This window comes from Eptesicus fuscus, chromosome 6 (assembly GCF_027574615.1).
Source record: "Eptesicus fuscus isolate TK198812 chromosome 6, DD_ASM_mEF_20220401, whole genome shotgun sequence".
NCBI classification, from domain to species: domain Eukaryota; kingdom Metazoa; phylum Chordata; class Mammalia; order Chiroptera; family Vespertilionidae; genus Eptesicus; species Eptesicus fuscus.
Window position 1 is genome coordinate 82,588,988 of NC_072478.1, and position 72,089 is coordinate 82,661,076.

The following is a 72,089-nucleotide window of genomic DNA, read 5'->3' on the forward strand; positions in this document are numbered from 1 at the left end:
TGCTTCTGTGTTGAGTATCTATGCCTCTTTGGAAATGATTAGAGGGCCTGATAGAGTGGAAAGGAGGGGTGAACAGGCAATGCCATTTACTGATGTAACCCTATTAAATCCATGACTCATGTGCTTCAGTCCATAAGAAAGTTGAACTTCAAAATCGTATCATCCAAATAGGCACTCTAATGAGTTATGGCACCTCTCAAGTAACATAATTAGAATATTATCAAAATCATCTGCTCTCCCCTATGTTCCCACAAGTCTCTAGAACATCTCATCCTCCTCTGTTAAACCATCTCCCTCACCAGCTACTCCATTCAACCTTGTGGTCCTTTCTCTATTACCACCTCTTCCTCAGCTCCATAGGGTTTTCCAGAGAGTGAGATTCCCTCTGTGCTTTCTGTGTTCCCCTTCAGCTAGTCTCCTAACTCCTGGTGGAAGAACCCTCCATGGAGGTTGAGGAAGGGAAAGAGTAGGAAAAATCCAAACTCTTTTGCAGACAGAGAGGAGAGACAAGGGAAAAGGCTATAGATACTCATATACTGATACCTTCATCCCTTTAGTCATAAAATGACTGCTGTGCATTACTATGGTATATCTCCCAATTCTGCAAAGTTTTAAGGATCCTCTAGAATCTTAGTTCTCAAATAGAACATGTCAGTCATCAAAGAACTCTTACTTTCCAGAGAGAAATGACATCTATTATTCCATTGGCCAGGTTAAGAACAATGCTTTGTCACAATTCTTAGCATTCTTCATTATTTTGTAGCTTATTTGATCATTCAAACCAGCATTTAGCTATTTTGTGCAAAATAGATTTTGTATCTAAATCCTTGGCTACAAATAGATTTAGGATGCATGTTCCTTCTTTTTTTCAGCACAGCCTACTTGGTTGGTACTATATTAAACTGAGAATGCTCACTTGCTCTAGCTACCCTCCTGTGCACATCAGAATTTCCCATTGTCACATTTCTGCCCAGATATTAATAAACATGAGTGGGAAGTGGAAAAATGCATGAAGTGCTGCTCAACCTTTTGAAGCCTGTGGTGCTCCCCTCTGCTTCAGCTGAAGATGGGGGGCAGACTGGGCACTCCAGGAGCCCAGCTGTTTTAGGGAACATCCCTAAAGGGTGAATCTGTTGACTGAAACAACTTTGTGAATCCCAAGAGGGAAACTTAGATGGAGCCAATTTCCATGCTGAGCCATTGCCATCACAACTGGGTGCATCAGGACATTAGGGGGCAGGTGGCTTTCAGGGAAATAAAATTCAAAGGCACCATGCACATGGTCTTATTTCCCAAACTTTGAAGGAATTCTCCCCCTGAAAGTATATGTTTAATTTCTCTTAAGTAAAAAGGCAAATAACCCTAAAAGGGCACTATGTATTTCTTTTAATAAAATGTTGGCCCTGTATATTTGGAAGACACAAACATTTCTCAGTCTTGGGGCCAGAGCAATGGAAGTCTGCTCCTGGGAAGAGAGCGTTCTGGAAATGGTATTCCACTTATTGAAGGAAAAGGAAGCTATCGATAGAGGAAATTAGAGACCTGGAACTAACTATTTGCAGAGATGCCCTAAAGAGATGTTGGAATTCCTGTAGCCTGAGGACTAAGAGCACATGTTCAAATCAGAGGTACCAGGAAGCCAGGGCCAGCCTCTGCCTACACATATGCTTACCAGCCACTCGAAATGCTTAAAGAAATACATTTGAAATAAATACAAGCTAGCATTTTAAAATTAGTAGATTTTACATTGAACACATTCAGATTATTGACCTGAAAAAAAATCAGAAGACCTGGGCCCACATTCCTGCACAGCCTCAAAATGGTAGAACTGAGTGGCCATCCCAGCAAACATGTATGAGCTCGGGCATTTGCCATGGCCCCTTCCTGGGCTGTTTCACTCATTTGCATTACTTCCTTGCCTACAAACCCATGAACTCCTTTGTCCTAAGTTGCAATCCTGGCTTGGTCATTACAGTTGTGTGTCCTTGGCCATGTCACTTAAGGTTTTTGAATCTTTGTCTGCTTACCGCTATAATGGAGATAGCATCTTACCACAGTGTTGGATAAGTTAAATACAAGTATTGCATATAAAGTGCTTAGCCCAATGCCTGGGACATAGGTACTTAACATATCTTAACCATTATTATCATTAACTAGAGGCCCAGTGCACAAAATTCGTGCACGGGGGGGTGGGGGGGGGGGGGTGTCCCTCAGCCCAGCCTACACCCTCTCCAATCTGAGATCCCTCTCACAATCCGTGACTGCTGGCTCCTAACTGCTCACCTGCCTGATTGCCCCTAACTGCTTCTGCCTCCCAGCCTGATCACCCCCTAACCGCTCTTCTGTTGGCCTGATCACCCCCAACTGCCCTCCCCTGCCGGGACCCACCTCCTCCGCAGGAGGCAGCAGAGACGCCTGGACTGGCCTCCTCCGCGCCGTGCGGAGCCACAGGACCCCCAGGCCTCATCCTGCAGAGCAGCCGCTGGGCCCCGCCTCCGCTGTGCATGCAGCCATCTTGTGACGGCTATCTTGTGATGGCCATCTTGTGATGACGTGAGGGCGTGATGACCACCTAGGCTATTATTAGTATAGATGTGGTTCTTACAGTTTAATAAGCTTATCCAAATCTTTTTTATCTCTTTTTTTTAATAAATGAGGAAATATGAAAATAATGGCCACAGATATGAGCATCCTATTATCCAAATCTTTTGGGTCACTAGAAATACTTTGGCATAGTTAGATTATGTAATTTGCCCAAAACCACGTATAAACTAGGCAACTGTCTATTTCAATTTCTCATCATAAAAGGAGACAAAGCTGAAAATTAAGGGTTCCCTGGAGAAATGCCACAGTGTGGACAGGCCAGATGTGGTACAGAGGTCCAAGTTAGGTAAATAAGGTTACTCACTAATCATCACTGTGGTCCATCTGTCCAGTTAGGTAAGTAAGGTCACTCACTAATCACTACTGAGAGAAGGGCAGCATAGTGGAAAGCCATCAGGGCTGGCAGACATCAGGGTGCAAACCACATCTCTGTCACCTCTGGGTCACTTCAGTCAGACAACTCCTGTGAGTTTTCAGTTTCATCTTATAATTTCTGTAAAATAGAAATGGCGACTACCTCGACTGCAGAGTTGTGAGTGTTAATTAAAATAATGAGCATGCAATGCTTAGCACACAGTAAGTACTCAATGCATCATGATTGTAAATAAGATCCAGAGTAAATTATAATAAGTCACTTATTGAAAATAGTAAAAATATTTATTGAAAAATAATCCCCAAATCAAGCAGGAAATCAAGCTGTGAAATTTTGCAAGCTATGATACACACAACCTCAAATTAGAGTCATGCCCTTTTTGAGCCCATTATAATTATCATTATTTCCATTAATGCCTCGTTACTCCCAATACTGTTCCTGATGATGCTCAAGGGGTTTTGTCTGATTTGTTTTTAAGTCTGTCTCCTTCTGATATGAGTGGTATTATGCCTCCTTTTAATGTTAATTTGTCTATAAAAATTCTGCCTTAGCCCTCTTCTCTATGTCAGTCTGGTCTTAGCTGATTAGAACTGAGAGTTACAAATTATATTTGTACATTATGTGCAAAATACCCTGCCACTCACTGATGATTTGAAGTGACTTGGAGTGAATGTTTCTCGCTTCTTAAAGTGGCCAGTGTGTTTGTTCAGTCCAGTCTCCTCTCTTGAGTAGCTCTACTTCTAAATCCTACAGAAGCAGCTTCTCTCTCATTGACTCATTGATAAAATTCAGGCTTGGGACAGCATTTTATCTACTGGAAAGCTAGCTGTAGTAATGTAACTTTCTTTTACGCAATATTCTGCAAACACTGAGTGCCTTCTCTATACCAATCTCTATTCTAACACTAAACTGTAATGAGCACTTACATGTCACCTGGCACTATATTTAACTGATTTCATAATTTCATTGATTTCATCCAATGACCTTGTAAGAAAGGAACATTCATGTCTATATTTTACAGAAGGAAGGGAAGACAGAGACATAAAAGTTAATTAGCTCAAAGAACTTAGCCAGTTAGAGGCTAAGCCAAAACTTAATTCATATGCACTGAGTGGCCAGATTATTATGATCTCTGAACACATAATAATCTGGCCACTCAGTGTGTGTGTGTGTGTGTGTGTGTGTGTGTGTGTGTGTGTGTGTGTGTGTATACACACATACATACACTAGAGGCCCGGTGCACGAAATTCGTGCACGGGGGCAGGGGGGTCCCTCAGCCCAGCCTGCACCCTCTCCAATCTGGGACCCCTCAAGGGATGTCCGATTGCCCATTTAGGGCAGTCGGACATCCCTCTCACAATCCAGGCCTGCTGACTCCCAACTGCTCACCAGCCTGCCTTCCTGATTGCCCCTAACCACTTCTGCCTGTCAGCCTGATCACCCCCTTACCACTCCCCTGCCAGCCTGATTGATGCCTAACTGCTCCCCTGCCAGCCCATTTGCCCCTAACTGCCCTCCCCTGCAGGCCTGGTCACCCCTAACTGCCCTTCCCTGCAGGCCCGGTCGCCACCAAATTCCCTCCTCTGCCAGGCTGGTCACCCCTAACTGCCCTCCCCTGCAGGCTTGATCGCCCCCCAACTGCCCTCCCTTGCAGGCCTGGTCCCTCCTAACTGCCCTCCCCTGCTGGCCTAATCACCCAGAACTGCCCTCCCTTGCAGGTCTGGTCCCTCCCAACTGCCCTCCCCTGCTGGCTATCTTGTGGCGGCCATCTGTGTCCACATGGGGGCAGCCATCTTTGACCACATGGGGGCAGCCATCTTGTGTGTTGGAGTGATGGTCAATTTGAATATTACTCTTTTATTAGATAGGCTAGAGGCCTGGTGCACGGGTGGGGGCCAGCTGGTTTGCCCAGAAGGATGTCCCAGATCAGGGTGAGGGTTCCCTTGGGGTGTGGGGCAACCTGGGCGAAAGGCCTATGGTGGTTTACAGGCCGGCCATGCCCTCCGGCGACCCAAGTGGAGGCCCTGGTATCTGGGATTTATTTATCTTCTATAATTGAAACTTTGTAGCCTTGAGCGGAGCCAAGCCTCCTGCTTGCTCCGTGGCCATAGCTATTTTTGTTGGGATTTATTTATCTTCTATAATTGAAATTTTGTAGCAGAAGGCAAGGCAGGCCAGGGCTGTGGGAGCTTGGCTTCCTCCATCACCGGGGGCAACCCAAGCCTCCTGCTCTCTCCAGCTCCGTGGCTGCCGCCATTTTTGTTGGGATTTATTTATCTTCTATAATTGAAACTTTGTAGTCTTGAGTGGAGACCTAGGTCCGCCAGGGTGTGCGGAAAGCCTGGCTTCCTCCATTGTCGGGGAAACCCAAGCCTCCTGCTCGCTCTGTGGCCACAGCCATCTTGGTTGGGTTAACTTGCATACTTGCTCCTGATTGGCAGGTGGGCATGGCTTGTGGGTGTAGTGGAGGTACAGTCAATTTGCATATTACTCTTTTATTAGATAGGATATATATATTAGAGGCCCGGTGCATGAATTCTTGCATGGGTGGGGTCCGGCCAGCCTGGCCAGGGGGAGGGGACATGGGCGGATGGCCAGCCTGCCTGCTGGTAGAACTCCTGGTCAAGGGGACAATTTGCGTATTAGCCTTTTATTATATAGGATATACACTGAGTGGCCAGATTATTATGCGTTCAGAGATCATAATAATCGGGCCACTCAGTGTAGGTCTGATTGCCAGGCCCTATCAAACACTGCCCCAGTGTTTCTCAAAGTAGGTTTTCTGCTGCAAAATATTGTCAAACTATGGATTGATATTAAATGCTATGCCATGAATTGCCATCAAGGAGTCACCTTGAGCAGGTCAGTGGGCTCCTTTATGTCAAAAGTCCACATACCACCCTCTGCAGGTGGCTGCTTATATTCATGAGAACATGGCCCATGATGAAAGGCTGTTGCCGAATGCAAGCCGAGATAGCAGGGGTGAACTCCAGAATAAAGCAGAGCTTGAAACCAGTTATGTAAACAGTTCTTTCAGTTTCCTTGATCTTTGTGAAAAAAGTTTTTCATCTGCCTCTTTCAGTCCAAACTCAGCGTTTCAGCTTCCTGGGCTTCATAGTTTAAATGAATAAAACAGGAAATCAGAGGAGTTTCTCCTGGATTCCAGCAGAAAGCAACAGAATGCAATGGGCACAGCGCTTGGTGAATTTGCTGTGTGGGCATTTGGGGATCAGGTCTTACTCATGGTGAGTGTGTGTGTGTGTGTGTGTGCGCGCGCGCGCGCGCACGCGCACACTGAATCACCTCTATATTTTTGCATTTTCCCTCCTCCAAGTTTACTTCATTTTTTATGTTTCACTTTGGAAAATTACTGTACAGGAGTTTTGCTCAGTTAAGAACTTTTTTTAAAATGTCAAATACAAGATAGTAAACAAAGTCTAAAACGCAGCAGGTTTTTTAGTTTTTGGGGTTTGTTTGTTTTTTTAGCCATGACTTTTCACAAGGCTTTGTTAAGACAGCACATATTTCTTTGGATCACACAATCCTAGGTGAATGCAGTCTATCATCACAGTTATTATGATGTGTAACTAGGCGGGAAAGCAATATGTTTTAACCTGAATTTATTTCTTAATATTTGAGCTTCTACTGGTTTTATGATTCTTACATATAATTATGTGGCTTAGCTGAGAAAGAAATGCCTCAGACTGCATTAGAAAAGAAATAATAAAGTACGATGGAATGATTAGAAATGAAATGAGGGATTGTCTTGAAATTGTAATAACTTTTGACATTTATATTCACATACCTTACAGTATTTGCTCTAAGGACCTGAATTCAAGGAGATTTGAAAGAAAGATCAGAATATTCATAATTATGGTACGTCTATATTGTCCCTTCCTTCTCAAGCACTAAACATGCTTCAGAAACACCGTTGCTGAATCCTTCAGAGAGGGGATCTCTTTAATGCCTAACTTAAAAGGGAAAAGGTTAATAGGTTAGTAATGAATAAACTAAAAGATGAATAGTGCAGGGCCAAAAGGGTGAATTGCTATTATATTCTTCACAAGAGTACAGATATAAACAACTGTCTGTGTATTTTATTAGATATTTGTTACATTTTACTCTGTGCAAATCTCTGAGCTAGGTGCAATGGAGGAAAAAAATCTGAATCTTGCACGGTGTGTGTCTCAAGGAAAATGAGGCTCTCATGGTGAGAGGGGGGTGCCCACAGCGTAGCTAAGCCGTATGGTGGGTCTGTGAGAAAGCTCTGAGGGGAAGTCTGAACATGAAATGACCCAGCTTCCAGGTGCATCTGGCAACTGCAGCATCACGAATGCAAACGTACCCCAGTAACAAGTCCATGTTAGAGCATCTTACCTGCTGAGTCTGGATCTGAAAGAACAGACAGAAGCTCCGCTCAGTACACACAGTTCATGCTTCTGTCCCTTCGTTATTCACTCGGCCACTTGCCAAAGTCTTGTTGAGCATGGTGAGTTGTGTGCTGGGGGCTGAAAACAGACAAGAGAACCAAAAACAGGCATGGTGCTTACATTCTGGTGGGAAAATGGATATTTTGCAATTATCACACAACTAATTAATTATATTTGTGATAATATCACAGATTGCTAATGGGGGTGAGGGGACTAATATGGACAATCAGGAAAGCTTTTAATAGAAGTAAAAATGGCAAAGCGGAGGCCTGTAGGGACTAGCTGGTGAAGAAACGTTGGGGTGCGGGGAAGGAAAGCATTCTGTGTAGAGAGAATGGGCTGTCTGTGCCCTGAGGGGGGTTGAGAGCCTGGAAACAGTGTGCCTGCTGATGTAGGTGAGGTGGAAACCAGGCTCTCCAGGTGGGTAGGCTTCAGACGGGGGAGGGTCACTTGTGGGAGGTTGAACTTGATCCTGAGAGTAGTAGTAAGTTCCCAGGGGTTTTTGAGCATGGAAATGACCTGATAATATTTGCATTTTAAACGCTCTTTTGGGCTGCAGTGTGGAGAATAGATTGAAGGAGCCTGGATCTGAGAGGTGGTGATGGAGAGGGAGAGAAAAGGTCTCAAAATAAAGACTTGATTGAGGTTTCAAAGTTGGATTCCCTAGTAACACTGAGCACTGCCTCCCCTTCTGCGGTTAAGACAGAGCTCCTGCTGCCCTAGGAAGCACCGGCTCTAAGAAGGGATGTAGAAGAGACAGCAGTCGTGCTTGTCTCCACTTAGCAAGGAAGGTACCTGACTCCCTGGACAAGTTTAGGGAGGCAGGAGCTGGTGTTATTATTTCCCATCATTCCAGATAGTATATGACCCAACCATTAAACTGACTTGCCCACAAATATCCTGAGCAGAGTGACAGGAATAAGTCCACACTTTATACAATATGATTGCAATCCATGATGTCCTTAGGTATGATGCATTTTGATGGTGGTTTGATATAGTCCACATAATTTGAGAGTGAACTATAAAGCCAACATCTTTTAAATACCCAGACTGGTCTGTCAAACTCAGAAGCAGAAAAAAATGAGTTTCTACTTTAGGTATCAGCCAAAATAAAAAGATGTGTAGCCTTCTCCAGTCTAGCCAACTGGAGGATTGTTGAGGCCAGGTTTACTGTTCAAGTTGAGCTCAGTTCCTAATTTGGTTTTGTGGTGAACTTACCATTTGGATGATTAAATTCATCAATTTGAGTAGCTGTTTGGTGCTATATTGACACACATTCTCTAACACTCTTAATGGCTCATGGGTTTCTTTGTTTAATCTGCTAAAGGGACAATTCAAATGATATAGAGTAGAAGGGAAAAACCAAATAAATGATTAACTGTCTTGGTTTAGTGACCTGGAAAAGTGCCTTTGGATCATGAATTGCATTCTATATTCTGTCATCAAGGAGATTCTGGAATGTTTAGAGTACATGGCATAAAAATAAGAGCTACCATGTAGTGAATAGAGACATCATGCTATGTACTTTATAAGAACCAACTTGTTTAGCCATGACAGGTGTGGCTCAGTGGTTGTGCATCATCCCATGCACCAAGAGGTCACCAGTTCCCAGTCAGGACACAAGCCCAGGTCGCAGACTCAACCCGATCCCAAGTAGGAGGCAGCAGATTGATGTTTCTGTCTCATCAATCTTTCTGTTTAATCAATGTTAATCTCTCTCCCTCTCCCTTCCTCTCTCTCCAGATTCAATGAAAACATTTTTTTTAAAAAGGACCAATTTGATTCATCTTTATATAAACCTTGTAATATAAATGCTTTTATTGCACTGATTTTACCAAGACAAAATGAGGCTTAGAAAGGTAATTAATTTGCTCAAGATCACAGCTAATAGTTGAGAGAATCGGAGTTGGCCTCAATTCTAAGTTCAGACTTTGCATCTGAACCATTGCCTCTGTCCTGTGCCCCTATGAAAGACAACATGAAGCCCACAAATCACTCCCTAGTGTTACCAGCAGAAATTTTCCTCACCAGAAAAATGGGGCCCAGTTGCAGATATAGCTTATTTATTTATTTATTTATTTATTTATTTATTACCTTTCATTATACCTATGAATCTTAGGTACTGATTTTTTTTTAGTTTGCATATTTGTCTTAGGTTATCTGAAAGTTATTCCTAGAGTTTGACAAGAAGCAACTGCAAATAGAACTTGAATATAAAAAGAGAATCAAACTAGGGATAAAATTTCAGAAGCTATTTTGCATTATCTCAAATAAAATGGATATTTTAAAGGCGAGGCAGTGGAAGCTAACTTAGAATATTACTCTGGTAGCACAAGGAGTACGTCGGAAACAGAAAGCAAAATACGCAGCTCTTTGCCAGAGCTTTGCTCATGATAAAGTGTTGAAGGGGAGAAACAAAAACCACTCAACAATTTTAACAGAAATGTTAAAAACAGTTTCTTTTCACTGATATATCATTTTCTTAACTCAAAAGAAATAAAAATACTTTGTCTCTTTGACAGATTATTTCCTAAAGTAATAATTGTTATTATTAATGTCTAACAGATAAAGGCTTTCTGCTGGTCAGGCTCTCTGTCATGCTGCTAAGACTTAGAATTCCTAACATGCAGAACATCCCATGTTTCATTCTGTCTAAAGACTACCCTGCAAAGAGACAGACTTTAATGCAAAGGCTCCTTTTTATTGCTCATTGTTCCTTAGCACTTGTTTCGGGGTTTTGAAAATCTGTCATTTCAACACACATCACATCTATAAGCACTATAAGAGTGGACTTGGATTTGACCAGCCCATTTAACTGAGGGCATCATAACAGTCACTAATGATCACATACTTTGATAGAAGCAGCAATGGATGGATTGGTTATATGATGTTAAAGTTAGTTTATATTTCCCTGGGTAATAACACACCGTCAATTCAACTGAGTGAGAGACATTTAGAGGATCCTGGTGGGTGGGCTGTTTCTGATTCTGCCAATATTGCAAATGATTGTAGAGAAGAATCGACATGCTGTTTAAAAAGCCTATAGACTCTGTATTGCAAGATGTCATATAGCCCGGCCAGTGTTGCTCAGTGGTTGAGTGTCGACCTGTGAACCAGGAGGTCACAGTCGATTCCTGGTCAGGGCACATGTCCAGGTTGCAGGCTCAATTCCCAGTAGTGGGCATGCAAGAGGCAGCCCATCAATGATTCTCTCTCATCATTGATGTTTCTCTCCCCTCTCCTTTCCTCTCTGAAATCAACATATATATAAAAGATGTCATCTATACTCCTGAAATCAGAGAATAAATTAAAAATGATTTGGAGCTCCTAACAGATGAAGAGTAATATTGAAGCTAAATAAGAATCACCATAGAAAGATAATAAAAGCCCATAAGCTGTGGGTAAGAATCACAAGCACAAAGATTGTTGTTTGGAAAAGCTAAGATTAACTAATGTAAACACTATTGTTTGGGAAATGCAAGGACTGAATTAAACATAGATGGTTGATGCACCAGATAGGAAATACAGAGGTAGAGAAGAGTCTTTTGGTAAGAACAATAAAAGAGAATCACGTCAACATAGCAAAAATCCTTTTCATACTTGTCTGCCTTTAATTGCTACTCACAATGAAATGAAGTATTTAGAACAAACTGCCTTTACATTAGGAGTCTCTGTCCTCTTCGAAGATTACTCCTTGAGGCATAATTAAGCTTTGGAAATACTGCATAGAAATAATTCTAGGCCTAATACGGCGGGGGTTGTCTACGAGAGTGGGTTCTAAAGGTCAAAATAGTCTGTTAATTTAACAGTTCCTAAAACCTGGATCCAAAGAGAGGTGAGATTTGAAAATTATTTTAAACATTTATTGAGAGAAAGAGAAAGAGATGAGAGAGAGAGAGAGAGAGAGAGAGAGAGAGAGAGAGAGAGAGAGAGAGAGAGAGAGAGAGAGAGAGAGAGAGAGAGAGAGGTTGTTCTACCCATTTATGCATACATTGATTGATTCTTATATGTGTCCTGACTAGGGATTGAACGTGCAACCTTGGCATATTGGGACGACTCTCTAACCAACTTCTTGGTCAGGGCTTTACAATTTTTTCTTACCCGATCAACATAATTCAATACAACCATGTACCATCAGCAGATAGTATAGACAAAATCTACCCTCAGTCACATACTAATGCAGGGATATCTTTGTTAATTTTAGTTGAAACCATTAATCATTTAGACTGAAAACCTACTTCATGGAATGCAAATATTTTCATAGAGATTTTATAAAGTGGATTTAATTTCTTCTTTAAGAAAGGAACTTCTAAATCATATGTGGTTCATTATTTATTCCCCCAGCATGTGTTTTAATCATGTGTATCCTGTGGTTGCGTCCACACACGGGAAGTTAATAGACTAACTGAAACCACTGAGACCACATAAGAAAGAGTAGAGTGTCCAGAGCCTTTCATGAATATTTATTGAGCACGCAACTGTTCACGAGGCCTGCTTTTAATGCTCAGAGTGATGCAAATATAAGTTGGTTAATAATGCCACTGACTCTGCATCAATCATTTTACACCTGGAGAAATGTGTACAACTTTATGTTTCTTGATTAAAGTGTTTAACCTGGGGGTAAGAAATATGTTATGGAGGGAAGTAAAAAGGAATTAGGAAGGTAAACCTGAAAATGAAGAGGCTTGGTGAAAACAAGGTATTAACTTCCAAACCCCATGAGGTCAAGGTTCTGTTTTATTCCCCCAGCTCCTTGCATTCTAGCATAAAATAAATATTCAGTAATTATCTGTGGAATGGATTTCTCATTGGAAATCAAGTTGGAGAGGGATTATATACATTCTGTGCAGCTCAAAGAAGCAGAGGGAGGAGCAAGGATAGAAGTTGTTTTGCCACAAATTCGGTTTAACATCAGGAAGAACTTTCTAACACTGGCTCATAAGAGTAGAGCCTTCATAAAGTGTTGAGTTTATTAAAAGTAGAAATAAATGTTCAATTAAATGCTGGATAGTTATTATAGAGATAATTTCTGCTTTGGATAGGAGATTTAATTAAATAATTGCCAATATTCTATAATATTATAATTTAATTAGTAGCCCGTTGAATGAAGATTCATGCAATAGACCTTCCTTCACCTGGCTGCCGGCCCCTGGCACCAGTTTTCCTCTGGCACCTGGGACCCAGGCCTTGGCTCTGGCCACCCGCCGATTGGAGCGCCTCCCACTGGCATGATCGGCCACCCTGAGTCCCGCCGCCCGCACCTTCCACCGGCCCCATCGGTCCCCGCTCAGCAGCGTGGTGGCCGATGGCGCCAGTGGGAGGGGCGGGGGGCGGGGATTCGCAAGTCCTGCCGGCCCAATCGTGGGCGCAGTGGAGTGATGGTTAATTTGCATATTACCCTTTTATTATGTAGGATTACTTGATAAATTGTACATCAGTCACTTGAACGGTTCATCAGAAAATGCATGTGCACATTTCTTTCAATTTTTCTTTTCAATATATACATGAGAATAAAGCCTGATCACATAAGGAATCATGACTGGCTCAGTTGGTTGAAGCATTGTCCCATATACCAAAAGGTTGCCGGTTTCATTCCCAGGCAGAGCACATGCATAGGTTGCAGGTTTGATCCCGCGTATAGATGTTTCTCGCATTGATGTTTCTCTCCCTCCCTCCCTCCCTCCCTCTCTCTCTCTCTCTCTCTCTCTCTCTCTCTCTGTCTCTCTCTCTCCCTCCCACCCCCCCTTCCTCTCTTGCTAAAATCAATAAAAACATATCCTCAGGTGAGGATTAAAAAAAAAATCATGGCTTGGATCCTTAGATTGTGTTTCACCTGGTTTTCATTCTTAATGGTGAAAATGGTCCTTTGACAAAATCACAGCAGACACCCAGCCTCTCTCTCTAGCCATAAATACAAGCAGTGAGGATGTCTATGCTGCATGGATAGAAATAGCCCCTAAAATTTAGCTACCGAAGGGAGAAAACTCCACTCAAACTGTGATTCACTTTTCAATTTTCACCTTCATTCTGATTTTCCACTGCCACCCCATGTAGATACTCAGAAAGCAAGCCGGGTTATGATGCCTTCCTGCAATGCCCTGCCAACAGCAAAGTGCCTCATGCTGCTTACCAGTCACTTCTAGAGCAGCAGAAAAGGTTCAGAGATTCCACAAGTCAACAAAGGTGCCACGGCCAGCTGGACCACTAAGAGCGGTGGGCACAAAGTCAGAAAGGTATTTGGCAAACTGATCAATATCTACAGTCTCAAATCTGGTTGCTTAACATCAGACAGAATCAACTTTATTTTCACGACAGAGAAAAAGAAAAACCAGACCAGTTAATAAACTCACCACATTTTCAATCCATAGCAATTAACTTGCTGAAGATAAGTCATAGAGCTAAAAAAATATTTCTCAAAATTGTTTAATGATAGTTTTATATCACCTAAAAATTTAAACTAGTGACTTTAATATTTTATTCCATTATATTCACCTTAACAACATTAAGCACCAGTTCTTAATTATACAGGGTGGGGCAAAGGTGAGGTTACAGTTGTTCGTATGGAAAATAATACAGTAATCTTATACAATAAAACCCTAATATGCAAATCAACTGAACAACGGAACAACCAGTCACTATGATGCACACTGACCACCAGGAGGCAGACACTCAATGCAGGAGCTGTTTCCAGCTGGCAGGTCCTAATCACCTGATCGGGGCCTGGTGGCCAACCTCTCAGTCCCTTCCCCCGGTGGGCAGGCTCTGATTCCTCCATGGGGAACTGGGAACCAGGGGTGGATGGCAGCAGACGCTGGCGGCGTCAAGCCAAGGGCCCTGCCCCGCCAGTTGCCCCCCCCCCCCCCCACAGAGGGCGACCTGTGGCGGGGAACAGGGCCGGCGAGCGGGGGGAACAACCAACCTCTTGGTCCTTCCCCCCAGCCAGTAGGCTCCAATCACCCAATGGCAAATGGGGAACCAGGGGTGGGTGGCAGCCAGGGGCAGGGCTGGTTCCCTGCAGCCAGGGAAGATGGCCCTGATTGCAGACCATGCCTAGGGACCATACCTGTGCATGAATTTTGTGCACCGGGCCTCTAGTTAATTAATAACACAAGAATAAACTCATATTCACAACTGTAAATCTACGTTTGCCCCACCAGTATGTTTTGCTATTTTTCTATTTGATCTTAGTACATAGAAGAAAATACTGGATTAACTGATATATAGGTTAAAACTCTCTGGCCCTAGCCTAAAATATTTTTAAGTGTTCCCCATTTGAAGAAAACCTCTAACACCATAGAGATAATGATAGTAATGACTTTAATAATAATAACATAACAATAGCAACCACAAACATACGAGCAATTATGAATTAATGTGCTTTTAGCTGCCTCAATAAGGCTGGTTTTATTCTTAATCCTGTTATTAAAATAAGAAAGCTGAAACAGAGAAGTTAAGCAATGACATGAGGTCACATAGCCACTAAGTGGTAGAGGTGGGATTTGAACCTACATCATCTGACTGCAGAGTCCTTGCTCTTACCTATTACCACCTGTCTATAGTCCGAGAATGAAAACACCGGATGATTTAGCATGGCCCTAGCAGTACTGAAAAGAAGACCAGACTGAACCCCAGATAAAGGATGACTCCAACGACTCCCAATGACAGAGTATTTTTGACCCCTTTTGGCATTAGGTACCCAGTCACCTTACTTAGCCATGCGGATGCAGCAATGGGTGCATCTTAGCTGCCTGACTCCTCACTGAGAATGGAAACTATCCACATAGCTTCCTGTGTACAATTATTAACATGACTTCACTATTTTACTGTCTCCATCAACATAATTTTACTCTTCCAGAGGACTCCTGCCAGAAAGAAAAAAATGTTGCTGCAAACTTTATTGTTCATTCCAGGAAGTGCAAGACTTACAAATTCTTCAATAGAAAGTATCAAATAACAATTTATATCCCAAGACTCTTTGAAACCCTTACCTGAAAATCCTCATTCTGCTATTTCTACCAGTCCTGAACTATTTTATCATGAAACTTATCCAACTAGCTAAACCTGCCACATTAAAAGAACTCCCTTAAACCAGACTTTAAAATCTCTATAAATATCACAACATTGCCCTGGGGATGTTATTAAGATCCTGGTGAGGTGTTCTCCTTCACTGCATCAAGCAGGTGGTTCAGGTGGTATTTCGTGTATTTTATGGGGCCAACATTTAATATCTTTTAAGGGAAAGCAGGTCACTTCCAAGAAGCTCTCTTATACCTCTTCCACACTCCAAAAGAAAGCAGAAGCAGTTAGGGCTGCTCAGAGGCTGAATATTCAAAACCTTTTGACACTATCAAACTAGTCACCATTTTTGTCATTGTCTAAGTCCAAGAAAATTTTTCTAAATATGTATATATTAAAGGATTCACGATGTCTCAACTCATATTAATGTTAAATGTTGGCTATTTGTTTAAGATTTCCATGAGACTTTATTTTAAAAAATCATGCTTTGTTTGCTAAATGAATTACTGTAGGTAGAAACAGTATAATTTAGTGGGAAAGAAGGGAGATAAAGATGGAACATCTTTAGCCAGATGTCATCAGGAAGGTTTGATGTACAAATTAAATTGGTATTATGAAAATGTTAATTTTTCTTAAAAACAATTTATTTTTTGTTGTTTTATCATACGTTATGATGCTACAAAGAGTGTTTAAAATGTGTATTCATAGTTTAAGACATAGTAATAAAAGAAGCACCCATTCACTACCCAGGTTAAAATATAAAATGTTACCAGGACATCAACTGGCCCTATTTTATATTTTTATAACATATTTTCATGGTTTCAATATGTTTTTTAAAACGATGTTTCTCAGACTTACTGGGCAATGGCTCTGTGGACTTTTTCTTTTAGTGGCATCCCTAGAATTTGATTTATGATAAGCATTTTATCTGCTTAGAAAGGGGGCTGGCAATAAATCTGATGAAAAAAATCTTAGTAAAACAACAACAACAACAACAAAAACCCTTGGCAATTTACTCACTATAGTGATTCCTTTTTCTTCTTTTCACCCTTAGTCTGTAATGAAATTGTTCTTGAATACTTCCTTGCTCCCATGACAATCTGGATCAGGGCCCACTCTCCCATCCCCACCCCATTCAAAGCCGTATCTCCGCACTATCATTTATAGACTTCAGCAGGGACTCTGTGTTTGCTCACAGTCCCATCCCTGGTACCCCACAGAGCTCTGTATCTCCTTTGTGCTCAGCACATTTTAATTGAATGAATGGCTGACATGAGTAGCCCATAAAACTTGCAGAAGTCTTTGGTTGTCTTTTAACATCCTCATTCATGTCTTCCCTCCTAACCATTTGCTCTTCTTACTTTCTCATTGCCTGAGTCGTAGGTCTCTGTCCCTGTCATTGACTACAGCACCCCTTACTAATACTGATAAAGTGTAGAATAAATAGATGGATAGCCCTGATTTGTCCTGGTTTCTCTTTGTTTTACTATTCTTTTTGATTGTTTACTTTCTGTTACAAATTTCCATTAGCTATTTTATTTCAAAAAGAAATCATGTTGTTTGTAAGACCTAAAATGGTGCAAAGATATATGAATAAATACCTTTTTTCTAGTCCTAAATTTCTGAATAACTAATGTTCCTCAGTTTAGGATATTCCAGCCTTTTATCAATGTTCTCAAAACTACATGCAAATCTCTCTCTCTCTCTCTCCCTCTCTCTCCCCCCACCTCTACAATTTCCCCCAATTTGACATGATGTTCTCAGAGAGAGAAATGATATTACACACATTATTCTGAAGTCTTACTGTTTTCACACAACAATAAATCATGGTTTGTGGATATGAGTCTAATTTGACTTTTTTAATGATACAGATTTGCTCTAATATATTCCACCTTTTTTATGTTTTTTTTTTTTACTCTTTTTTTAAAATATATTTTTATTGATTTCAGAGAGGAAGGGAGAGGGAAAGAGTGATAAAAACATCAATGATGAGAGAGAATCATTGATTGGCTGCTTCCCTCACACCCCCTACTGAGGACCACACCTACAACCCTGGCATGTGCCCCAACCAGGAATCGAACCCTGTCCTCCTGGTTCATAGGTTAATGCCCAACCACTGAACCACCTGGCTGGACTATACCATCATTTTAATGGAAATTATGGTTTTCAACTCTTTGCCATTTTGAGAGCAGTGCTACAGTAAATATCCACATGTGTGCATGTGTATATCTGTATGTTTTCTATTGTTTGCCATAAAATGCCAGAGATAGCAAAAATAAAAAAATTGCTGATACTTCCTTTCATTGAAGTTCTTTCATATTATAGGAGTTCCTTTATTCAGGACAAAACAAGATCCTCAATAAGGAGATGAGGTATTTCAACACATTTTCAAGAGGACATGAAATTTGGCTACAATGTAAGTTGAAAAGAGACTTTTTAAAAAATTTTCTAATTTCACTTTGTGGTACTGGGCACACCATCAAAGAAAAGTAATCAAAATAAGAAAAAAAATAAAAGCTTTCTGTTCAAAGGAAAATATAAATAGAGACTTAGAATGAGTTAGATAGCAACTGTTACTTATTGGGGAAAAAATAGTTTGTTTTACTACAAAATAAATAAAACATTTATTGTTCCAGTTCTATTTGGGAGTGATGTATGTCTTAGGGCACAATTCCTCTTGCTAATTACAAACTTAGAACTTCTTGAATCTTCACGATATAGGAGGAGAGAGTTCAAATGCCAGATGCCGACCACAGAGAGACCATAATTGGAGTGGAAGGACTATGGATAATGCATAGCTCTCACTCCACATAAGGAGAGCCCACAGGCATGCAGAAATTGTTTGCACTCTATTTAAAATGTTTGTGTGACAGAAAAGATTCTTAAAACTAGTTTGGAAACAAATTTGAAGCATAATGCATGCTTACAAAAATACTTACAATGGGAACATTTCTTTTTAGAATATTATAGAATTATACCAAACTATGCTTCCCCCCTCCGCATTTACCTCATTCATCATGTAAAAATGACAATCAGAATATTTTTAAAAATTCATTTCTTTAGTTTTCAGAGATGAAGAACTTCTTAATAACCCCATACTATGCTATATAGTATATATGCAAATATGGTTCCTTCCCACCCTCCACCCTACCCCAGCCCACAGTGAGGAAATGGTGATTATAATGCAGTGTGATGAGTGCTGTAATGAAGGGAGGGGTGTCCTGGTGCTCTGAGAGGAGGTATCTGGCCTAGGATTGGGTCCGGAAAGACCTTGGCCAGTAATGTCTAAGCTGAGGGACAAGTTACATTTGGATAAAAATTATTTCAGGGAGCCTGGCCTGTGTGCTCAGTGGTTGAGTGTTAACCAATGAACCAGGTCACGGTTCAATTCCTGGTCAGGGGACATGCCTAGATTGTGGGCTTAATTCCCAGTAGAAGGCATGCAGGAGGCAGCCCATCCATGATTCTCTCTCATCATTGATGTTTCTAACTCACTCTCTCTCTCTCTCTCTCTCTCTCTCTCTCTCCCTCTCTCTCCCTCCCTCCCTCCTTCCCTTCCTCACTCTGAAATCAGGGCAGGTGACAAAGATATGGGGATCAGAGAGCTTTACCAATATAATTATGTTATGTTTCAGTAATTATTAAATCATCATAATCACAAAATCATTTATAAATGAACAGGTTTTTCCTGTTTTCTAGTCTTTCCCTAACTCCATTGTGGTAAGCATATCACCTTAAATACAAAGAAAAATGCAAATAAATGTCATACCACTATTGTCAAGCAAATAACCACATAGTATAACAAATAATTATAATTATGGGAATAACATAGTTTCTCATATGCTGACCGGGAATCAAAGTTGGCTATTAGTTCTGAGAGTGCATAAGAAATAAACACAAAAGAAGATAAAAAAAAAAAAAGACCATAAAAGAATATATCACTATGCAAGTCACTGGTTTACAAACTTTTGAGTCATGTTCTATTTGTGGGTCAAGGAAAACAATTTAGACAGTCATGACAAATTTGAGGAAAGAAAATAGAGTGGAGAATATAAAAGTGCAGCACATATGGTGAAGTTAAAGACTGTTTCATAAAACTTGGGTTACGGTTTATATCTGAGCATGCACATGCATGGGCATACTCTAGGTCACAAGATGAAATGCATTTTACCATAGGTCGAGTTCATTTAAATTCCTGTTGCAATTGTTGTAATTTTAGCTGGTTACTAGGTTGTAGAGGAAAGTCCATTTAATAGATTCCGCACTGAGGATGAGTCACTGCTGAGCAAGCACTCCACAACATTCAAATCCCAGGTAGCCTGAGATGGACAGCGGCTCACATTGTGCTGGAATCACGTGGTTTCTATTAGAATCCCAGTGCTCACTGGGCTTGGAATGAAACTCAGAGATCCGCATGTGTCTCCATTGTGTTTTTACTAAATGTCCTTGGTAAATATCGGAGTCTCCAAGGAACACTAGTCAAGGTGTGTCACTTTTTATTTAAAATAAACACATCTCTACTTCTCAACTAGGAATAGCGTAAACATCACTGAAAAATTCAAGCAAATTTCGAACTGGTTGAACTGCCTTCATCGATTTTCTACACATTAGTTACTAGTCAACTTGTGCTATGGTAATTTCTTTCAGTGACTTGTTTGTTTCATGTTTTCACGCAGAAATGGTTTATAGTTCTAGTGGAGCCTGAGGAGTTTGAATTGTGTAAAAAGACATCCTTTCCATCTAACCGATGCGAACAGCAGTGGTAGCTCCGTAGGCGCCCTCTCAGAATCACACTTCCCTCTCCCATTCTAAGAATAAACATCTATTTCTTCAATCTGTTGTAAAATATATACATGGGCTTACTTCTCCACCTCACAACCAGATTCCCACTTATAAATTGTCTCCCCTTACCCACATGGAAATTCTGTAGCTGCCACTCTCTTATTTCTTTAGAACCAGGAGGGTGAAACTCTGAGTGGGCAGAGAAAAATGAAAGAAAAATCAATGGCAACAAGGATTTTTTTTTTGCTTTCTTAAAACATAAAACCCCCTCTCTGCCCCCCCTCAAAAAGAAAACAACTTAAAAGAGTAACCCCCCAAAAAAGAAAGAAAATGTCAAACAAACTAAACAAAGGAAAAATGAAAGAACCACACCTGGTAAGATTTATCCCTAATATTCTCCACAAAGACTCCAACTGCTCCTTGCCCTTTATCACGGAATAGGGCAATAGCAGACATATCCGGGAAAAACAGACTTAATGATTTCTATTCTAGATAGAAAGGACTTAGCATCTGCTAAAAGGAAATGGGGATTTAGGCCCTATACACTGTGGTGATGACAGCAGCAACAGCGACAAATATAATGGCAGCCACCCATGTGAGTATCAAGTCTCCACTCTGCACTGAACTGAACATACAGGATCCGCTTAGTCCTCACCCACTCTAGGAGGCAGCCCTCTTATGATCCCTGATTTACTGCTGGACTTGGTTGTCTGTTTAAAGTCACACAACAAGTAAATGGCAGTGTCAGAATTTGAATCCAAGTCTTAGGCCAAAGTTCATTCTTCGTTCCTCCCTTCCCCGTGTCCTCTTCTAGCTCCTTGAAGCATATTAGGTAACTGTCTCAATCAGCCCTAGTACTTAAGATAAGACGATTTGTGCATGCAAGAAATATGAGAAAGAGTTAAAATTCCACAGCATGGACATGGAAAGTGATTTTCATGTTGCTTATAACTTAAACAATACGACCCTGTGGACTAAAATTCTCTCATTTCTGCACTTTGTGTAGATATGTAGTTGTTTCAAAATGGGGTTCACGTGACAGTTACATAGCAATGTTAACCCTGAGTCTCTTAGTGACTGATGCTAGTATTCATGTGGCACAGGATAATACGGACAAACCAAGGAGAATGCTTTCTGGTTTGTGTACCTTGTTTAGACAGATGTTTAAAACTTGAGTTTGCCTACATTTACCAAGCATATAAATGATATCTAATAAAACTGAAATTCCATGGTAGGCCTCCCAAAGTCCCTAGTTTACTTACACAGTATAAAAACTATAAATGAATAAAATTCAGTGTATTAAACAATTTAAATATAGAATATAAATACAGTATTCCAGTTGCACTAAATGACCACAAGTGACTAAAGTTTTATTTGTTTTTTTGTTTGTTTCTCATTGGAAAAGCAATATAAAAAGTACATCATATAAAAACATCCATAAGTCCTCACCCCAGAACTGACTAATATTAAGATTTGCCATACGTGCTTCTAAAATTGTTTTCAATAAAGGAAAGATAAAGCATTATGAAGAAAGCAGGGGTGTCCTGTATCCCTCCCCAGCCCCATATCCCTCTCTGCTTCTCCCCCTCTCCAGATGGCTTCTCTCCCTCTCCAGACGGCTTCTCCTTGTTTTTGTATTTCACTAGATATCTAGCCCAAAAACAAATATTATATGAGGGTGATTTTAAATTCTACAAAAATTATCTATTTTATATTGTGCTATTTGTGTTTTTTTAACTGAATGTGGCATCTATCTAGCTTAATACATAAATATCTATTTATATTAAATGCTATACACTATTCCATTTTTTAGCTATCCACTTCGCTGTGAATGACATGTAGAGCTCCCTTACCCTATTTTTTCTGCTACAAACATGACTTCCTGTGAAATTGCTGGGTGGTAGGCGTTTGCATTTTCACCTTTTCTAAATTGCCAAATTGCTCTCCTGAGTGACTGTATTGTTTTACACTCCCACCAGTGTACTGGAGTTCCCATTTCTAACAACGTACAAACACTACAAATTGTCTGGTTTTTGAATGTAGGAGTTCTGATTTTAATTTCTTACTTTGCCAGACTTTGGGTTGTGTACAAGGTCTATCATAGAAGCTATTAGGAGCTATTTTATTATTCACAAAGAGCCAAAGAGCACAACATAAGCAGCAGTGATATCTTAGAGTTGCATCTGTAGCAGATACATATTAATAAATGCATTTGGTTATGAGGCAATATAATAGAAAAAAACAAATATTTCTTTTTGTAGAGCTTTACTGAATCAAGCAATCACTAGGCCATACACGCAGACTTGGAAAAGTATAATTGCTATCTTACATTAGTTTCCTTTGCTTGCACAATATCAGACACTTTTTCCTTTTAAATCAGTGCTTGGCATGGCACTGACATTGACTTAGTCTCTTTTATTTGTATTCAGACAATCTTTGCTTGTACGGACCCATAGCAACTGTTTCATTTAACCACCCCTGAGGGATTCTCTTAATGTTATAGTAGTTTCTACATGCACAGTCCTGCAAAACTTTCTGATATAAAGAGAAAATGTCAAGCCCAAAGAAATAAAAGTGAAAGGATGAGATAGGAAAAGGGATGTTATAAAATAGACCTTCCCTCTTTAAATGTAGTATTTGAAATCAATATTTTCCATTACATCTTGTTGTGATGATGAAATATATAACAGCTGATGATATCTGAGTGGCTGATCCATAAAAAATGTACTTGTGTGGTTTGTTATTGATTCTATCTCCCTCTCCTTTCAGACATGTGAGTGGGAATACAAGTTCATCAAAAGGGAAAGAAACAACTAAACAGCATTTACAGGTATCATTCAAAAGGCAAATACAATGCTTAGGAGCTTAAGAAAGGCAAAATAAGTATCAGGACTTTTGCTTCCTACTTTTTTCCTCTTTGTGTGAATAAGAATGATGGTAGGCAAAAAAAAAAAAAAAAAAAAAAAAGGAAGGGGGAGGGAGGGAGAGAGGGAGGGAGGGAGGGAGGGAGGGGGGAGAGGGAGAGAGAGAGAGGGAGGGAAAGGAGGAAGGGAAGGAGGGCCCAAATAAAACCCAGGAGTTATGCACAGCAGAATATCAGAGATTCAGGGGCTGTTGGAGAACATCCAATCTAATGCTTTCATTTTACACTTGGAAAATCTGAGGCATTAAAATAACTTGTTGAAGGCACACTTTGCACTTAATCACCCTGACTCCTCTTGTTTCTCCATGGAAGGTAAGAAGTCACTGCTCCTTTCATCATGAAATGCATGAACTTCCTTAGCTAATTCAATTACCTGGTCTTTGGAGCCTAACCCTCAAGCCCACCATGTTAATGCATTATTCCATTTTCCTCTGAAATAACATTAATGGCAGAGGGGAGTGTGAGTGAGCATTCACTGGGAGGACTTTTCAGTTCAATTTTGAAAATCTACATTAATTTTGCACTTCGTTTCATAACACATACAACTGTGCTTGCTTTAATTTAAAAACACTGCAAACCTTTGAGTAAAAGATTTCACTCCAGGAAGACATGCCAGGTCTGTCCCGTTCTTTTAACAAATATTTATTGAGAACCATTTATCTGCTGGGAAACAACAAAGGCCATTGCTCCTCTTGGCATTTCTAATATAATCACAAAGTACATAATTATAAATAATTACACAAAAAAGTGGAAGGTGTTATGGTATATCTAAAAAGGAGAACTAAACCAGCCCAAGGGGTTAAAAAAACTGATGTTTAAGGTAAAAATTAAGTAGGAGGTAGGTTTGAATAATGCCTGGTTCATATTCATTAAATTAAGAGAACCATCACATAATATTTCACCCTGGTCTTTGCTAAAATAATGCTTTTAGAAAGCACTTGGGTTTTGTTTTCATGCATATAATTTCAACTCAAATAAAAATTATATCATTTGAGTTATTGGTTGTTGTAGATTTTTGGTACCTTTCCCTTCTCATCCGGGTGGGCTGCACAATCCTGGTGTATGAAAATGATGGGGGGTGGGGGGTGGGAGGGATGTCCTGGATTCTAAGATGGGAAGGAAAATAATTCAGAAGAAAGAATTTCAGGGATGCCCTTGAAACATTGAACTTAATTTCCTAAGCAACAAGCTCAAATCTCTGGAATACTGACCTCTGGTTCTAATTCCATAGGCCCCTGTTTTCCCCTCTCTGTAAAATGGAATTGACACAATGGAGCTGACCAGTAATTCATTTTCTTAGGTACATATTTTGCTGAGCTCTTTATATAGTTAAGGAGACCAAGCTTTCAACTAATGGCAAAGATTGTTTGTTTGCTAAAGTTCCTAGATTTTCATTATTTATGAGAAAATGAGTTAAGAATAATGAATAAACATAGATGACAATTAGTTGATTCTGTGTTGGATCCTCCCATGGAACCAGATGGTCAAGTGATGCATGTAAATAGATCATTTATTTCATTTAGAAATCTGAAAGTTGAATAAAGAATCAGGTATTTGTTATTAAAGTGCATTTACCAATGTGCTCTAATTTAATACATTGCTAAAAGAAATGCAGAGTAAAGTTAGGGCACTTAAATTATTTTGGTCAGCTGGGGATAAACTCAAACACTTCTCCAGGACTTGCAGCCTACAATCTAGCTACTATGAATGTTCATGTTCCTCCCCAAATTTGTATATTGAAGCCCTAACTCCCAATGTGATGTTGTTTTGAGGCATGGCCTTCAGGAGGTAATAAGGTTAAAATAAAGTCATGAGGGTAGGGCCCTCCTCATGGGATTAGTGTCTGTATTAGAAGAGACCAGAGCTCACTCTCTATCTGCCAATTGAGGACACAGTGAGAAGGCAAGCCATCTGCCCTTAGCAGGAAGAAATCTGCAGGCACCTTGATCTGGAACTTCCCAGCATTCAGAAATGTGAAAAAAATTAACTTCTGTTGTTTTAAGCCACCTGGTCTATGGCATTTTGTTATATCAGCCTAATATAAAATAAGCTTATTTTTTTCTTTTAAAAATTACATTTAAATTAATAATTATAATTAGCAAATATTGATTTGATTTGTCTTTGGAACTCAAAACAATTTTAAATGCATATTCACAATGATTAGCTCTTTTATTTCTAGGAATCTATCCTGCAAGAATTATTTATTATATATGTAGCAAAAATGTGTATAAAAATGTTTGCTTAGGCATTGTCCTTAACATTAAAAATAGTCAACATTAATTAAAGGATTACTGTAGGTCAGGCATAATTCTAAGTGATTTATGGGTTCTATCTATTAAATTTTATTGATTTTTTTTTAGATAGAAAGAGGAACGGAGTGAGAGAGATTTTGTTGTTCCACTTATTTATGTATTCACTAGAGGCCCAGTGCATGATTGAAAGCTTTCGCTTTCGATCGCGGGGGAGCTGGGTGCCTGTCCGTGGTGCACCAGGCCTTTCAGAAGCCTCCAGCATCGGGGAGGCTTCTGAAAGGCCTGGTGCTGGAGCAGACAGGCACCCAGCTCCCCCGCTTTTGATGGTCCGCGGCGGGACGTGAGCTCGCTGCCCCAGAGGCCCCTTCTGTGCCGCAGCACAGCCATGGGGCAGACGCTGGCCCAATCGGCTACCCCGGCCACCCCAAGTCCCGCCCCCTGTGCCTCCCGCTGGCCCAATCATGGGCGTAGCGGAGTGATGGTAATTTACATATTACCATTTTATTATGTAGGATTGGTTGTTTCTTGTATGTGCCCTGACCAGGATCAAACCCTCAACCTTGGTATCTCAGGATGATGCTATAACCAAGGAAGCTACCAGCCAGGGCCCTATCTACTTAAGCTATACTTGAATATATGAGGTATATAAAATTATTATTCCTATTTTACTTGAGGAAACTAAGGTCCAGAGAGGTTAAGTGACTTGTCTAAGGTCACACAATCAGTAAGGAAGAGAAAACCCCTAAAAGCTGATCAGTATGAAAATGCTCAATACATTGTGGTCGATCCAAACTAGGGAACTATGATGCCATAGTCTCAAAAAATAAGCTAAAACTATTCACGTTGAACAGATCTCCAAGGCATCATTCCAAGGGACAAGCAAGCATGTTGCCACCTCTATAAAAGATAAATGCACGCACGGGCATACATGCGCAAGTACATGTATGTAAAGGAAGAAGGAAAGAGGTTCTCCAAACCTCTGGGAGTAATTAGTTACCCCTGGGGATGGAGGAGATGGAGGCAGACTTGCATGTATTGTTCTCTATGTTTCTGAATTAAATTTTTTATATGGAAATGCATTCTTCTATGTCATATACAGTAAAAATTTAGGAGATACATTTTAAGATTTGAATTTCTACAAGGAAATATTCTCAGTTGGGAACTTCAAAACTTATTTAAAAATTCTTAAAGTTAATTTGAGGGGGAAATGCAGAAATTTGGAGATCTAAGGGTTTCTGCTTTGAGATTACTCATCATTCACACATATGCTGGATACAAACAGTTTTATTTGGTTTGGTTTTCATTTTAGTTTTTGAATCATGTCACATGGCTTAGAAATGTTTCTAATGTTTGTGAGGAGAAATTGTCCCCCAAATGTTAATGTCTTTGCCCCAAAGCCAGTGTCTGCAATGGAATGTCACTTTTCAAGCCAGCCTGAACTGGTTCCTTTGTGAGTTCACCTTGAAATAGCAGCTCTCAACAACTGCCTTCGGGCTCCTTGAGAAAAGGGTCATATTCCCCCGTCCTGTAATCACTAAGGTTCTGAACTGCAGCCTGGCTTTGGCTAAGAGCTGCCCATGTAACATGGATGACCAGGAATTGAACATTGAGAGGGTTGCTGACTACTCACAGGACCACCCTGGCCCACCAGGACCAGGGTCTTCGTGAAGAGTGCGAACAGATGCTATTTCCTGCCCTTTTAGCACCACCTGGTTTCACCACTGAGCCAGTAGAGTACACAAGAATCACCCAGGGAGCTTGTATACTAAACACATTCCTGGACACCATTCTCTAGAGATTTTAATTCCGTAAATTTGGGGTAGTGCCCAAGATCCTGCATTATTTATAGGCTTCCATGATGTTATAGGCAGAAAATGCCTGCACCATAAAAAAGATGTCCACACTCTAATCCCTGGAATTTGTAAATATATTACCTTACATGGCAAAGGGACTTTGCAGATGTGATTAAACTAAGAATCTTGACATGGGGAGATTATCCTGGATTATAAAGATGGGCCTGATGTAACCTCAGGTTCTAAAATATGGAAGAGGAAAGCAGAAGAGTCAGGGTAAATGTGATACCATGCGAGAAAGACTTGACCAGACATGGCTATTTTGAAGATAAAGAGGGGTAACAAGCCAAGGAATACAGACAGCACCAGCAAATGGAAAAGACAAGAAAACAGAGACTTCTCTAGAGCCTCCAGAAAGGAACATGAGCCTGCTGACACCTAAATATTAGCCCAGTGAGACTCATTTAAGATTTCTGACCTCTAAAACTGTAATAAATTGGTACTGTTTTAAGCCATTCAATTTGTTGTAATTTGTTATAGCAGCAATGGGGAACTAATACACATAAAATTATGATAAATGTCCTTTGTCCTCTTCCCTCGCTATACTCATTCTCATAATTTCTCCCACTTTCATGGCAATAAATACCATCTTTGTTGCAAAAATTTCTAAATTTAAACTCTGTGCCAAACATCTCTCCTGAATTCCATACTGATACATCCAACTGCCTATTCCACATCTCCAAGTGGAAGTGTAATAGTCATTTAAAGCTTAACCTGTTCAACACTAAACTATTAATGTACCACTTCTCTCCCTCCAAAATCTCTACTCACAGACTTTTCCATCTCAGTTGAAGGCATCTTAGTTCCAATATTTCAGGACAAAACCATGGAGTTAATCCTTGATACCACTTTCTCCCACTTTTTTTTTATATCCCATATTTAATCCATCACTAAAGTGTTTTGATAAGATTTCCAAACTATCCTGAGAGTCTAAGCATTTTTAATCACACATCCACCACCCTAGCTGGGTCATCAATTGGATTACTAGACCATTGCAACAGCTTCTTCTCTGGTTTCTCTAATTCCACCTTACTCTTCATATACGACTCTCAACTCAGAAGCCAGAGTCACACACTAAAACATATCAGATCTCTCACCTCTTTGCTCAAAATCACCAGTAGCTCCTCATGTCACCCAAAAATCCAGAATAATCTGATTAAGTCTACAAATGCTTAAGAATCACCCCCAACATTACCTCCCAGATCTCATCTCCTCCTACTCCCTCCTTGCTCTCTCTATCTCAGTTACACTGCTCCTGCCTCAGGACTGCCCCCTCTTGCCCATGCCCCTGGCACTCTTAGTTCCCTTTCCTGTTCCATTTCTAATAAACACTGTTGTTTACTCATTTGTTATGTCTACCCTTTATTTTTTTATCTCTCTCCACCAGAATGTTAGCTCCATGAGGACAGGAGTTTTATTACAGTGCCTGTAGGGGCTAAATAAATAGCTTTTAAATTCGTTGAAATAGGACCACAGACCACTCTTTGTGAAGCATTCCTACAAGATGTATTTATCACGTCACCATGGTAGAATTAGAATAAAATTCATGTTAAATTATATTACTGAATATCAGAATTGTTCTTTGAATAATTTGTGACTATGGGATCACAAAGTCTTAGCCTCTTGTACAAGATAATCTTTCTGGTAAAAGGTCAACTTACTTTTGATGATTTAGTGAACATTTTAATGTGTGGCCCACACAACGCTCTCTCAGGGACTGTCATCAGAACATTGTGTTTCCTGGACCCTGAGACTAAGTTGTAGATATGGGTAAATAAGTTGAGCTTTATTTTTTACATTTTATGGAGGGGTGGGGGGAACTGCAATGATCTTGTTCATACTTCCCTGAAAGGAGCTAAGTACAAAGTAATTATGGGTCACATATTTCTAGGCTTATGCCAAAAGCTGAAGAAAAAATGTCCAATTGAGGGAAATTTTCCAGAAAATAATTTCATGCATTTTGTAGGTCAGTCATATTGTGTTCCAAATATCTAACTGAATCTGTCTCTCCATCAATATCTCCATTAAAATTTGTCAGATGGCTATTCTAAATAGTCTAAGTTGTTGTTGTTTTTTATTGAGTAAATTAGCAAGATAAAAACAAAATCTACACTTAAGCTTTCTCTATAGAGAAGATTCCTTCTGAGATGTTTTAGAAGGTGGCAGTTACTAGATAGAAGAAACATTCTTCAGAAAGAGTGGTTTTACCTTTGCTACCTTGCATTTAAGCTTTGCAAAACTACCGTGGCATATATTTATCATGGTGTCTTGCCTTAGCATTTTACACATTCCCTTCCTCTTCTTTTTACCTTCTGGATCTGAGCTCTACCTTCATCATTTAATCCCATAGCTTCCTTACCATCCCATGTTATAATCATCTCAACCTTTACCACACTATGTTATAATAATCTATTTCCTTGGCTGTTCTAGATCATGACTTCCCTCTCTCTGACCCTATTTCTACCAAGGTATATGGCACATAGTTTTAAGGGGGAACTTCTTTGGTTGATTGATGGATGGATAGAAGAAAGGTGAGCACCACTGGGGATGGGCCACCAGCAGGTAGATACATTTTTACAGAGCCTCTTGCCTAGACATTAGGTGAGAGAGAACTACTCTGATCCCTGAAGGATGATCTGTCTTTGCTTTAAGTAACATTATTATGAGAAAATGTACACTTAGAGAAGAATTAGATAGCCCCACCAACACCCCTACCCCAGTCATCTTCATATTGACTAATGTTCAGAGGCAAAGCAGTGATTTCTAGGTCACACAGCCAATAAGTGGTACACTTAGAATTTGCCTTCAAATTCTAACCTGGTAGCCTTCTGACTCTAACCTGGTAGCCTTCCATAATTAACATGCTGCATCTAATAATCCAAGAAACCAAAGTCTTGGATATAAAATAGCATGACTTAAATAAAACAGAAGTTTTCTACTAGACAAAAGAAATAAGAGAGTTATGGTTATGATTGTATTAGAAGGCACAGGATATGGTGACTGCAAAGACCACTGGTTAATTTAGCTACTTAACAACCCTATTTTATCCATAGAAGGGCTTCTCAGTTTAGGGAGAAAGTTTTTTTAGACTAGGAGGGAATTGAATTACTCTCTTTTTCTTTTACAACCTCAGCACCCATCATTTCTTGGCAACGGTACGAAAAAGAGAATAACCCAAAAGAATCGTGGTATAACTTTCTCTAATTGAGCCCTTAATGTATATCTGGCACTGAGTGCTTCATAGCTGGTACCTCAGTCAATCTCCCCCCAAACTCTTATGAAACCAACTATCTCCATTTTATGAGTGGGGGAAACTGAGGGTAAGTTCATTTGCTTCAGGTTGCACAGATAGTAAAGACCACGTCCTGGGTCTGAATCATCTCCACCTGGCCCTAAAGTGCATTCTTTAATCCATTACACTTTAATGCCTCTATCTTGAAGTTGGCAGCTAAATACAAATACTACAAATAAGTGATCCTTTTAGATAGCTGGTATATTTAAACCAGTGTCTATTAATCTTTATGTAATGCCTCTTTCTTGGGCTCATCAGAGAAAAGCTTTAAAAGCGGGGGGGGGGGGGGGGGGAGGGGGGCAGGCAGGGGTTGTAGGTTGTGTGGAATGTACATCAGACTTTGTTTTGTATACTTTGGCAAGAGGAAAAGTGTCTTAGCCCCACATATCTCTCCTGCAGTGAGAACTGCTCCTCTTGGGGAAATCATCTTTCAAGCAGAGAAACATATAAAATGAAATCAATCCCCAAAAAACAATTAATTGACTCAGGGATCAGATAAGGAGCAATGGACCATTTCCCCCGTGGTGTCCGGGAATTAATTACTTCCCACTTCTCAATGATTTCTCTGGGATGGCCTGGTTTGATTGAATAAGCGGATGAGTTCAGTCCCTAATCCCAACAGAAATGTCCATTGTTCTCTCTCTCCATCTATTTAACCAGAATTTAATACATACTATATGTGTCAGGCCCTGTGTTGGATACTTAAGTTGAAGAAAAACAAACAATCAAAGTCCCTTAGATTGTGCTTTTGTGAAGCTTACAGTCAAATGAAGGTGTCCATTATTAATCAAAGAATCACAGTTACAGACACATATCAACAAATTGTGACACAGAGTTCTGAAAAAGAGGACCCAAGTTGACCCATGTAGGAACATAAATGGGCCTAAACTGGGGTCAGGAAGGCTTCACGGAGGAAGTAAAGCTTGAGCTGAGATCTGAATGTGGTGGAGGTGAGATAACTCCATGCAGAGAGGATGGTATGAGCAAAGGCCACATGGCAGGAGCCAGCAGGACTCACCTGAGGATGAGGTGAGAGGGAGCTGGGGCCACGTGGGTGGGCCTTTCAACTCTCATCAAGGAAGCTGATCATTGTCCCCTAAACCCTGCATAGGTTTTGATTTATCACAGAGGTCCAGGAGGGATAATGCGTACATGTCCTTATTCTGAAATCCTCTAGGATCTCATGTCTAAGATGATGGTTATCTCTGGGTTTTAGGGAGGGGGGCCCTGGACAATCTCTCTATTTGATTTAGTTCTCTCTGTATTTCTGGATCTTTGCAGGGGGGGTGGGGGGAAGGTTAAAGGCAGAGATTTTTAAAAAATACAGTCATCAAAGAACTTGGGATTCCAGAAATGAGATCAGATAACAATAATAACAATAAAATCAAATGTTTATTGGTACTTTATTAGATTCTGACTAGGTACTGTACTGAACATTTTCTATGAATCATCTTATTGGATCTGCTCAATAAACATGTAATATGGGCATTCTCAAGGCAGTATGGGCGTAGGATTCAGAAAGCTGTAACTGTGTCCAGTGGAAACCAACACAAGCAAATTTATATTGTGGGATTTGAGAAGGGCCTTTAAGTGTCTGACCAGTTACTACAGGAAGAATGAGCAGTGGTTGGCTTTAATTATGCATGTGGGAAGGACTTTCGGAAGCCTTTAGGAACATTCACCCACAGACATTTCTGTTTTTTATGTCAGGGGCAGATTCTATCCTAATCAGGGTGGGTGTGTGGCTGCACATCAGGGATAATCATGATGCTCCGCATTTGTACAGAACAGGTTGTTTCCAAATGGTTTAGTGTTCAATGGCAAGGTCACCTCCAGAGGCTTCCTCTCTTGGGCAGCATGATTTGCTGCCTCCCTACTATTATTCAGGCCTCTTGATCAAAGATAGAAAACCAGCTCAAACTGGCAGTGGGAGAAAGAGAATTGATTGGCTTATATAACTGAAAAGTTCAGAGGTAGTCAGGCTCCAGGCTCAGCCTGTTCTCAGCTCACTCTTCAGCCTCATCCAAAACTCTCATCCCCTCTCTCTGTGCTCCAGCCAAAATGAACCTCTCCCAGGGCCTTCAACAAGACTTAGTTGCACCCACCTTCCAATCAGCAAAGATACTGCTCATGCCTCTCCCTCTCCTTTGACTGATTCCCACTCATTTCTCCCCCCATTACTAAAATACTAAAAATAAAATTACTGAGCACCTAGAAGACTCTCTAATCTCTAAAAATGACCCCACCCCCAATGAAATGCACCTCCTCATAGTCATAACCCTGTGTGGTCCTCTCCCGCGCTGAGTCTGGGCTGGTGCTGAAACTCACTTTAACCAACAGGTAGAGTAAAGCAACAGTGGCTCCATTCAGAGTCCAGCCTAGGCCTTACAAAGGAAGGGTGCCTGCCACTTTTGCACTTTTGAGATATCTTAGCTGTCATGTAAAGTCCAGTTACCCTGGGTGGCAAAACCACATGGAGAAACCATGTGGAGTGTGATAACCCCTGGACTGCATGGGCAGAGGGAGCCAGTGGTCCCAGCTATCCCTGCTGAACACAAGACTTCCGTCCATCCCTGCCAAGGTACCAGAGTTCTGAGAGGGAGCCTCCTTGGACATTCCTGCCCATTTGAGGCCCTCGCTGACTCCAGCCCAAGTCAATGGCATGTGGAACAGAATAATTCTGAGTGGAGTCTCACCAACCCACAAAACTCCTAGTATCTGCCAGGTCCTGGGCTAGTTCTGGGTTTATAATTATAGATATAACTAGTAGCCCGTTTGCACGAAGATTCGTGCAATAGACCTTCATTCACCTGGCTGCCTGCACCAGTTTTCTGCCGGCACCGGGGACCCAGGCCTTGGCTGTGGCCACCGCCTTCTGCCTTCTTTCAGGGTCCGGGCTTGGGCCTGGGTGGTGACCTTGGGCTCGGCAGCACCCAGCGTCCCTGCTACCCGATCTCAGGAGCAGGCACCCCGCTGGCGCCCAAGGCCGGGGCGGCTTTCCCGGCCTTGGGCTCCGCTGCACCCCAGCGTCCCTGCAATGGTTTCCTGGTGGGCGTGGTTGATGGGCGTGGCTTGGTTGGTGGGCGTGGCTTGGGCGTAGTGAAGGTGTGGTCAATTTGCATATTTGTCTATTATAAGGTAAGATAGGCATGGTCTATAGCCTACCTACCACACCTACTCAGCTTTCCAGGCTTATTTTTCTCAGGGATATTTCCTGACTTCTAAAAACACTCTTTACTTCTCCACCATAGCCTTTTGCAGACTCGGAAATAACTCATTTATTCGGTATATGTTTGCCCTGTTAGGATGTAAGCCCTATGAGGGTACAGCATGGCTCGCTCACCATTGTGTCCTCTGTACCTCGTGCACCACCTGGGACATGATAAATGCTCAACTGGCTTTTGCCGGGCAGCTAACTACAGCAGCCTCCCTCAGAGTCTGCTTTTTTATGATGGATAGCATGCTGAGATGATGACTCCTTCACTTCCCTGGGACAGTTGAGAGAAGGCACGTCATTTTTTAATGGATTTAGAATGTTCAAGTCCTAGTAGAGCAGTCCTAAGCTAAAAACGATGCTTCCTTTATTTTTATTTGGAAATTATGTGCACAGTACTCGCCTGGTTTTTGTTTATGATTTTCTTCATCGACTTCCCTCAAAAGACATTAACCTTCTAGTGTTACCACTCAAGGGGTACAGTCACTTGGGGAGCTCTATTCAAAAACTGAGACATGGTTGCCACAAGGTAGTTTTACTTACTTGCAGTAAGTAAAGGAGATATAAGTATTTATCCAAAGCTCTGTCTCTCCAAAGGGAGGCTTAGCAATTGTTTATACACCATTTGATCAATTACATGTTGATTTCTTCTTTGCCGTGGGCTACACTTATCAGGTTGGATTCCTGTCAAGCCTATCCTGTTTATAGCTTGTCTGAAAAATACTGTGCTGCATTTTAACATGTAGCAAGAATAGCATTTAGTAAAATGGCCCAGACCTTGAGACCCTTGTCCTATGTAACACTAGCACCTTTTTCTTCCTGCCCCATACCTTCAGAGGCCTAGCTGTTATGGAGGAAGACAAAAGAGATGAGATGGGGTAATAGTTTTTAGAGGAATAAGAAAAGGTGGAACGTTTTATTTTAAGACAAACACAGATCATGGTCCTTGGAATTAGCTAGTCTGAAGCAAAACAAGGACTAGCATCCTTGCTTTCCATTGTGGGAACTGGATCCCTCTCTGCCTTACATCAGCAATCTCTCCTGGGGTTGAAAGCACTTTCCATTGGCTCGCTCTGTATCAGCCATTCCTCCGCCTCAGACTCTAATCTCTCATCTAATTGGAGACTTAATGCAGCATTGTTGAAGTAGTTCTAGCAGTATACTGGAGAAACAGTCCTATCCACCAAGGACATTTACATGTGGTTTGGATTTAATATATGTGCTGTATTTAAAACATCTTCTCTTTATTGGTTGATGGGTCATTAACCCTTCTACTGTTGGCTAAAAGCGAAGGCCTTTTTCTGTGGGAGCTAAAGAATTCACAAACCATGTGACATAATTTAATATCATGGGGAAAGTATAATAAAATTAACAACCTCTCATGTAATATCAATATGAAAGCTACCGTATTATGTGATTTAATGAAAAATAATGCAAGGTAGCAATGCAAATACAGCAGTGATTCCAGTCAGTGTCGTCTTGCACTAGCTGTGAGTTACTTCTCTTTGAACCTCAATTTTCTTATCTGCAAAATGGAGCCAATAATTTTCCTATCTCATGGATTTCTTGTGAGAATAATTAAGAACACATTTATTCATTCATTATCCATCCATCACCAAATTTATGAATTGTCTACTATGTAACAGACATTGTTCTAGTCACAAAATACCTATCCTTGAGGAATTATACACTTGTGTGTGTGCAAAAATATGTGGAAGACAATAAACAAGTAAATAAATTGAGGTCTCCCTGGGAAACAGATGGCCCAGTCAAACAGGGTAACTGATTGAAAGAGTTTCATGAGGGGACTTATAATAAAGATGCTATAGGATTAAGGGTAAGCAACAAGGTATGGTGATGCACCCTGAGCTAGCAACAGCAGAGAGCTGCTACCCCTCCAGGCCTCAAGGGTTAGGGGAAAGGAGCAGTCACAAAAACTCAGTGGAAATGCCTGTAGGTAGGGAGAGCACTGAAGTGTAGGAGCTGTGGCTGTGGAGAAGAAACAGAGACACTATCAAAAAGGAGCAAGGCAGGAAGGGGAACAGGGAATTAACACTCCATCCTTGCCTGTCTCCCATCTTGGGACAACCATACAATTTCAATTCCCATTCCTCCATAGAAAACAGAGGTACACAGTACATTAAAAACTTGCCTGAGATCACACAGGTGGTCAGAAATAGAGCCAGATTTGACCGAGGTCTGTGTGATTCCAGACACTAAGCTCTGAACTCTGCTTCATTCTTCCTCAAAAAATGGGCAGTGAGCTGGGTATATGCTAGCAGAACTCTTGATATTCTCTAGTTTCTGTCAGTCAGTTACCAACTGGACAGAAGAAGAGTCACATGGAGCCATTTTTACCTTCAAGAGACAGTGAGTTTTCAATGTTCTTCTCTGCTCAAAGTGCCAGCCATTGCTGTCCCACAAAGATGAACATGTGTCCTAGCTGGTTTAGCTCAGTGGATAGAGTTTTGGCCTGCAGACCAAAGGGTCCCAGGTTCGATTCCAGTCAAGGACTCGTACCTTGGTTGCAGGCTCCTCCCTGGCCCACACCCTGGTCAGGGTTTGTGCAGGAGGCAACCAGATGATGTGTTTCTCTCACATCGATGTTTCTCTCTGTCTTTCCCTCTCTCTTCTACTCTCCCTTAAAAATCAATGGAAAACTATCCTCGGGTGAGGATTAAAAATAAATAAATAAATAAAAAGATGAACATGATTAAAGGACTCATGAGTAAGGAACCTCTACAGTTGCTCCTGGGGAAACAAGACATAGGAGTTGCAGTCTGGGAACTGAGATTCCACAAGTCTTTCACCTTGGAAAAAAGATGAGCGAGGTAAAGTAAGATGGGGAATTCCTCCTTGTAGAAAGAACATATGCGGGGCAGGAAGAACATGTAGTGTAGTCAAAGAAAACAAATGGTCCCCTATTTATAGGTTATCCTCAAAGGAGCAGACATCTGGGGAGCATGATTACCCCTTCTTCAAGTGAAGGCATTGATGCAAATGGTAAAAGTAGCAGGGCAATGGGTATAGGGCTGAGAGTTAGATTGTGGCCAAACACCACAAGATGTTGAATGCCAGGCTGAGGAGTATGGACTTTATCAGGCAGGTTACGGGCATCACTAAGGGGCAAAGCCTCTGAGTGATATTATCAGTATCTATATATATAAAACCCTAATATGCAAATAGACCGAATGGCAGAACAACCAAACAACTGGACAACCAGTCGCTATGATGTGCGCTGACCACCAGGAGGCGCACGCAGAACATGGCAGGCATCGGCCATGGTGGGATGGTGGAGCAGGTGAGCAGGGACACCAGACCAAGGCAGGGCATTGGTCGCTGTCATGGGGGTGAGCCTCTGGTGGTTACTGAAAATTCTTTGCTCCCGCGCACCGTGGTCCTGCCTGGCACTCACACCTGCCGCTGCCGGCGCTGGCACCACTCGCACCCGCAGCTGGCACCAGAGCCACTGCTCACACCTGCTGCTGGTGCCTGGCGCAGGTCCCAATCGCTCAGCACCTTCAGCGGGTGCGAGCAGGCCAGCTGTCAGCGTGTGGGAGCGGCGGTGGCAAGAGTGGGGCTGCCGGCAGACAGGGGACCAGGGGCCGAGACCCACCCCTGAGCCCACTACAGCCTCCTGGACCACAGTTCCTTTCAAGGTGCACGAATTCATGCACTGGGCTACTAGTTTTCCTAAAATGATAACATGTAGAATGCATCTGGGTTGGGAGAAAGAAGGTGACCAGGAAACCAACCAGGAGGCTGATGCAGTAGATATGGGGCTATATGCTATTGCGATAAAAAATTGCATAGTAGGTAGTTGGAAAATGTCTGTTGAGAGGATAAAGCACCTTTATGCTTATAATATAAACTAGAGGCCCAATGCATGAAATTCATGCAAGAGTAGGCCTTTGATGCCGAAACCAGTTTGGCTCTGTGGATAGAGCATCGGCCTGCGGACTGAGGGGTCCCGGGTTCGATTCCGGTCAGGGGCATGTACCTTGGTTGCAGGCACATCCCCAGTAGGGGGTGTGCAAGAGGCAGCTGATTGATGTTTCTCTCTCATCGATGTTTCTAACTCTCTATCCCTCTCTCTTTCTCTCTGTAAAAAAATCAATAAAATATATTTTTAAAAAATAAATAAAGAGTAGGCCTTCGCAGCTGCAGAGGCTGCCTGGATCCCTCCCTCACAGTGGTGGTGGCTGCCTCCATCCCGTGGCTGCAGCCCCAGCTTCATCCGGAAGGACATCCGGTCTAATTAGCATATTATCCTTTTATTATTATAGATATTCCAAATTGAATATGTTCTAAGAAGATTATCTGATATTCTACAAAGTAGATTATAATGCAATTTAATATGAAAGCTATACCATCATTACTTCTTTTCTCTATGCCAGACATATAGTGGAATCCAATCCCTTTTCCTTTCCTTCAGAATCATGTTGAACACATCACTGATCCTTTAGGCTGACACTGAAATCTCACTCAGCAGGGTTCAGTGTTCCCTCAAGGTTACCACATTTGTAAATTAGTGTCAAATGTTTCCATGTTGTTTACACTAATTGGAACATGAATCATTATTCAGAATGCTTCTTGTACTGCTTGCACCACAAATTAAAAATTAACATGTAGCTGGAGATTTATTTACAAAGTGCTGAAGTTTTTTCTAGCTAAAATGGGGAAGGGGAAGAGAATCCACAGCATAGGAATGCTTATGAACTGAAATCTAATCAAGCATCTAGTTCTCTTTATGTCAAATTACTTAAGAACATTGATTGTGCATTCTCTGAAAAGAAAGAGGAAAAGGGATGAAGGAAGAAATATTATATTTATTTGAAAAGGAAGAGAAGGAAAATGTGAACAAGGACTGATGCTTTTAGAACCCTCGAGTTTATGGTTTCCCATTATTGGCTTGGTATAAGCTAATTTTAAAAAGTTATCTTCCTGCGTATAGTACGAGGATGGTGCATTTGTAACATAGCAACGTATTTTTAGAAATAGACAGGCCTCCCACTATAGGGAAAAACCAAATGTGCCCTTATTAAAGATCATTTTTTCAGCTACTCTAATGAGAATGACTGCAAAGATTGACTGCTTCAGAAATAGATTTCGGGATGATAAGGTCATGGTAAATAAACTGTTTCAAAACTAAGTGATGCCCTGGCCTGGTAGTTCAGTTTGTTGGAGCATCATCCTGATACTCCAAGATTAAGTGAGTATATAAAGAGGAAGTAACTTGTGCAGCATTTATTGAGAGACCTTATATAAGAGAAAAGTCAAATGTGTTCTACCTTATCAATGTATTTCTAAGCAGAATACTTTATTTTTCATTAAATGCTGGCATTCATAGTTCTATTTACTTTATTGACAAATGAGATCAAACCATTGGATATATACATATTGCTCCCAAGTGTGTTCAATTTAGGGCATTAAGTTAGTGAATATTCAGTTTACACTCAAAACAGACCTAATTCCATGTAGCAGTTCAGGTACATTCACATGTCAATGCTTTTTTATAAACCTTAGGAACTTATGAATGCACTATAATAACCCTTCTTCTGAATCAAAACCTATTGAAACTGTCTATATAGATAATTATTAAATAGAACTATTTGAGAGCCTAAGCCTGAAGCCTGGGAGTCATCTCTCACTCCTGAGCCTTAACATGCACTTGGTCACTAAGGGCTATGTATTTGACTTTTGTGGGAAAAAGTACTGACTGTCTCCCTCACAGCTGTTTCTGGCCTTCCTTTTTTCTTGCAGAGAAAATTTCATTGTTGTTCAAGTACTGAGTGATCATGTACTTCAGGAGACACTGGGTGAATCTTAACTAGTCTAAGCAATCATAGTCCTTCCATTCCCCTTGCAAGTGATTGCTTCAGAAGTGGGTATGTGATGCAATGCAGGCCACTAGAACGAGAAATATGTGGAATTCAATAGTTCCTCTCCCCACTCCTGCCAGAGTGATTGATTATTCTAACCTGTGGCAATTTATGACATTTCCCTAAATTCCAAACCTCACATATAATTCTCTGTGCCAGGGTCTCAGCCTCATGTCCTAATATTCCCCTGAATACACTCTGTTGTATTTATTGAACTGCTCGTGATTTCCCAAATATTCCATGTCATATACCAGAGCACCTGAATGCCTATTTTTCCCCTTTGCTGAATGGCTTTCGCCATGACTCATTCATCATGGCAAACAATCATTCATCATGACATATGCCCATTCTCTCCCTATCAGACTTACTCATTGCTTCCTTCATGTTACATTATACACAGTGCACCCCTGTTGTAATTACCACAATGCTCTGTAAGAATGTACTGATGCAGCTCTCCTCCCTATTTGTATATGACCTTCTGAGGAGCAGTATGAAGTTCATGATTGCATCCTAGCACCCAGCATAGATCTTAGCCAGATATTCCATATATGAATATTAAATGAAGGAAATGGAAGGAAATGGAAGGAAGGGAGGAAGGGAGGGAGAGAGAGGGAAAGGGAGGAAGGGAGGGAGGGAGGGAGGGAGGGAGGGAGGGAGGGAGGGAGGGAGGAAGGAAGGAAGGAAGGAAGGGAGGGAGGGAGGAAGGAAGGAAGGAAGGAAGGAAGGGAGGAAGGAAGGAAGGAAGGAAGGAAGGAAGGGGATGCATATATGAAAACTGCCATAAAGTAAAAATAGTTTTGAGCCCTGAATGCACTGTATGGGCTATTTTCCAATATTGTGGCATAACAGCAGTGGTAGCAACAGTATCAACACCAAGAGTTAACACAAGCACAATGTTAAACATTTTATAGATTTATGCCATTTATATTTCATGGCAAACCAATGAAGAAGATAATAACATTGTCCTCCTCATATTATAGACGAAGAAACTGAGGCTTAAAGGCATTTCTATTTCAAAGTATGAGACGGCAGAGTCATGATTCAAAGCTAGATCTGACTCCACAACGTTAACCAGCCATCTTTTAAATATGCCGTTGTCCTATTTGCTTTACACACATGTTGTTCATACCAAAGAGAGGGAAAATCTGAGCCTGCGGTCTTTGGCTGATGTTCTCTCTGTCACTGACATCTCCCTCAAAATTATCCTTAGAGAGAACTGGGATTTCTGAAGGAGCAGGTACCATGAAGTGGTTTTGTATAGCAGAAATGTCTTCTGACTGTCAGCCTGAAATTCCCTTTCTAACCTGATAGCTCACCTGAGTCAAATAAGCTTATAACCCCATGAGTCCCTTATAACTATGCTATTTACCAGCCAGGTACTGATAATATGAATGCAGGTGATTCTAAGACTGAACAAGAGGAGAGACATGCTGGGCTGGCTAACCACTACTCACTGCTAGAGCTTAGAAAGGGACCTCAACAGTTCTGAAAGACCTCTCCAGAGAGACCTATCAGGAAGAATTCAACCTCCTTAGAGAAGGTTGGACCATTACCCCTACACAAGGACTTCTCTAGTACCCTCTGGCTTCTAATGGACCCTCCTCTAGAACCTAACCCCATCCTGAGACACAGCTTAAATTTCGGGTTACCCCACAATAAATGGGGTGTCCTCTTCAGAGATTCTAGGAACTATTCATCTATTCTAAGTTGAGTCTCTGTTAGCAACCACATACAGGTGCAGACACTGTGTAGAGTTGAGGCAGACGCAGTCCCCATCCTCAAGGAGCTGAAGTCTAGAATACTCTTGTCTATAATAATAAAAGCATAATATGCTAATTAGGCCGGATGTCCTTCCTTCTGGACAAAGCTGCAGTGGGCGGGGGCCAGGGCCAAGGCCCTTGCACGAATTTCCTGCATCAGGCCTCTAGTATATTTGTAAATGGAGAAAGTATTATATAAAAGTTGCCACTCATTAGACATGGAAACACACATAGTCCTCACTTTGTATTGGAGAAGTCACCATAATGGGCACTTAAGTTAACCCAATATAATTTCATCATTTGTTGTTGGTTGTTTTTTTTTTTTGGGGGGGGGGAGGGAAAGGAACCCTATAAGGTCATTACTGACCTGAAGGCAAATGTTTCAGACTGAGTTACTGACTCATCTGTTTACTGAGATAAACTGGATAATAGAAATGTACACATAGCTAAATAAATGTGTAAATTTCTCATAAGTATAGATTTTGATTAGCCTGTCCCTGATAATTATTATTTATTCTCAGACAACCTGAGGGATAAAAATTTAACTAGAAAAAAAAGTGAGAATGAGAGGAAAACATAATTCTATGGGGATTTAGAGGAAACTAAATAACTTTTATCTGGTGGGATTAATTATAAAATAATTCATTTGGGCAAGATGAGGTTTCTGACAGGTAGAGCAAATCAAGTGAGTAAAAGCATGGCAATATGCAGGCATGAATGTTTAGGTAATATCCTAAGAGGTCTAGTTTCAAATGGTTGTTAGGAGCCTGAAAAGGAAATCAGAAAGGTTCTTCTAGGATATATTTGGTCAGTAATCGTTTGCCATTGTGGAGTGGGCAGCATTCATTGCTATCAGTGCTGCCCACTCCATAAGTCAGCAATGGAAGAGAAAACAGCTGATGTGGTCAGGTACTTGCGTTTTGATTTAGCACCATCTGGCTATTTTTTTTTTTTTGGATCAGCATTCCATATAATATGCTCGAGGTTTATAATTTCATGATATTTTCACACTATTGTCACTGTTTACTAATTTCCTCCAAATGCCAGTTATTCAATGCCTCTCTGATCTTAAAAAGTTCTTCTTTATCCTTAGTCTTTAAATATTCATGAGTTAAAAACACTTCCTTTCTATGTCAATGGAAAATTTGAATACACAGGGACTGAGAGGGTCTTGACAAGAACAGTGAAAGTTCTAAACTAAAATCCTTTTCTATGGTTCTTGAATAATATGATCTTTTAAAAAATGCTACTTCACTCCTCTCTATTAGCTGTTTTTCACTAGCTATTTTCCTTCTGTTGAAAGCATTAATGTTTCTCCCCTTGAAGTATATATTTGCTGCTTTCAGGCCGCTGAGCAGTCCCTCCCCTCCTCCTAAAAATATTCCAGTCTCTGTTAGGAATTTAACTCTTTTCCATGGGGTATTATTGTAGTGAAATAGTCAAGCTACAGGCCTGCCTTCAACAAGGCCCCAAAGAGGTCCCTAGAGACCGTCTCTCGTGGATTCTCCTTTTCATTACCCTGGCTCAGGCAAGAGACAGAGTGGTGATCAGTGTCCAGATAATTGGATGTACCTCCAAAAACTGCCGGTGGTAGACCTCTGGACAGACTGATCTTCCTTTTCAGAAGATCATCCCTGTACTTCCTTCTTCCTTCTCATTCTCAAGTGTAAGTCTCCAACTTCCCACCACTGGCTTTTTTGTTTTGTTCTTCTGTTTCTTAAATGTACCTAAGGCCTTTGAAGTTGTTCTCCCTTCTATCTGAAATTCTTGCCCCCCAAACCTTTGAAAATGCATGTACTGAATAAAAAAGTTTTTATTTTCCTAGGCTATTAGCTAGGATTATTCAAAGGAGTTAAGTTGTTGGGAACACCAATAAAACTGCAAAGATGCCATTCAAAGCATTAAATTATAACATTATATATTCTAAAAACTGGGAATATCATATACCTCGTTATCTAGATGTTATTTTCCTGGTCCAAACTCCATAAAGCCTTAATATCTACATAAAATGTAATATGTTTAAGACCTAAATTACTTTTCTTGTTATATATTACTTCTTTTTAAACTGTCAAGATTCTGTCTAACTGAACAACATACATCTTCTAGGTTTATCTGTCCCAATGGCTCAGCTCTGCTGTTTGCTTTATCCCAAATATCTTTACCTTCCTCTTCTTTCCCTCTCTTTTCTATATATATTTTTTTCAGATTAAAAAAAAAACAAAAACAAAAAAAAACATCACCTTTTCCACAAATCTTTCATGACCAGCTACTCAGAGACAAATTCTTATAGAGTTCCCAATGCACTTATGTGCATTCTTTCTTTTTTTTATTGTTTAAAGTATTACATAAGTCTCCTTTTTCCCCGATTGACTCCCCTGCCAGCCACTCCCATGCCCCATGACAAGCCCCCACCGCCCCAGTGTCCATGTCCATTCGTTATGCTAATATGCATGCATAGAAGTCCTTTGGTTGATCTCTTAGCACCCCCTCCCCTGCCTTCTCTCTGAGGTTGGACTGTCTGTTCAGTGTTTCTTTGTCTCTGGATCTATTTTTGTTCATCAGTCTATGTTGTTCATTATATCCCACATATGAGTGAGATCATGTGATATTTATCTTTCTCTGACTGACTTATTTTGCTTAACGTAATACTCTCCAGGTCCATCCATGCTGCTGCAAATGGTAAAAGTTCCTTCTTTTTTTATAGCAGTGTAGTATTCCATTGTGTAGAGGTACCACTGGTTTTTAATCCACTCATCTGCTGATGGACACTTAGGTTGTTTCCAAATCTTAGCTATTATAAATTATGCTGCTATGAACATATGTCCTTTCTGATTGATGTTTCTGGTTTCTTGGGATATATTCCCAAAAGTAGGATTACTGGGTCAAATGGGAGTTCCATTTCTAATTTTTTGAGGAATCTCCATACTGTTTTCCACAGTGGCTGCACCAGTCTGCATTCCCACCAGCAGTACACAAGGGTTCATTTGTCTACACATCGTCGCCAGCACTTGTCGTTTATTGATGATAGCCATTCTGACAGGTGTGAGGTGGTACCTCACTGTTGATTTGATTTGCATCTCTCGGATGATTAATGACTTTGAGCATGTTTTCATATGTCTCTCAGCCTTCTGTATGCCCTCTTTCCAAAAGTATCTATTTAGGTCCTTTGCCCATTTTTTGATTGGATTGTTTACCTTCCTTTTATTAGGTTGTATGAGTTCCCTGTAAATATTGGAGATTAAACCCTTATTTGAGACAGCACTGGCTAATATGTTCTCCCATGCAGTGGGATTTCTTCTTGTTTTATTGATGGTTTCTTTTGCAGTGTAGAAGCTTATTTTGATGAAGTCCCATTTGTTTATTTTCTCCTTAGTTTCCATGGCTTGGGTCAATTTCTGGGTTCTCTGTTCTGTTCCATTGGTCTATATGTCTGTTCTTGTGCCAGTACCTGGAAGTTTTGAGAACAGTGGCTTTGTAATATAGCTTGATATCTGGTATTGTGGTCTCTCCAACTTTGTTCTTCTTCCTCAGGATTGCTGTGGCTATTCGGGGTCTTTTTTTATTCCAGATGAATTTTTTTGGAGAGTTTGTTCTAGGTCTGTGAAATATGCCGTTAGTATTTTAATGGGGATTGCACTAAATCTATAAATTGCTTTGGATAGTAGGGCTGCCAGAGAGACACAGAAAGTTACCTATAAGGGATCTCCCATTAGACTATCAACTGATTTATCAACAGGAACACAGCAGGCCAGAAGGCAATGGAATGAAATACACAGAGTGATTCAAAGCAAAGGACTGAATCCAAGAATATTTTACACAGCAAGGCTATCATTCAAAATTGAAGGTGAAATAAGTAGCTTCATAGACAAAAAAGGGCTAAGGGAGTTTATTACCACCAGTGACCAATGCAAAAAAAAAAAAAATGCTAAAGGGACTGCTATAAAAAGAAGAAATAGGAAGGGAAGAAGGTACACTGGCATAAAGAAAAAATATGGTGACAAACAAGTACCTATCAATAATAACCTTAAACATAAATGGATTAAATGCTCTAATCAAAAGACATAGGGTAGCTGAATGGGTAAGAAAACATGACCCATATATTGGCTGTCTACAAGAGACCTACCTCAGAACAAAGGAATCACATAGACTGATAGTGAAGGAATGGGAAAAAATTTTCAGGTGAATGGAATGAAAAAAAAAAAAAAAGCTGGAGTAGCAATACTTATATCTGACAAAATAGACCTAAAAGTGAAGTCCATAACAAGAGATAAGGAAGGCCACTTAATAATACTAAAGGGAGAAATCCAACAAGAAGATATAACTCTGGTAAACATATATACAACCAATATAGGAGCACCCAAATACATAAAAAAAACTTCTGTAATATATCAAGGGAGAGATAGACTGCAATACAGTCATAGTAGGGGACTTTTTTCCATTGACATCACTGGATAAATCCTCTAGACAAAAAAATCAGCAAAGAAACATCCATTCTAAATGACTCACTAGATCAGATGGAATTAATTGACATCTTCAGAACATTTCACCCCAAAGCCACAGAATATACATTCTTCTCAAGTGCACATGGGACTTTTCAAAGATAGACCACATATTGGGACACAGGCAAAGTCTCTTCAAATTCAAGAAGATAGAAATCATATCAAGTATCTTCTCAGATCACAATGGCATAAAATTAGAATGAAACTACAATAAAAACAATGAAAAAAAATCAAACACTTGGAGGCTAAATAGCATGCTATTAAACAATGATTGGGTTACCAAAGAGATCAAAGAAGAAATAAAAAGCATCCTGGTAACAAACAACAACAAAATCACAACAATCCAAAATCTATGGGACACAGTGGAAGCAGTTCTGAGAGGGGAGTTCATAGCTCTACAGGCCTACCTCAAAAATAAGAAAAAATGGTAATAAATTATCTAACCCTACAACTTAAAGAATTAGAAAGAGAGCAGCAAGAAAAGCCCAGAGTAAGCAGAAAGAAGGAAATAATAAAGATCAGAGCAGAAATAAATGGCATTCTTTCTATAGGACTTACTACAAGGTAGGAAGTCCTATTTGTAAGTATGTTTTATGACCCCTACTAGACTCTAAGCTTCTCACTAAGGGGGCAGAGAAGGGAGTCTTTGTTTTGCCTGACATTCAAATATTTATTGAGTACCTCTTCTATACAAAGCATTATTCCAGGGGTTTCAATTACAAAAGTGAATCATGTAAGGCTAGCTATTGTGATAAACCACATGTGATACAAGGGCAGTTTGGGGTAGATAATATCTAATGTCTTTACTTTTTAAAAATGACCTAGAACTCACAGTCTAGCAGCAGAAAATTACAATACAACAAATTAAACAAGAGAAATATTGGGGAAAAATTAAAGTTGGAAGAATTTTATATAAGAGAATTAATTCCCAAGAAGAGAATGCAGTTGGGGTACATTTCACAGAGGAAGCACAATAATTTGCATATTATAATTCAGTATATATTAGTGGACAGAAAGGATATACATGGACTCATTCATCAAATTGTCTTACATTGAGTTTTGTGTTGGAGAAGAGAACAGTGCCTTGGATGATATATAGTCAAAAACATCTCAGCCCTGGCCAAGTAGAACATCACTGGGATATGCCAAGGTTGTGGGTTTGATCCCCAGACAGGGAACTTAAAAGAATCAACCAATGAATGCATAAATAAGTGGAAGAACAGATAGATATTTTTCTCTCACGCGCTATCTCTAAAATCAATAAATAAAATCCTTTAAAAAAAATCTCACATTTTGTTATTTATTTTTTATTTTTTTCAGAGAGGAAGGGAGAGGGGGAGAGAGAGAGAGAGAGAGAGAAAGAGAGAGAGGAACATCAATGATGAGAGAGAATCATTGATTGGCTGTCTTCTGCAGGCCCCACACTGGGGATGGAGCCCACAACCCAGGCATGTGCCCTTGATTGGAATCGAACCCAGGACCCTTCAGTCCGAAGGCCGACGCTCTACCCACTGAGCCAAACCAGCCAGGACAAAATCTCACATTTTGAATTTGAAATTCACCACATGATTTACACACTTGATTACTTCTAGCATAAAATTCTCTCAAATCAAGTATAATACAGGGTGGGGCAAAAGTAGATTGACAGTTGTTCATATGGAAAATAATACAATAATTAATAAATAATACAAGAATAAATTGTTTCACATACTCACAACTGTAAATCTACTTTCACCCCACCCTGTTTTTGAGAAATAGACCAAAGCAGGGAAGCCATCTGAAGTTAAAATCTCCCATGGAAGATTCATTTAGTAGTTCATCAGGAATTAGGTATGTTTAGCTAATATATATATATATATACACCTAGAGGCCCGGTGCACAAAATTCATGCATGGGGGGGGGGGTCTCTCAGCCCAGCCTGCACCCTCTCGCAATCCAGGACCACTGGCTCTTAACTGCTCGCCTGCCTGCCTGCCTGATCGCCCCTAACTGCCTCTGCCTGCCAACCTGATCACCCCTAACTGCCCTCCCCTGCTGGCCTGATCACCCCCTAACTGCCCTCCCCTGCCGGCCTGATCACCCCCTAACTGCTCCCCCTGCCGGCCTAATCGCCTCCTAACTGATCCCCCCTGTCAACCTGATCACCCCTAACTGCCTCTGCCTCAGCCCGTCACCATGGCTTTGTCTGGAAAGACGCTCTGAAGATGTCTGGAAGATGTCCAGTAAATTAGGATGTTACCCTTTTATTAGGATCTACACTAATAAAAGAGTAAGATGCAAATTGACTGTACCTTTGCGATGCCCACCAACCAATCAGGAGTATGCAAAATAACCCAACAAAGATGGTGTGTTAATTTGCATATGCAGGCACATACTAGAGGCCTGATGCACGAAGATTCGTGCAAGAATGGGCCTTCCTTCCCATGGCTGTCAGCACCGTCTTCACTCTGGTGCTCCAGTGCTCTGGTGCTCCAGCGCTCAGGCCCAGAGCCATCTTTCCGCCTTCCCATGCTGCCCAGAGGCCTGGAGCGGCTGGGACGTTGCAGAACGCCTGTGTCCCACCCTGCCCCCAGCTGCTCGGTGCTGTCAGTTATGCTCTGACAGGCAAAGATGCAGGTGCCAAGGGCTTACATGTTTCAGAGTATAGTATCTGTGGGGTGATGAGGCAGGTCTGTGGACTAGGACTCTCATGCCCTCCAGCCCTTGTTTCTGTTTTGCTCTCAACTTTAGTTGCTGTTTCAAGTGCCTCCTGCCTGCCAGGTCTCCAAGGCTATGCAGGTTCCCTTCACCCCCTCAGCTCTGCCTCCTTGGTTATTCCTGAGGAGGGGAAGCCCATGCTCTGAAATTACTCTTTCTGACTCCTGCCTGTTTCCATTCCATTGGTATCTGCTTTGAGTCATCCTGGGAAAAATGATGTCAAAGTTAAGCTAAGTAAATCTCATTTTTAGTGAGAACACATTGGCAGAGCATATACTTAACCCAAAGTAATGTATCTGTAATGCCCTAATGAGCATTGTGCCAAAGAGCAAGAAATAAATATTTGAGGTGGGTATGGAATAACCCACTTAATACATAATAATGCCATTCTTAACATTTATTGGGTATTCACCTATATGAGACTATACATTTGACTTATAGAAGCATCCCAACAATCCTAATAGGTAGGAATGATTATGCCTAGTTTATACATGAGGATACAAATGTTCAGAAAATATAAGTAACTTGAACGAAATCACACAGCAAATACATGGTGAATCTGGGACACCAACCAGGGTCTTTCTAATTCAAAACCCATCCACTTAACCAATCCCGTTCCATTGTATGTTTCCCCTAAGGTTGGCTCAGACCATCAATGACACCTAACTGCCTAGACTAAGAGAACAAAGGTATGGGCTCCACAAATAACATGCCAAAGGAACAACATACAAAAGATCCATGTAAACTATGACACACTATATACCTGCTAATTATTATTCTAAGAGGAATAACGTGCATAAAGGTTTGGCTTTTCTATAGTTCTATAGGAAATATGAAATGAAAGGGAGGTACGGCATGACCGGAAGCTGAGACCAAGTCACCTCTATAAGCACAATGACTTCTTTTCTTATAGACATGTGTTCACATGGACATAGAGCCAGGCTGGATTTGGCTAAAATACCCCTGCCCTATTGCTCCTCTTCCAATCAATCCATCTCACTTATTGAACATTTGATGCCACCAGCATTACCTTAGGTCCTGCATAAGGATGATACCATAGTCCTTTTGTAAATCAAAAACCAAAAAATTGAATAGGCAACACATTTACCTGCTTCATATGTTAAAATGATGTAAAAAGATATAAAGAACCTCATTCCTATACCTTTCTCATTCTTCCTTTCCCTTCACCCCTACAGATAACCATTTCATCAATAGTTTATTGTTTGCCTTTCCATTGCTACTTTATAAAAGTACAAGCAAATATAAATATATATTCTTATTTTCCCACTTATATAGAATGAATGGTACCATATGCACTGTTCTTCAAACTCATTTTTTCCCTTAAACTTATCTTAGCAATCTCTCCCTGTCTATTATCTATCTACTGTACAGTATGCCAAATTCTTTATAATTTTAACTAATCTGGGCAATATACTGAAAATAACAAAAGATTGTTACCTATTTCTGAGTATGAGGAGTGATAATATAAATATGAGAGGATTTCAGAAAAAGAAGAGATCACAGATGGGATGGGCATCAGTAAAATATCTTGAGGAGATAAGAAACGCCTTTCCTTTAAAGGGTAACTAAATTGTCACACAGTTTACTTAATCCACAGGCAGGTGTATTTATTATTAGCATTAATGTAACGGTTTTTACATTTTCTCAGTTAGCTTCCTCCAGTCTCCAGTTAGATTCAAATCAAGCAGCACAAACACTGTGTTTAATTGGTACTTTTTCCTGTGGAAACTAATTATAGCTCCATGCTGTCAAAACAAGGCAAATTGTTAATGATACTTCACCAAACGAAATAGAAATAAAACTATTTTGCCACAAAGGAGAATGCTGGGATTGTGTGTTAAAGCCATTTTAATCGCAATTATAAAAATGAAGAAAACTGCTGGAGAGGACCCATTCCAGGCCCATTATGCTCACCTGGCTCTCTGGGGCTGCGGGAAGTGGGAGGGGGGAAGGAGGGAGCCTCTGTCCTTGGCTTGGGCCTCAGCATTCCAAAGAAGAGTACTAAAGATGACAGTCCCTGGAGCATGTGGGCTGTCAGGACTCCTGTTTTACACATGTACATACAGCCCTTCTGTGAGCTATTTGAAAGCGTTCATTCATTTTTTTTTTTTTTTTACAGATGGCATTTGCATTCATTCATTTGTTTAACAAATGTTTACCGAGTATCTACCATGTGCCAGGTACTGTTCTAGGTGCTGAGACATAGCAGGGGATAAAACTGAATGAAAAACAAAGCAAAGAAGGCAAACAAAACAAAGCGACAACAAAAACCCTGTCCCCATGCACCTCACATTCCATTGCACAAGATAGACTAAAATAAGGTAAATAAGCCCATACATATATACGTGTGTGTGTGTGTGTGTGTGTGTGTGTGTGTGTGTGTGTGTGTTAGATGACAATACATTACACAGAGAAACAGAAAGTAGAAGAGTTGGATAAGGAGTGCGGAGTACAATTCAAAATACTGGGTTGGAATGGGACTCACAGAGAAGGTGATGTTTGAGCAAAGACCCGAAGGAAGTAAGATATTAAATTTTGTGGGTCTCCAGAAAAGGAAATGCTCATCCAGGAAGGTTTGTAAGACCATATAGGCTGTTAAAATATTGAAAGATGTCTGCACTATTTGATATAACCATGTCCCCAGGCAAGAGGTGATTCAGGCATGAACTCACACAGCAGAGGGCCTCCAGGACTCAGTCCCAGCCCTATGGCCAGCGTACACTCTAATTGGTTCATATCTGAGGATGATGGTTAAGCATCAGAGTATTATCTCAGGACCAAAGAAACAGCAAGCACAAATGACCTGTGGCAGAGCACCTGGGAGTTTGAAACAAGGAGGCAGGAAGCATGTGGCTGGAATAGAGTAAGTGAAGGAGAGGAGGTGTGTGGTGTGGAGGAAATGGCAGATTCTGTAGAGCCTGGAAGGCCACTGGTTTTGATCTGAGATAAGAAGCCATTGGGGGTTTTGAACAGGGGTGGGATGTGATCTTACTTGGGCACTGGAAATGATGGCCTGTCTGCTGTGTTGAGAATATATTTAGGAAATGCAGGTGGAAACACAGTCTAGTTAGAAAGCCTATTGCATTTATCCAGGCACAGCATAATAGTGGTCACATTCATTTCCTGGGGCAGCCATAACAATTTACTACACACTTGGTAACTTACAACAACAGAAAGTTATTCTCTCACAGTTCTGGAGGCTACAACTCTGAAATCAAGGTGTTGCTAAGGCCATTATCCCTCCGAAGGCCCCAGAGAGGAGTCCTACCTTGCCTCTTCCAGCTTCTGGTGGCTTCATGTGTCCCATGGCTTGAGACAGCATCTCTCCAACCTCTACCTCCATTTTCACAAGGCTGTCTCCTCCTCGTCTGTCTCTCCACATCCAAATCTCCTTCTCCTTTCTCTCATAAAGACACCAGTCATGAGATTTGGGGCCCACCCTAATCCAGGATGACCTCATCTTAATTTGATCTCTGCAAAGACTCTATCCAAATAAGGTCATATTCACAGGTACCAGGGTTAGGATTTGAACATATTTTTTATTGGGACACAAATCAATTCACTCTAGTAGCTTAGACCAGGGTAGCAGAGTGAATGCATGTGGAAAGATGCATCTGACTCTCAACATATTTTGAAGACACAGCTAAGAAGATTCTCTAAAACGTTGGAGATGTGGGAGAGGAGAGAAAAAAAGAGAAGTCCAATTTAATTTCAAAGTTTGTGTTCTGTGCATTTGGAAGGATGAAGTTGCAATCAAGTGAGATGGGAAAGAGTGAAGCCCATGAGTGGGGGATAGGTAGCTTTAGGGTTTAGAACAGAAATCAGGGGCTCAGTTTTGAATATGTTGAGATGTCTATTAGACATCAAAGCAGGAACAGGTAGAATCTGTCTGCTAATCCTACCTAATAAAATGGTAATATGTAAATTACCATCACTCCGCTATGCCCACGATTGGGCCAGCGGGAGGTGCAGGGGGCGGGACTCGGGGTGGTCGGGGTAGCCGATTGGGCCAGCAGGATGCTGAGCTCGCGTCACCAGCAGTAGCACAAGCTCAGCGTCTGCGCCATGGCTGTGCTGCAGAACAGAAGGGGCCTCTGGGGCAGCGAGCTCACGTCCCACCGTGGACCATCAAAAGCCGGGGAGCTGGGTGCCTGAAAGGCCTGGTGCACTAGCAGACAGGCACCCAGCTCCCCCGCGATCGAAAGCGAAAGCGTGTAGGGGACCCTACACGTGCATGATTCAATCATGCACTGGGCCTCTAGTTTTTATATATTCCTTACAACATACCCACTTTGAGGCATGGCAGATGTCTTAATAATGTTGGGTGTATATGTGAATGAATAAATCAATGACAAGTAGAAAAAAAAAACAAGTTAAAACAATAATTGGTATTTTAAAACTTAGGGTGAAATGGCACTTATTAGGAACAGAAACTAACATTTGTACACCATTTCCCATTTGTAAATTGCTTTTCACCTATCTGTTTAACTATTTCTTAAGCAAGTGATGTATAAATGTTATAACTACCTATTCTGCAGTGATAAAACTGAGGACTAGAGAGGGTAAGCCACTTAACCAAGCTCCTCCAGAGAGGAAAATGAAGAATGGGACTTCAACCTCAACTTTCTGAGCCCAAACCCTTTTAACTGCACAGAGTTCTGAGGGATGTACATTCTAATTGAGAGATGGGTGAGTCTACTCCCGCTGATACTCAGACATTTCTTATGCCAGACTGTATCAAGAAATTACCTAAATTTGTAACAAATGATCTTCAGGTCACACTTTTTAAATGGCCGGTCTCTTTTCATTTGAAATAGGTGACAAAGTTTGGAAGTAACTTTCCTAAATGTACATACTCTGTGTCTTTTCTGTAAAAATGCTTCTACCCTGACATTCAGCAAAGCAGTGCTGATTGGAGCACTTGTCTACGACAAAAAAACGCCCCTTTACTCTAAGCAATAGAGTAGTCTGGAAATTGAGAAATTTGCATTTTTAGTTCCACCTCTCTTACCAACTGTCTGTGAAACTCTCCAGGGAGCCACAATTTCTCTGGGTTACAGCTGTGGCAAAAGTAAAGTGAGGGGTTGCTACTTGATGACCTCAAGACAGCACACATGGTGGTTTAGACTGCACATGAGCTCTGAAGTCAGACAGAATTAGGTTCAAATCCCAAGTGGATTAAATACTGGCTATGTTAGCTTGGGCAATTATCATCTTTAAGCCTTATCTCCTCACTGCTAATATGGAAATAATGCCTATTTTACATCATTGTTGTATGGGTTAAATGAGATAATGTATGAAAAGCACTTAGCCCTGTGCCTGGCCATAGCTAAGAGGTCAATCCAGTTGGCTACTACTGTTACCATTAGAATATTTGCATCCTTGCCCTTCAGAAAATGTGTGGTACCCATAACATAGATGAAAACCTGATAATGCAACTGAAACAGTATGAAATAAAAGACATAATGCTGCATTTCTCTAATTTACTGACTCATCTATGACCTGTCCTTTTTTCAATTGATTTTTTTGGAGAGATTGGAAGGAAGAGGGAGAGACAGAAACAGCAACATGAGAGAACAACATCAATCAGTTGCCTCCTGCACACACACCCACCAGCGATCCAGCCCACAACCTGGCTATGTGCCCTGACCAGGAATCAAACTGGCAGCCCTTCCATGCACAGGATGATGCCCAACCAACTAAGTCCCACTGGCCAGGGCTGTACTTTTCTTCTCTGTCTTGATTTTCTGATCTTTAAAATGGGTAACATAGCACTTCCTGCTTCCTTTACAAACAAGCAGGATAATCAAGAACCACATTATTCACATGTCTTTCCCCCCGAATATTATCAGTTACTCCTTCCTTTACATCATTATTTAGATGTGAGCTTCTTGAAAATCTCTTACCTTTAAATTAAAAATAAATAAATATGGAAAGTCAGCTAAGTGTTAAATGCAGCAAACTGTGGCATCAGAAAAACAGGCAAAGCCTTTTCAGCGATAAAACTTAGTTATAACTAAGAACTGCTTAAGAAAGCACAGGCTATTTCCAGTAACATACAAATATAGACACTTTGGGTGTCACCTTAGTTTCTCCTATTGTGAACAATACTGTTGCTAAGAAATTTTTTAAAAAAGCATTTTCTTATAAGAATGGGAAGCAGAGAGAGAACAGCATAGACAATAGATAAATTTAGGCTGACACCTGATACTAGAACTGTAGTTGTTTGCTTAATTGGCAGTTGAGGATCCAGGGCAAATGTTTCCCAACAGTGGGAAACTACAAAGGAACGTGGGTGTTCCTCTCCATTACTTAGGCAAGACAAGTGTAGTTTTTTGGCTCCTTCTGACATGGTCTGCTATTCAGAATTATTTCTGTGCTTATTACATTGCCTTGGAGTTGGTCTTCAATAAATGTTTGTGGGGTAAGCAAGTGGAAATCATCCAGTTCATTTGAATCCAATGCTTCATTTTAATATTCAGTAAGGCATGACTGTGGTCTGCCCTCCAGTGGAGCTACTCACGCATGGGCTGTCTTCTATCCAGCAGACAGGGCTTAGTCATCTTGAAATCCCAAACATCTTGCATGTAGTAGGAACATAATACATAGTTTTGCAGTTGTGTTAGATCAAATGGCTTTTAAACCCCTTTAATATGACCCTCAGGGGACCTGATGCCCAACCTTTCCTTCTGTTGACACAGGTGCATCCATGTCTGTGCTCCCTTGTCATTGCTCACCTTGTCTTGAGATTTCAAGAGCACTGCTTCCCGAAAGGCAGACCAACAGACATACTGATGAACCGGGTAAAGTTGCTGCCCTCAAGGAGCAGCACATAAAGATAAACAGGAGACAGAGAGAAGGATGATCATGTGGTTTGTCGCAAAGAGGTAAAACCAAGAGCTGGAGGACACTGCTGTGTCGAGGTGATGTGTAATGTAGAAAGTGTTCACATTGACACACTCAAGATAAACAGATGAGACTTCTATATACATAAAACCCTAATATGCAAATAGACCGAACGGTGGAACAACTGAACAACTGAACAATCGGTAACTATGATGTGTGCTGACCACCAGGGGACATGCACGGAACATGGCAGGTGTTGTCAGCAGGCGGCAGAGCGCTGAATATGGTGAGTGGCAGAATGCAGAACATGGTGGGCATTGGCCGCAGCGGGATGGTGGAGCAGGTAAGTGGGGGTGCCAGATCAAGGCACGGCGCCGGTAGGTCGCTGTCATCAGGGCGAGCCTCTGGTGGTTATTGAAAATTCTTTGCTCCTGCATGCCATGGTCCCACCTGGCACTCGCACCTGCTGCCAGCGCCCAGCGGCGGAGCCCCTGCTCGCACCCGTTGCCATTGCCTGGTGCTGGCCCCGATTGCTTGGCACCATCAGCAGGTGCGAGTGGTGGCTGCCGGCCCTGATCACCCTTTAGGGCTTCTCCACCTACCCCTGCTCCTGAGGGTGATCGGGGCTGGCAGCTGCCTCTCACACCCACTGCCAGTGATGGCCCCACTCACACTCTGCTGGCGCTGGAGCCACCATGCCAGTGCTGGCCCCGCTTGCACCCGCAGCCGGCATCGGAGCCGCCACTTGCACCTGCTGCCAGTGCCTGGCACTGGTCCCAATTGCTCGACACCGTCAGTGGGTACAAGCGGCAGCTGCTGGCCCCAATCGTCCCTGAGGGCTTCTCCACCTCCCTGCTCCTGAGGGACAATCAGGGCAGCAGCTGCCGCTTGCACCCACTGACAGTGCCGGCACTGCTCATACCCACTGCTGGCGCTGGCCCCAATCGCTCTGTGCCATCAGTGGGTGCGAGTGGGACAGCGCTGTCAGCATGTGGGAGTGGTGGCAGTGGGAGTGGGGCTACCAGCAGACGGGGCTGGGGGCCACAGCAGGAGGAGTCATGCGGGGGCGTGGAGGATGGGCTGAGATCTGCCACTGTGCCCACCACAGCCTCGCACCCCACAGTTTCTTTCAAGGTGCACGAATTCATGCACCGGGCCCCTAGTTCATTTATAAAAGATGAATGGCAGCAGTCCCTGATGCTACATATCCTGACTCCCATTTTGGTACCTAAGAAGACAGAAAAGGATGAAAACTAGCCACGTTGAAGACTGATACTGAAAGAAAGTCCATGGTTAGAATCTAATATGATTTTCCACCATCCCTAAGAACAATGGAGCTGGTTTAGGAAACTCAATTAGGAAAAACTGTATCCACACTTCCTTTCTTCATTTTTAAAAACAATTATGTTTTTATTGATTTTGGAGAGAGGAAGGGAGAGGAAGAGAGAGACAGAAACATCAATGATGAGAGAGAATCATTGATCAGCTTCATCCTGCACGCCCCCTACCCAGGCATGTACGGGAATGGAATAGTGACCTTCTAGTCACAGGTCGATATTCAACCATTGTACCACACCAGCCAGGCCATACTTTATTTCTTGAAACACCTTTTTCAATTACAGAAAAATGGCATTTTCCCATCATTGCCTGCTACCTGGAATCTCCACCAAGTTGCACAACTACAACTTTTGAAGATCCTATTTGCTCCAACTTTTCTGTATCCATTTGTAAACAACTTTCATAAAATAAATGGCTAGAAAGTGGTTGGGACTTGTTTTGTTATACTGCATCCTGAGATAGGGTTCCTATAAAGATAGAAAAACTCAGGAATAATGCATACTAGAAATTGTGGTTTTTAAAACAATGAATGATTATCAAATAACCAGACAGTGTATGTGGGAGAAAATGTTAGTCCCATATAACAGAGCCACACTAGAATGCATGCCTGGTTTACACTAGAATGCATGCCTGGTTTACACTTGGAATTAAGTTTCAAGTTAGAAACAATCATCAGAAAAATTTAGAAGACGATATGATCAATACTCAAGGGGATAAATAATAGGAACAAGGGAGATCCATGCAATCTGTCTATGAACAAATACCAGGCTCTAAGTTTTCCCCTTACTTGAAGATGAATAAAGAGGACCTAAAACCCACCAAGGGTCCCTTGAAAACATACTGCAAAACAATTGAAAACAAAAATCAGTCAGAAGTTTAGGAAAAACAGACTCTAAAAATGATTAATAGAGAACTCAGAGGAAAAGTTTAGAATATCATTTTACCTTTTTTTTGTTGTTGTTGTTAATCCTCATCTGAGGATATTTTTGCATTGATTTTTATAGAGAGTGAAAGGGAGGGATGGGGAATGGATGTGGGGGCAGGGGGAGAAGGGGGGAGAGAGAGAGAAGAGAGATATGGATGCCAGAGAGACACATCAATTGGCTACCTCTTGTACACATCCTGGAAGGGGCTGGGGATCAAATCTGCAACCCAGGTAAACGTCCTTGACTAGGAATCAAACCCAAGACCCTTCAGTACATGGGCCCACCCTCCAATCACTGAGCAACACTGGCCAGGGCTCATGTGACATCCTATATAATAAAAGCCTAATATGCTAAGTGTCTGACCGTTAGACTGTTCAACCCGTCGCTATGATGTGCACTGACCTCCAGGGGGCAGACGCTCTGACCAGCAGGTTAGCTTGCTGCTGGGGTTCAGCTAATGGAAACTGGGCGAGACAGGCCGGACACGCCCTGGAGCCCTCACTCAGTCCCTCCCCAGCCCCCTGATCATGCACCAGTGGGGTCACTCAGCCTGACCTGCACCCTCTCGCAATCCGGGACCCCTTGGGGGATGTCAGAAAGCCAGTTTCGGCCCGATTACCACAGGCCTGGCGAAGGGACCTCACAGGTGCACAAATCTGTGCACTGGGCCTCTAGTTATTAATAAGATACTAGAAGGTATGGTCTAAATGAACAGGCACAGAAAGTTATCAGGAAAATAAGCTGATAAGAAAATAGGATACTGTATAAAGATAGTGAGCAGAGAAAAAAAGGGAGCTGGATAAATTGATTAAGAATTTCAAGGAGACTAAAATTGTAATAAGATATCAAAGTATGTATCGAAGATAGTAAAATTGGGCTTGTTAAAATAGAAAATAGAGTCAGTAATGTAGACAATGCACTTAGAAATGGTCTCTAAGGATACAGAAGACCTTTGTATGAAAACATACAAAAAGATCAAAGGATGAAAATGAAGGTGATGTATAGGGAGAAAAAAGAACTGAGAGATGCCTGAGAATTACAGGAATTCTCAACGAGCGAGCTAGAACATTTGGAGCAATAGAGTAAGAAATAATTGAGGGTAAGGGAAAATTTTCAGAGATGAGGGAAGATAAAACAGCATAATAGAAAATAATGGGTAATAGTAACAATAAAGATTGCTTGAGCATTTACTTTGTCAGGCATTCATCTTATTAATTCATATTAATTTCATTAACTCACAACAACTATATAAATTTATGGTCTCTCTTATACAGATACAGTACAAGAATCACAGAGACACTAGCTAACTTGCCCAAGGTTAAAGAAGCCAATAGTAAGGTCAGGAATCTATGCCAGGTGGTCTGGATCCAGAGCCAATCCTTCTAACAACGAAAATAAGCCCATCCTATATAATAAAGAGGTAATATGCAAACTGACCATCACTCCAACACACAAGATGGCCACCCTCATATGGACACAAGATGGCCGCCACAAGATGGCCAGCAGGGGAGGGCAGTTGTGGGCGATCAGGCCTGCAAAGGAGGGCAGCTAGGGGTGACCAGGCTAGCAGGGGAGGGCAGTTACGGGTGACCAGGCCAGCGGAGGAGGGAAGTTGGGGGTGACCGGGCCTGCAGGGAAGGGCAGTTGGGGGTGACCAGGCCTGTAGGGGAGGGCAGTTAGGGGCAATCAGGCTGGCAGGGGAGCAGTTAGGCATCAATCAGGCTGGCAGGGGAGTGGTTAGGGGGTGATCAGGCTGGCAGGAAGAAGCGGTTAGGGGCAATCAGGAAGGCAGGTAGGCGAGCAGTTGGGAGCCAGCAGTCCTGGATTATGAGAGGGATGTCCGACTGCTCATTTAGGCTCAATCCTACTGGGATCGGGCCTAAACAGGCAATTGGACATCCCTCGAGGGGTCCCAGATTAGAGAGGGTGCATGCTGGGCTGAGGGACACACCCCCTGTGCCCGAATTTCATGCACCAGGCCTCTAGTCCTATATAATAAAAGGCCAATATGCAAATCGACCAAACGGTGGAACTATTGGTCGTTGTAACACGCACTGACCACCAGGGGGCTGACGTTCAACACAGGAGCTGCCCCTTGGTAGTCAGTGCGCTCCCACAGGGCGAGTGCCACTCAGCCAGAAGCCCTGAGTGGGTCTAAGCCATCAGTCGGACATCCCCCGAGGGCTCCCGGACTGCGAGAGGGCACAGGCCAAGCTGAGGGCACCCCCTTGAGTGCATGAATTTCATGAACCAGGCCTCTACTTATATATGTTACTAGAGGCCCGGTGCACAAATTCGTGCACGGGGCCACGGGATGTTGGCCGGTGGGGGAAGGGGCCATGGGAAGTTGGCTGTGGGTGCACACTGACCATCAGGGGGCAGCTCCTGCATTGAGCATCTGCCCCTTGGTGGTCAGTGCACATCATAGCAATTGGTCGACTGGTCATTCAGTCATTCAGTCGCTTAGGCTTTTATATATATAGATTACATGATATAATAGTCATCTAGCCATCTATATGTATTTATATGTAATATATATAAAATTTATATTAAAATATTTATCACTGATATTTATAATAGCAAAACTCTAGTTATAAGGGTCCAAGAACTAAGATATAGTTAAGTAAATTATGTTTTATATGAATAATGAAATTAGAGGCTTGGGCAAAAGTAGGTTTACAGATGTGAGTACATGAGTTTATTCTTGTATTATTATTTATTTATTATTATTTATTTGTATTACAACTATAAAACTACTTTTTCCATCCCTGTACTATATAGTCATTTAAGTTATGTTTTAGAAGACTGGATGACATGGAGATAAGTCTCTGTTAGAATGTTAAGAGGAAAAGCAACAAATGGACCACTACATATCTTTGATTTTAATTTTTATGATAAAAATATTAGCAGTGGTTTTCTCTGGGTGGTGAGATTCAGGTGTGGATTTTTTCCTTTTTATTGAATTTATTGGGGTGACACTGATTAACAAAATTATACATGTTTCAGTTGCACAATTCCATAACACATCATCTATACAGTATGTGTTCACCCCCCAAGTCAAGTCTCCTTCCATCACCATTTATCTCCCTTATATCCTCTTCTACCTCCTCCCCCCACTGCACTACCCCCAGCCATTCCCACAGTGTTGTCCTTGTCCATGAGTTTTTTTCTCTTTTTTCTTTTTTCTCAATCCTTCCACACTGCACTAAGCAGAACCCCAAATCCCCCACCCCACCAACAACTGTCAGCCTTCTGTCTATCTATGGGTCTGTCTATATTTTGCTTGATAGTTCATTTTGTTCATTTGAATGAAATCATATGGTACTTATCTTTCTCTGACTGGCTTATTTCATTTAGCATAATACTCTCTAGGGCCATCAATGCTATCACAAAATGTAGGATTGACTTCTTTTTATAGCTGAGTAGTAGTCCACTGTTTAAATGTACCATAGTTTTATTAATCCACTCTTCTACTGATAGGCACTTGGGCTGCTTCCAAATCTTGGCTATCTATATATATAAAAGGCTAATAAGCTAAGTGTCGGACCATCTGGGTAACGATATCACATAGCAACACCTGGCTTCCTCTCCCTAGCGTCGACTAGCCTCCTTGCCATTTCTTCAGCCCAGGAACATGACTTGCTTTATATCCAGGTGCAAACATTCCACACTTTAACCAAATGTCTGTGAAATGTTTTCCCGTGTCTCATCTCATTTGATCTTCACAGAAGTCCTGGAGTAGGTAGATAGGAGACTTGGTGGAATCTTATTTTCTTTGCATTAGCCAGAAAATGGAGATTTAGAAAGTTTAGAAACTAGATCCGACTGAAAAGAAGTAAGAAATGGTGACCTTGAAAATGACTTCAGGTTTTCTCACTGCACAGAATATAGTCAAACACTGTTGCAGTTAAACATTGTACCTTTTGTTCTCCCTGCATGATCTATAATAATCATCTGCTTCATGTTGATATCTATTGCTGTGTTGCTGACAGTTACCTGAAAGAGAAGTTGGGGTGTTCACTGGGCTAGAAAACGTTTAGCTATATCAGAAAGCAGGTCTAATTAAGCAAGTTTATTCTATATATATAAAAGGCTAAGTTGACTTGAGCATATACGATACATATAAAGCTCTCGCTGGTTCCAATCGCACACACATGTTTCGATCTGTTATTGTCGATCATGAATTTGGTTGACACTTCTATTATAGAGAAAGGGAGAATAGCGATATTAAAATATTTCTTCTAATTAATTTCCTTTCAATGTGCAAGAATCCGTGCACCAGGCTACTAGTTGTAAATAATGCTGCAATGAACATAGAGGTGAATATATTCTTTCAAATTAGTGTTTCGGGTTTCTTCCGATATATTCCAAGAATGGAATCACTGGGTCGTAAAGCAGTTCCATTTTTAATTTTTCAAGTGTGTTTTTGTTTTACTTTTCAATTTTTCAGAATTTCATACATAACAGACTCTTTGTAAATGTTCAATGGCAAATACCATCTTTACTAAGTAAGAAGAAGGCCATGGTAAATCAAGGACCTTCAACCTGGAGGGCTTAGTTTAAGCACTGGCTCTGCCCTCATTAGCTAGAGGACAAGTCCAGTCCTTAACTTTTGTAGACTTTTCACACCTGAAAAAATGGTTTCTCCATTTGGGAAAATTGAGATTACTGTCTTTCTCCCTATTACTCTTTTCAAAAAAAATCAAATGAAAAGAATATGAAAGCTATTTTTAATTTGTCAGCTTTATGAATACGAAACACTATATTTAGGAACTATTTGTTATTATTTGGGGGAGTCCAGTACCCTTTGAATGACCTCCCAATGTTTGAAACATTCCCCACCTTTGGAGTCCATATCTCTCCAAGACAGACACTGGAATTTCACTTTCTAACTCTCTTGAAGTTGGACTACAGACAGTTGACAGGCTTCACCAATCAGGCGCTTCCACATGTGACTTAGATTGCAAGCTAGGGACACGAAGAAGCAGGGAGAGAGAGGAATTCCTTCCAGTGTAACAGAGGAGGCCAGCTTCCAGGGAATGCAGCGGGGGAGATCTGGTAAGAACCATGGAGGAAATGGGCTGCTGGGAATGTGCCTGCCAGCTACAGTAGCTAGGAGTCCACTGCAGTAGTCGCAGGTTTATTTGATACTTTCCCCCTATTTGTATAGTCTCCATATCTGTGAGTTACCTAGCAGTCTTAAATAAATTATTTTTCTATTTAAACTAATTAGAGTGAATTCTGTCTTGGCCCCAACCTACAACCTAGATTTGAGTTTTCCTCCAACTAGTGTTCAACGGAAGGCATATATTCCTTCCAAGCCTCAGTTTCTGCATGCAATATCTCATTTAATGGCCACAATAACCTTATGAGATTGGGTTTGTCCTCTTCTAAGACTCCATTCATACTCCAATGAGGCAACACAAATGCTTTCCTTATTCTCAATTTAAAGTCACACTAATTAGCCTATCTCCCTTCTTCTTCTATTTGCAATGATATGCAAATTTGGACCAGGGGGTTGCAGTGGATCAGAATCCTAGTATTTGGGGGCTGGGTAGGATTTTAAAGAATTTCAAGCTCAACCACTCATCTGGTATATGAGAAGTCAACACTGGGAATTTGTTGTTGATGTTATATGTCAAATCTACCCAAGCAGCTAAACTTATCCTGGGCCTGCATATTGCCACAAATATGGTGCAAATCATGAAATTAATCAGATGTTTTGTCTGCATGTCACCCAGTTTGCACACTCTCAATAAGCTGACTGACATGACTGGCAATTCATGTACTGGAGAAGCTCATCCAAAGACCCATTCCAGAATACAGTAGACATAACAATGTTATGAGTCATTTTCTTAAGAAAAGCCGGCCTGGCTCTTCACTTTTGCCACTATCACCTTCACCAAGATGATATCTAACAGTTCAAACAGATTTGGTGAAAGGGCCAAACTTGGTAATCATACAAACTGTAATTAAGCAAAAACAGAACAAAAATAAACAACTCATATACAGACAATAGTATGGTGATTACCAGAGTTAAAGTGGGTTGAGGGGAGGTGGGAGAAGGTAAAGGGTGGGATAACTGGTGATGGAAGGAGACTTGACTTGGGGTGGTGAACACACAATACAATACATGGGTGATGTACTATAAAATGGTATACCTGAAACTTATGTAATTTTATTAACCAATGCCTCCTCAATAAATTCTATTTAAAAAGTAAAAAACAAACAAACAAAAAAAAAAACAATAATTGTATTATCAAAATTGTTCCAAATTAGACCTTAGTCAGTTTCTCCAAAGTGAATTATTGACTAACTTGCCTAGATCTAGAAACTGCTACTTAAATTTTTCTTTGTATATTTATAATTGTACACTTCTCTCTGAATGGTTATCCTTTGTCCTGGGTAGCATTTATTTCACACTAAATGTAACACAGAGGTCCTGTCCTTTTGCTTACCTAAATTTTTTTTTTTTACTGTGGGCTCTAATTTTCTGGTTGAAGGCTCCCAGTCAGTGACCACATCTTGTTCCTTTTTATTTTATGAATGTGACTGACACAGATGCCACTTGGCACCATGCAAAGATACTGCAGGCAAAGAAAGGCTATGCAGACGAAGACAGAAAGTGGGGCTCAGACTCAGCACCCTCCGAGCCCAGCTTTCAGCAGCCAGGGATTGCAGCTCCCATCTATTCTTAGAATAACCATCTCCGAGCCTGTCCTCAGCATTGCTTTGAGGCAGATGTCTGGGGATGGGATTTTAAGAATGGACTCTCACTATCCAGTGAACTATTTGGTCCCATCATGGGTGTTGTGCCACCTCAGAGATATGTTGCATGCACACACACTCACCACTAAACAGTGATGATCTACATGCTGTCCACATGTAGACAAGTTCATCCTCAATGAAGTCTCCCCTTGCCTCTACATTCTGGCTTGGATCTCAATCCAACGTGGCACTCACACACTGACCCTGGCTGCAGGCTTCTCCTGGTTCCCTTTCACAGGCCAAATTGAAACCTCCTCCCAGTATTGAAAAATCATTCACATTAAAACTTTCAGACTTGTCATTCCTACTCCTTCCGTTACCTTCTGAGCTTCTTGTATTTCTCCCTCATTCACCAATGACTTGGGCACCTGACTTACCTCTCCTCCAGAACTACTTCTGTCATCCTGACTGGTGACTCCACATTTCGGCTTCTCAGTTCCTTATCTCAAATGATCATTCTCCATCTCAGCCACCCTTGCCCATGGTGTCTTCCTAGATTTTTCTGTCACCAGAAACTGTGTCACTCTTTATCTGCTTGCTATCTCCTGCCTCTCTTAAGAATATCTCACTAGAAATTCCTTTCCCATTGGCTCTCAAAGCCAGCTATATCCTTCCTGGGGCCTAATGCAAAAAGAAAATGCAAGGACCCTTGTTCAAAATAATTAAAAATTTCAAGATGGTGACATTAGAGCATTAAACCAAGATGTGTCCCCTCTAAGCAAAGGGCCCTAGGTGACTACACAGGTCACATGTCCATGAAGTCAGTTCTTTAGGTCCTTCTTCTCCAGCCTATGGGCCCATTTCTCTCCCATGCATCCTCTAACATACCCCAGTTTTTCCCTCAGTCCTGACTTCTCTCTCCTGATTCCAATTCCAAATGCAATACTCATCCAGTATGTGAAAGACACATGTTGGAGTGGAGAGAACAATGGGCAAAGTGAGCTGGGAGCTTGAAAAATCAGCGAATAAGAGTGGAACATAAAGGGTGGCAGGTAGGATAATAAAAATGCTTGCTCATATTGTAGTAGGCAATAATCACCATAGCTTAAAAATTCCTGGATTTTTACATTTTGAAGTCTTTACAATACTCCCAATTAGTTTTGTTCATAAAAGGGATTAGACATGTAGTGAAAAATGGTGCTTTGTAGTAGTTCATTAGCTTGACATTTCTTGTGGTTGTGAATTTAATCTTTTCTGTACTGCCTAAGGGGGAAAATCCATCTTGTTATTCCAAATTCACTTCAGTCTATTTTCCTTAATTTGCACATGAACTTAGATGTACAAATTTCCATGGGTTTTTTGCCTGTTTCTTTCCACTGGGAGAGATTCATTCTGAAACTGAGTTCATACATGAGGAATGAGGCATAGCTCACAGCCAACAAGCCTGGAATCTGGCTGCTCGGTGCACCTCGGATTTGAGTAAAGCTTAGACAAAACTAAAGAAATGAAATAAAATATTGGGACAACCAGAGCAAAGTGTGTAGACTCAGAGACCTTTTTGTCAGTGTTTTCCTTTCAATAGCCACCATACTTGATGGGTCAAATGTAATGTTCTTCTCTTCCATTCTGGCACTTCTCCAAGTGACATTTGCCACCACTGAGAGGCAGTCAGGCCGCCAGAGGTAATGTTTTCAATTCTTTAAAGGTTTCAATGAATCACATGTTCACATGAAAAACCAATAGGCTGCTGCTTCTTTCTTTCCTTTTTCTTTCTTCTTGGAACTTCCCAGCAGCCTTTCTCCTTTTCCTCTAATTTCCCAGTGATTTTTTTAAAACATAGTCTGGCTCTGACCTATTTTGGTGACTTGGGTCACCATGGAGATGCCTGAATTCCTGATTTAAAATATCTCCTGCCCAATTCAAACTACCCATTCATTTTAACAGAGAAAGCTGGCACTGAAGAATATTTTTGAGAAGCCAAGAATGTAAATTATCTGAGGTGACATTGAGAGGCAACAAAGGCATGTTGGCACCTCTGTTCTTCAACCAACCTTAGTTCTAAAGTGGAGGGAACCATTTCATTTTTTCAACAATGGCCTGTGCTTTTTGCTCCTTCTGTGGCCAGATGGATCTTAAACCTAACTATATCCGGCACCTGAGTTCTTTCTCCAGCCTTCCATGTTGGAGGGTTGGTTCACCGTTGACAAGTGCCTCCAGGACTTTGCTGTGTAGGTATGATGTCTCCTTGGTCAATTTAGACTCTAAGTCACTAAGAAGACAGAAGTCTGAGTCATGAATCAGCAAACAGGAGTAAGCCATTCAGATAGACAGAGCATAAGGAGAACATTTATTGAAATGTTACAATAGTATCTCACTGAATCCCTGAGTAGGAAATGGACCTTATGAGACATGCAGCCAGGCTCTCCCTGCCCTTTATGCTCTATTCCTCCCTCTATGGATCTCTCTCATTTATTTACTCAGCATCAGTCTATGTAGTAGGTAAGAGGGTGGTCTCTGGAGCTAGACCTCCTGAGTTTGAATTCTAACCATCCTGTGCCTCAGTTTTCTCTTATGTAAAGTCTATATATATAAAAGCATAAAATGCAAATTGACTGGACGGCGGAATGACTGGTTGGCTATGATGCACACTGACCACCAGGGGGCAGACAATCAACGCAGGAGCTGCCCGCAGCCCGCAGGCCCCAATTGGGGCCTGCTGGCCAACCTCTTGGTCCCTCCCCCCGGCCAGCAGGCTCTGATCGCCTGATGGGGAACCGGGAACCTGGGGTGGGTGGTGGCTGATGTGGGTGGCACCAGGGCCCCATCACCCCACAGGTCATCCGACACACAGAGGGTGACCAGCAGCGGTGGCAGGGGGAGGAGCCGACAGCTGAGGAAGATCAGCCCTGACTGCAGGCCAGGCCTAGGGACCCTACCCGTGCACGAATTTTGTGTGCCAGGCCTCTAGTTGTATATAACAGTATATATTTCATGGTGTTGTTTTAAAAATTAAATGAGTTAATAATACATGTAGAATGTTATGTATAACACTTTGCATCCTTTAGCTCCCCTCAAACTAAGTTTTCCCTCCTTGTTTATCAGGACTCAAGCATGATGATCTCTGTTCTGATTTTTATAAGCTCCCTTTCAGGTCTAACGCTCTTTGCTAATTGACTCTGCTATACTGCATCTTATTCCCAGGGAGGTAGCCACTCCTGATCCAATTGTCTGTTGTTAAAGGGGAAAGTGCTGGGGTCAAAGTAGCAGCAGCTAACATTCAGTATATGACAAGTACTAGTCTAAGTACTAATCCTCTTCTTTCATTACACCCCAAAATAATTACTATGACTAACCTCTCTGGAGGTTAAAATGAGATCCTATAAGATAAAGAAATGAGATAATATATGAAAAAATATAAAAAAACGATGGAGATAATAATGGCTGAACCAGAATTTGAGCACAGGATCCAGGGCCTTAACTAGGCCATCATAGTCCCTCTCTCCCAGTTATGAAGTTGACTCCTGGGAAGGAGGCAAAGCAAGTTCAATAAGAAGGGAGCTGTAGACAGTGAGGAATAACTAGCCTGGCTTGCACAGAACCTTGAGGGTGTGTATATCTTGGAAGAAGGCAGTCTCAGCTGTGTGAACTGTTGTTAAACCCTGATGTGACCTGAAACTCCAAGAAGCAGAATTATCTTACTCTAAGTCTGCAGCCTTTGAATCAGAGAGAGAGATTCAATACTAGTGAGTCACATTGATGCAATTTGCTTTCTCTTAAACTTTTAAATACAATTATCTATAGGCATTCATTTAAAATTCTTCTAAATATAATATATGTACTTATATAAATTCATTTATATAAATGGATATATAATCCTATGTAATAAGAGATGCCTTATGCTATTACTTGTGTGGGTTTGTATAGTACCATAGGAATTCTTAAACCCAAATATCACATAAATTTAAAAGATTTAAGTTCTTGACTCATTTAAATTCCAGTTAAGATTTCTTAAAAATAACCTTCTAGTCATAGGATTACAGTCTCTGATTTTTAGCTTCAGAATCATTACCCATGATAAGAATAGAGAGATCTTTGACTTTTTATAGAGTGATGTGTTTTTCTTTTCCTTTCTGGATCTCTAGCCATATTTATTTTTTCTGTCTCCAAAAAAAGAAATTTTATTATATTTCTCTTACCTAACAAATCTCACCCCCACTGGCATCAAATAGATCTACCACTTCTGAAATTCTTCATTGCAGACACAAGCCTCTATACACTAAGAATCAAATATTGAAAAATGCATCTGCAGCTTTTCTGGTTCCCAGTGGTTGACTAGAACCCCTGCCAATATGATCCAGCCATCTCAAACAATCCCCAGAATGTAATGACTGAAAATAATCCATATTAATTAAAGTATTGTAAACTCCTTCAAACTCTTTAAGTAAGTTTATTATGCCCTAAGAAATTCAGATAAATTTGTTCCAGAAATATTAGGCTGACACCCATATTGATACTGAATTTGTTGTGGAAGGAGAACATAAGGTAAGCAAACTTAAGTCTGCCCTTAAGAATCTTAAAATTAGAAAGCGAAAGTAAGATCTATATCCAAACTATACTTCAAGGGAGAAAGTGTTAGGGTTAAGTCAGTTTTTCTGTATCTTTTCATTGTCATGGCACATGTTTGAAAACTGAAATTTTTAATAAATTAATGAAAAAATGTAAAGTGGTACTAAATTAAGTCAACAATGATTACAATAACATACTGCAGAAAAAAAATGTCTACATTGACCACAACTCTTCACTGCCTTGACCCTGTCATTTTAGATACTCAGAGGCAAAATCCTCCGATATTCCAGTAAAAACTCAATCTATCTTTCATACATTAACTTAGTTTTGGCTTCTATGACTTTGTTCTATCATCTTATTTCTTACAGCAAACTGTGCCAAAATTGCCCCATATCACTTGAGGCACTTAGTTCAACATTCTATCAATACACAGCACTACCAAGTCAGATAGCTTCAGTGGTAAGGAAGTAGTGTATCATGTGCATTTGCACCAATATGGGCTCCATTGTTGCCAATGGACAGAGTAACCAGCCATCTCAGTTTACCCAGGACAGAGGGGTTTCCTGGGATACAGGACTTTCAATGCCAAAATGGGCAAGTACCTCACAATAGATAGGAAATGCAATTCAAAATGGCTCAGTTTAAAAGGAAAATCATTAGCTTGTGTATCAGGGAAGCAAGTAGCTTCAGGTATAATTGGATTTGGAGACTCAAAGACAGTATGTTCTCTTTCCATCTCTTGGTTCTATTCTCTTCCTCCTCCCACCCTGTGATAGTTTTAATCTAAAACCTCACATGGCTGAGGAAGAAATGTGAATGTGTCGATAGGGCTGTTTGAAGTGCTATAATTTAAAGCTAGGGAACAGGGAAGTCAGGCTAGAGAGTGATTTAGAACCAGAGGTGAGGGAGGAAGATGTGGTGTCAATCCTGCCACTTAATGTGTGACCTCAGACAGGGGACTGAGCCTCTCTATGGCCTGGGCTCCTCACTTATGAGATTTTATGGAGCTTTAGATAGAATTAAATAAATAAATAAAATATAAAATGAAACCTCACAGGGTAACATATCAGCTCCAGGCCTAAATCCTCCAGGATTCAAATAATAATTTTTTAAAAGTCCCATAACCATATAAAAATTACAAGTAAACTAAAAAATGTATATATATCAACATTCATAATCACCTGAAATCTACCTGAATGGAAGTCCTACAACTAGGAATTCAAAGAAGAAAGCACATCCAGACTGGTAGGAGGGGCAGAGATGCAGAATGGGCTGGTCCCACACCCACATGTGGCAGATAAAAACGAGGAGGAATATCTCAGCTGCTGAAGTACCCCTGAGGCTCAATTCAGGTCATGAACACATCCCTGAACCAAATCCTGAGCCAAAGGGAATGGATTTCTGGTTAGTTTAGGCCTAGCTCACATGCCCATTTATATATCTAAGATTGGGGTCTGGCCCACCCAAACTATGGGAACTAAGGGAAAACAGTGGAGGTTCTTCAAAGGAAAAGTAAAAGTAAAAAAAAAAAAAAATAGATTCTGGGAAGCCAACATAATTAATAATCTATGCTCAAAATTTGGTGTTATCCCTACAGCACTACTATGTGGAACAGATTAACTGAGAGCTATTTGTTTAAGAAAGGCTTAGAGTTAGGAGATTACTGATTGGGAGAGACAGTTGACATAAGGGAGATGGTAACATAGTTGAGCTATAAGGGTGTATGCATATCAAGAATTCATTAACACTGATGTACTGAAATTTTAGGGTAGGTTTTTAGAGATATTATGCTGTTTTTACTATGCTTCATAGTGAAATTTTCTGAAGTCTGTTATTGCTCACTCTTATTCTAGGCAAAGGCACTGTGTGTAGCAAAGCCACAGATGTGGAGAAGGCAGAAGCTACATGGATATCAGTGGAGGCTTGGATTTGGTTATTTCTGGACCAATATCTACATTGGAGTCTGTTCAAATTGCCTCATATGTTTTTGACTGAAGTTTCAAGAATAGACGTTTGGCTCTGTAATGAAGTCATAAAATTAATTTCACTCTGGTCTTAAGTCAACTGAGGCCAGAAATTTAGACACTTTTAATAAGAATAAAGTTTTGATTAAAAATAAGAAAAATGACTTCAAATCATATTCTCTAGCAGGCTTCCTGTATTCTCTGGGGAGCTACACACTCAATTTTATGAAAAATAAAAGTAAAAACAGGTGTTAAGAATGTACCTTATCTAAATCATAGGCAGAAGAGAATCTATAATAATAAAAGGGTAATATGCTAATTAGACCAGACATATTCTGGGTGTCCTTCTTAATGAAGCCGGGGCTGGAGGGAAGCCAGCCCGGGTCCTGGGTGCCTGTGGGCAGCCAGAGGAGGGAAGCCCGGGTCCTGGGTGCCGGAAGGAAGCTGGTGCAAGTAGTCGGGGGAAGAAAAGCCTACTCTTGCATGAATTTTCATGCATCGGGCCTCTAGTCTATAATAATAAAAGCGTAATATGCTAATTAGACCAGACAGCCGAATGACCTTCCAGACATCATTCCGGACATCCTTCCAGATGACCTTCCGGATGAAGCTGTGGCGGCGGGGGCCTAAGCAGAGTGGTTAGGGGTGATCAGACAGGCAGGCATGCAGAGTGGTTAGGGGCAATCAGGCAGGCAGGCGAGCAGTTAGGAGCCAGCAGTGTCAGATTGTAAGAGGGATGCCTGACTGCCAGTTTAGGCCCGATCTCACAGGGAGACATCCCCGGAGGCATTCCGGATTGTGAAGAGGGTGCAGGCTGGGCTGAGGGGACCCCCACTTCCCCGTGCATGAATTTCATGCACCAGGCCTCTAGTACTGAAATAATCTCTTAAAATGCCTTTGTCCTTCCAGGAATGAAACAATAGCCAAGTCTCAGAGTTCCACAAGTGGCCTATTCATCTTAAGATTTCTTGGGAATAAACAGCATGTCAAATTTCTAGCATTTGTTTTGCTTTCACATACAATGTTTGCATTCTGTTCTCATAGCAAACCTCAAGGTTGGCAGATAATCTGTTCCATTTTGCAGATATAAGAAGCTGGTGTATGAGTGGTTATATATCTTGGCCAGGTTATGCAACTAGTTCA